Source organism: Mustela lutreola, chromosome 11 (assembly GCF_030435805.1).
Source record: "Mustela lutreola isolate mMusLut2 chromosome 11, mMusLut2.pri, whole genome shotgun sequence".
Taxonomy (NCBI): domain Eukaryota; kingdom Metazoa; phylum Chordata; class Mammalia; order Carnivora; family Mustelidae; genus Mustela; species Mustela lutreola.
In genome coordinates, this window is record NC_081300.1 from 52,642,547 (window position 1) to 52,714,635 (window position 72,089).

General features: G+C 40.4%; 1 long non-coding RNA gene across 1 annotated transcript; it reads right to left on the reverse strand.

The window, feature by feature from the left end:
* Window positions 1-1,967: 1,967 nt before the first annotated feature.
* LOC131811351 (uncharacterized) lies at window positions 1,968-45,774 on the reverse strand. The gene is made up of 4 exons (XR_009345903.1): window positions 45,670-45,774; window positions 44,738-44,989; window positions 28,044-28,207; window positions 1,968-2,133 (listed from the first exon to the last, which is right to left on the reverse strand). It is a non-coding gene; the product is annotated as an uncharacterized LOC131811351 (long non-coding RNA).
* Window positions 45,775-72,089: the final 26,315 nt, after the last annotated feature.

A 72,089-nucleotide genomic window follows, 5' to 3' on the forward strand; every position in this document is an offset into this window, starting at 1 on the left:
CTATTAATATGCCCAGGTGCTGATTAAGCATTGTGGTACATTTAGATAGGGCTTTTCAGTTTTCCAATGTGCACAGGCTCACCTGTTCCTTAAGGAAGTTAGGAAGGGTGATGTTGTAACTGTGGCTCTGACAGCTTAATCTACTCCAAGCTTTTGTCCTTGGGTCACTGGCTCAGTAACAGGAAGAACAAGGCTTTAATTTCCAGCTTTCTCACCAACAGTTCAGCTCTCAATGGCTTTCATACTTGAATATGGTGATCTTCTTTTGGAGAGTTCCTGACCTCTATGATGCCAGGCATGCTCATGAACTTGTGGTCCAGCTGGAAAGAAAAAAACACAGCTAACACAGAATACAAAAGGAACTACGCTCACCTCCCAACTCGTGAAACTACCTTCTTGGCTTTCATGGTTAAAGGGAGCCATCTGATCCAGAGAATTACTGAGATCCAATATCTAGAAGGAACTTTAATTTATATGTTTTTAAGATTTTATTTATTTATTTGAGAGAGAGAACAAGCAGAGGGGAGAGGCAGAGTGAGAGGGAGAAGCAAGTTCCCCAGTCCGGGGAGCCCAACGTGAGGCTGGATCTCAGGACCGGGAGTTCATGACCTTAGTAGAAGGTAGATGCTTAGCCACTTAAGTCACCTAGGCTCCGCCCCTAGACAGAACTTTAATCAGACTTGATTTGAAGCAACAGAAGAGTTAATCAGGGGGGCACCTGGGTGGCTCAGTGGGTTGGGCCGCTGCCTTCGGCTCGGGTCATGATCTCAGGGTCCTGGGATCGAGTCCCGCATCGGGCTCTCTGCTCAGCAGGGAGCCTGCTTCCTCCTCTCTCTCTCTGCCTGCCTCTCTGCCTATTTGTGATCTCTCTCTGTCAAATAAATAAATAAAATCTTTAAAAAAAAAAAAAAAAAGAAGAAGAAGAGTTAATCAGGACTGAATGCACACCAAGGAATACCTGCAATCCACAGCTTATTGTTAATATATAAACATGCAAACATACTATAATTCAGGGTGACTTTCTTGTGCCAATTTCCAATTTGTCTCCACTTAAACTGCTTTAGGAGGCTGTCTTCATTCTACTACAGTTCTAGTATCCTTTAGCCTTTTTTTTTTCCTTCTGTAGTCAAAGTTCCATTGACCTATTTCTATGTGTCTGTCTAGGAAAAATACATATTTTCATTTCCTCTCCTACACAATAGTTTTGTCTCCTTATTTGTGGGGTTTTCCCACATCCCCCAATTCTCTGACACCAGCTGGGTGTCAGATTCACTGAATTCCTAGAGTAGATAAGTTAGCCCAGACCCTATACTTCCAGGACTGCCCTCCCGCCCCCCGCTTCAGACACCAGTTGCAAGTGGTAGGTCTTCAAGTTACCCCAACCTCTGACTTGGCTACAAATTGGAAGTGCTCATGACCCTGTCCTCAGGTTCAATAATTTGCTAGAATGGCTTACAGAACAGAGGAAAACAGTTTACTTACTACTGCCAATTTATTACAAAGGATATTTCAAAGGATTCAAATGAATAGCCAGATGAAGGGATGTATAAGGTAGGACCTATCCCCTTGGAGTTGGGGTATAACACCCTCCAAGCCTATAAACACGTTCACCAACCTGAAACTCTCCCACCTCCCATACTTATGGTGTTTTTGTGGAGGCATCACGTAGGCATGATCTATCATTAACTTGATCTTCAGCCCACTCCTCTTCCCGAAGGATGGCGGGTGGGGCTGAAAGTTCTAAGCTTCTAATCTTGGCTTGGTCCTTCTAGTGACCAGCCCCCATCCAGAAGCCACCCAGAACCCCATCTAGAGTTGCTTCATTAGAATAAAAGACATTCCTATCATCCAGGAAATTCCAGGGAATTTATGTCAGGAACCAGGGTCAAAGATTAGGACAAAATATGCTCTTAGTTTTCTTATCACTTAGGAACTTACCAGGTTCAGGAGCCCTGTGTCAGGAACAGTGTCCTACTGTCCACTCTTAGAAGTCTGTTCTTTTATGTCACCAATTTTCCATCTCTGTTTACAACTGCTCATAGTGTAGATTTTAAGATGGAGGTTTCAGTGGGGCACCTGGATGGCTCAGTCTGTTAAGCATCCAACCCTTGATCTTAGCTCAAATCATGGAGCCTATTTAAAAAAAAAAAAAAAAAAAAAAAGTAGATGGGGATTTTCAGAAACTACTCTGGAGACGATTTTGTAGAATACTATCTGCCTACTAACTGTGAAGCTAGACTGTGTTTCCTGCCCCGTTGCCTCTTGGCCTCTCTCTGAGCTCCCTCAGCCACTCTGAGGCTCCTCCCCACGTAGTACAGTAAGACAGAAGTTTCTACAGTCTTCATGATATGGGGAAGATTGTCTATTTAGGGTCCAAGCTATAAATGGCTTTCTCTACCATCCAGCCCCAACTGTCTCATTCTTTCCTCTGTGCTTACTACTGGGGCCCTTTTGGCTAAAATAGAGGGATGTATTTATTTACTCTCTAGCCCTGAGCCTCATGTACACAGCACCCCGATCTTCCTTCTTGGGCCCCCATCTGGGCCAACACTGGGCTAGACAGTGGGAAACCCATGCATTTCATGTCAAGGTCTCACAAGGAGTCACTGGGCAGGACTCCACTGGTAGATGTTGCATGCAATAACTCACATTTGCGTGATGAGTGGGGCGCGTTTTGAGAGGAACTGACAGGGCCAGTGAGGCTGTGCTCTGCCTAGAAGTCTTGCCACAGTCAGATCAAGCAGCCTCAGGGGCTGAGGAGAGATTGTAGCCAGATGTGGAGTGGAATTAGAGGTTTGAGAATTGCGTGAAGCACAAGTCAAACAGAGATCCTTCTAAATTATCCTGCTTTTTAAAAATTATCTAATAATTCTCAAGTATATCTAACCTTACAATTCTAAAGATGTCACTAAGATGTGATTTATTTTTGCCGTGTTTTGTTTCTTCACTGGGTTTTATAAATAAAAAGAAATTTTTTTAAGCCTCTTGGGGTGCCTGCCTGGCTCAGTCAGTGGAGCATGCAACTCTTGATCTCAGGGTCATGAGTTCAAGCCCCACGTTGGGAGTGGAGCCTACTTATGAAAAAAAAATAAGAAAAAGAAAGCCTCTTGCATCCAACCACATGATTCATTATTTGTGGCCAGAAAATTCCTATTAAAAAAGAAGAATCCTCTGTTTGGGATGATAAAAATAAAGTTCTAAAAGGGATAGTGATGATGGCTACATAACATCGTGAGTGTTCTTAATATCACTGAATTGCATCCTATATATAGTTAAAATGGTAAAATTTTATTTGTATATTTTACAACAGTTAAAAAAAACTTTTTTCTTTTCTTTCTTTCTTTCTTTCTTTCTTTTTTTTTTTATTTTAAAGGCAGAACCCCAAAGCAGGGCAGAGAGACCTTCGAACTCTCTTTGAGCAGCTAGGAACACTGAGGGGTTAACCGTGTCTGCTGTAAGAATCTGGCCTTTGGAGCCACACAGACCTAGAATCACAGTGAGGTCCTGCCCATGTGAGCTGTGTGACCTGAGCAAGCTTCTCAACCTTCTTGGGTCTCAATTTAAGAAAGACAGAAACAACTAACAGGTAGGACTTTTGCTAGGATTATGTTAAATAATGTTAAGTGAGGGATTTAGAACTTGCCAACTTGGTTATGCCTACCCCCTGGAGCTTTTTAAAACTATATGTGCCCAGGGGCCCTGGGTGGCTCAGTTGGTTAAGTGTCTGACTCTTCACTTTGGCTCAGGCTTGTGAGATCAAGCCCCGTGTGGGGTCCCACATTGAGCTGCACGTGGAGCCTGCTTAAGATTCTCTCTCCTTCAGGGCACCTGTGTGGATCAGTTGGTTGAATGACTGCCTCTGGCTTAGGGCCTGATCCCAGGGTGGTGGGATCCCGGTGAGCAGCTCCCTGCTCAGCGGGAGCCTGTGTTCTCTCTCTCTGGCAAGTAAATAAATAAAACCTTAAAAAAAAAAAAAAAATTCTCCCTCTCCCTTTGCCACCTCTTTCTCTAAAAACAAACAAATGAAAACCCCCGCAAACAACAACAACAAAAACTCCGTGCTCAGACTCTATTGCTACTGGATACCCACCACCACTGGAAGGACCTAAGACGTGATGACTCCTAGTGTTCAAAGCAGACATTTACACCAAGTGTTATGGTGAAGCTCCTTTCATAATTTAGTGCTGCAGTGTTTGTTTGTTTTCAATTTTAAAAAAATTTTTATATCCTTTTTGCCATTATCTACATTTCATTTATCCCGATAAAGAAGCTTGTTCCTCCTCTCTCTCCATACCTGCTGGCACACAACAACATGATCAATGGTCTTCTATTAGTGCTGTGCTTGTTGAGTTTTCGAATGTGTTATCAAATCCTCTCTTTGCCAGTTTGGTGATAATATCGTGGAGGCAAGGGAGGAAGGCTGAGACTGGGTAATCAGCTCTGCAGGAGAAGCAGGATCCATTGAGGCTCTGCCTCAGAGCAGCCACATGGGTCACTCACTCAGAGTAGCTCAGAGTCAGTAATGAGGAGTTGCCTATTTCCCTCTGTTACCCAGGAGTGCAAAGGGTACTTCCACTTTCCCCATATCCTTCTTTGTGATCTAAAACTTCCCAGATTTTAATTTTTTTAGTTAAAAATTTTTATTTAAATTCCATTTAGTTAACATATAGTGTATTATTAGTTTCAGGGGTAGAATTTAGTGATTCATCAGTTGCACAGAACACCCAGTGCTCATTCTTTCAAGTGCTCTCCTTAATGTCTATCACCCATTTGCCCCAACCCCCCAGCCACTTCCTGTCCAGCAACCCTCAGTTTGTTTCCTATAGCTGAGTCTCTGATGGTTTACCTCTCTCCCTCTATTTTTATTGTTTTATTTTTTCCTGTCTTTCCCCTATGTTCATCTAATCGTGTTTCTTAATTTCACATCTGAGTGAAATAATATGGTATTTGTTTTTCTCTGACTTATTTCACTCAGCATAATACCCCCTAGCTTCATCCATGTTGTTGCAAATGGCAAGATTTCATTCTTTTTGAAGGCTGAGTAATATTCCTGTGTGTGTGTGTGTGTGTGTGTGTGTGTGTGTGTGTGTGTTTACCGCATCTCCTTTATCCATTCATCTGTTGATGGACAACATCTGGGCTTTATCCATACTTTGGCTATTGTGGACATTGCTGCTATAAACATTGGGATGCAGATGCCACTTCGGATCACTGTTTTTGTATCCTTTGGCTACATACCTAGTAGTACAAATGCTGGGTCATAGGGTAGCTCTATTTTTAACTTTTTGAGTAACCTCCATACTGTTTTCCAGTATGGAAAACAACTGTGCAAGAAGTTTCCCCGTTTTCTGCATCCGTGCCAATAGTTGCCTGTTTCCCTCTGCTACCCAGGAGTGGAAAGGGTACTTCCGCCACCCCCATGTCCTTCTTTGTGATTTAAAATTTCCCAGATTTTTAAAAAGGATCCATCCCTGATGATAACAATTTATATTTTTCCCATACAGAATGGCCAAATTCTCTAAACCTGTACTCCTCCCGAGTTATTAAGACATTCCTTTAGGAATCTTATAGGTTGGGTGGAACAGTTATAACCACTTAACTAGTGGCTTCTAGAGAAAACAGGAACTGCCTAGGAGGCTGATCTACTGATTTAACACTTAGCGAGCACTAATGGCCTTAGCGAGGTTCTAACAGCCTTTATTAAGTCCTGCCATCCTCATAATAACATCCTCGTTTTACAGATGTGAAAATGAGGCATGGAGAGGTGAAGTCACGGCATTTGGTTACACAGGTAGCAGGTGGCAGAGCCGTCAGACGCTGGAGGCCATGTGCTTGTTACTGTTCATCTTCAGGGAGACAGCCAGGAAGGCCCGTCTCTATCTGCAGAAATGAACCAAATCCCAGCTGCTAGGAGAGAGAGACTGCTCCTCACCTCCTGCTCACATGTTCCAGAAGAAAAAATCAGTTACAGGTTTAATATAACTGAATAAATAAATGCCATTCTAAAAAACGGTACTCCAATAAAGGGTATGCAAAACAGAATTTAGAGTGACTATATCCCAGTGATCCCGTCACCAAGCCTGAAGGAAGGTGGAGAAAAAGGGATGGCGACTGCTTATTTAATAGTTTCTAGAAAGCAGTATCTGATTACCACTTCCTTTAGTCGCCTTGGTAAGTGGATTCTTGCATAAAGGAGTAAAGGAGAAGGTCATCAAATCCAAATAACTTCAAACCAACTCCCACAGCAAGTCTGGCAAATAACCTGCTTCCGGAAGCTGAGCTCAGCTCCACCGAGGGGAGCTCAGTGGGGCGCCGCCCAACGGGCTGCCAGAGACAACCAATAGACATGCGGCACGCCCAGTCAAATTTGCATTGCAGATAAACAATGAATAATGTTTTTATGAGTGTGTCCCTGTTATCAATTCAAATTTAACTGGGCGTCCTGTATCTGGCATCCCTACCCCCAAAACAAAACAAAACAAAACGGAAGGAAGGAAGGTAGGAAGGAAGGAAAGAAGGAAGGAAAAAGAATAAAGAAAAAAGAAAAGGTACATAGTACAGCTTCTCTTAGATGCCTTAGATTTCCTGTCCCATTATACCATAGACTTGAACTTCTTTCTCTAAAGAAAAAAACTGTATGTGAAATGGTGTAAGGAATGGAACATGTCTGATACAAATCCAATCAGGGTACCAGGATGTAAAGCAGATTTTATTATTGTTCTTACCTTGTGAAAACAACAATTACAAGTTGTGTACACTACTGGGCTGAGAATTTGGAGAAATGGGTTCTAGCTCTCTACCTGATCCAACCATCCAGTTTTGTCCTTCCGTCTCTCTAACCCTTTTCTTCACCTTCGGAACTCAGACCCTGGGAAGTTTCTTTCCCTTGTTTTTTTCCTGTTGTTTTTCCCCTGAGTTTCTTTCCCTTGGCAGCAGGTGCTCACTTAGTGGTAGAGGCTGGAGGAAGACAGGTGGGGACATAAGGACTTGGGTATGTTTATGTCACTTCGGCCTGGGAACAAACTCTAACTTCATATTTAAAAGCACACATTTTGTTAACATAACAAGATATTTTAGCTATTATATTAACATAAGGAGATATTTTAGTTGTTATATCCATGTTATATCTGCCTGTTGTTTAAGTGAAACGTAAAAATGATATATATCTGTCCTTCAAGAGAGAGCTGGATTGAAATGGGTGTCAGTCCAGCTCTGCCCCAGTTCCCAGCTTCAGATTGTTTTCTGAGGGTCATTCTTCATGCGTGACACAGCAGAGCTGGAATGACAGCTCTAAGTCTCTTCCTGTTCTAGCACTCTTTGACGTGACAACTCTTCAATGGGCTTTTGTAGGCTGCAGGAATTTCATACCTTAGAAAAGGGTATTCATACCACTCCTTAGCTGGTTTCAGCTGAGAGACAAAAAAGCTCCAGCTGGACTACTGAATACTATCATAAAATGAAAAAGGCTGAACTTTGGGTGGCGGGGGGGGGGGGCGGGGGGGATCTGTATTAAATAACAGTGGCATTCATTCCCCTGCACTAGCAAAACTTGCCGAAGGAACAGCTGTTCAAAGGTAGTTGCCTCCAGGCCCTAGTTCACCATGCTCCTTCTAAAAGCAAATTAACCCCTTTGAGTTATGACACAAACATATTCATACTCCAAGTGGGAAAGGAGTGAGAAACTATAATCATAAAATTTCCACTTCTACCTGTCTAAGCAGGTTCAGAGTGTTATGATATTACTTCTTTCTTGGGCCACTTCCCAGGTGCGAAAAGTCTTCCACAGTCATTGTGCCAACTTGCTTACTACTTGCTTAGCAATGACAGTATTCCCTAGGCTTCCATCAAAAAAGCAACCTACATCTCCAACCCATGACGGTCTCTTAGGCAAGTAGTAATTCTTTCCTTACCCAGACTTATATTTTGTACCTTGATTATTTAACTCTAAATATTAACAAGATCTATTAGTAAATGGCTGAAATTGGAAAAAAATCCTATCATTCCTATTGATTTTGTACTATGTGTAAAATAAAAACAATGGCTATTTAAATATAGCCAGGTATGGCATCAGGAGGGACACAAACCATAAGAGACCCTTAATCTCACAAAACAAACTGAGGGCTGTGGGGTGGGGGGAGTGGGAGGGTAGGAAGAGGGTGGTTGGGGTATGGACATCAGGGAAGGTATGTGCTATGATGAGTGCTGTTAAATGTAAACCTGGCAATTCACAGACCTGTACCCCTGGGGCTAATAATACATTATATGTTAATTTAAAAAAAATATGGCCAGGTATAGCTAAATACAGTTGAATTGTATATACAAAGTTTTTGAGAATCCAACCTTAAAACTCTTAAAAAATATTTTATTTTTTAAATAATCTCTGCACCCAGTATAGGACTCAAACTCACAGCTCCAAGATCAACAGTCACGTGCCCTACCGACTGAGCCAGCCAGGCGCACCTAAACTTAAAACTTTTGTCTCAAAAGTCTAAATCTTGGAAAAGTACATTTTATTTATTTTTTTTTTAAAGATTTTTTCTTTATTTATCTGACAGAGATCACAAGTAGGCAAAGAGGCAGGCAGAGAGAGAGGAGGAAGAAGGCTCCCTGCAGCACAGAGAGCCCGATGTGGGGCTCGATCCCAGGACCCTGGGATCATGACCTGAGCCGAAGGCAGAGGCCCAACCCACTGAGCCACCCAGGTGCCCCGGAAAAGTACATTTTAATAACATTTTTTAAAAGTTATTGAATTGTAAATGAAAGACTTCAAGTTAGAAAAACTGGATTGCCTTTAAAATTACATTAATAATAATAATAATTACTATTATTAATATTATAAAATAATTTGGCCTTAAATCATCCCTTGTCTGTAATAACTTGAAGTACTTACTAAATGCTATATTCTACTCATCCTCGTGACAACAGATCACTATCTGTTGTGGATAGTGAAACTTATAAAGTAACACAGAGAATTAGGGGTTCTCTAGCTCTAGATTGGTGCTCAAAACAAACCGGAAAATCTTCTTTCTCCATTTTCCTTTTGAATCAATATGGATAAGTAACCAAGATAAATTAGTTTCCAAAGCAGATCTAGAATGGCTGTCTATCCAGCTTAAATTCACCAGGTATTTGCCAGTTCTTCTATATTCTTTTTCAACTCTATCTGTGCCTAACATATGGCTTGGGATAAAACTATTATTAAAAAAGAGAATAAGCTCAGTTTTCTCCTCTGGGTCTCTAGGAGAGAAAAGAAGATTTTGCGCCTTTTTTAAAGCTGTTTCCAGGTTTTCCCAGAGGACCAGGCTTAATGTGTGACTGCCCCCAGGGGTGCCCTGACTACTGAAGTAGTCCTAGCCCTACCAGCGTGCTGACCAGCACCTTCCAGTAGAGATACATCAGGGGTCTGTGGGAAGGCACCAAACTACAGCAGCGAGCGCACAGCTATGCCTCCTGCCAGGCTCCCACGGCCACTGCCTAAGGTTAAGGAAGGGAGGAGGAGTAGACAGATTACAGACATACAGGATCATTCCAAAAGGTTCTAGAATGCCAGTGCTTCAGTCCTGGATTGTCACTGTGCTGCCCAAAGCTTAGCATTTTGCATCTCAGGCCAGAAAAAAAAAAAAAAAAAAATCAGAAAAATGGTTTTTCCTTTGGTTCCCTCCATGCAGCCACTTTTCAGTCCTTCTCCTGCATCCCCAGTACTCCCCAAATTCTTCCCCAGCTCACCATCAGGGAAATCAACCTTGAAACTAGAATTCTTCCATGACTGAATCCTTCATTTCTTCTTCCCTCCCTCCCTCTCATCCTCCTTCCTATTTGCCCTCCCTGCTTTCCTTTGTGAACTCCCTGATTTCTCGTTCTCTCTTTCTGTCCTTGCTAAACTTCCCATGTTAGTCTCATTCCCCAAGCCAGGAGCCATCAGAAGACCCTTAGCCGCTTTTTCTAGAGCAGCACTGTCTAGTAGAAATAGAATATGAGGGGGGCACCTGGGTGGCTCAGTCATTAGGTGGCTGCCTTTGGCTCAGGTCATGATCCCAGGGTTGCGGGATTGAGCCCAGCACTGGGCTCCGTCCTTGGCGGAAAGCCTGTTTCTCCCTCTCCCGCTCCCCCTGCTTATATTCCCTCTCTCACCATTTCTCTCTGTCAAATATCAAATAAAATAATAAAATAAAATAAACTGTGAAAAACACAATATGAGGGGTAAAAAAGAAATAAAATGGGAGGTCTATGTATCATCTTATATTTTCTAGTTGCCACATTTTAAAAAATGTAAAAAGAAACACGTAAAATTAATTTTAACATTTTTCTTTAACGCATGTCCAAAATAGTAACATTTTAATATGTAACAAATGTAAAAAGAGATATCTTACATTCCTTTCTTCACACCAGGTTTTTGAAGTCCTGTTATATTTTCTAGTTTCAGCACATCCCAATCTGGACCTGCCACATTTCAATTGCTCAGCAGCCATATTGGGTGGGAGGCTACCATCTAGGGTAGTGCAGATGTGCAGACTGATTTATTTATTCTGCCCCAGTGCTGCAATGGCAGAGCTTGATCATAACCTCCCAACATTCATTCTCCCTTTTTAGTTTCCTACCAGCACCCCAGTTCTGAAGTTCTAGATGTTGTGATCTCCTGCTGCTCAGTGTGGCCATGTGACCAAGAGTTGAGGCCAACAGAGGGAGGCAATAGGAGCTGGCACTGCCAAGATGTCACCTTACGGGGAAAAGGCACACACGTATTCATTGTTAACACTACCTGGGCTTGACATCTGGCTTAGGAGAAACTTTTCTTTTTTTTTTTTTAAAGCAAGAATAAATAATGTATGGGCTCACCAAATCACTCTGTTATACTTGTGAAACTGATATAACATCTATATTTATCTATACTTGAATTTTTTTTAAAAAGTGAGAGCACACTCAGTTCTCTACTCTGCAGCTCTGGGAGGAAGTGTTTTGGGCCTTCTTGGTCTATCGGAATGAGCCATGGAGTGCCATCACGGAGCTGTCATGGCCCTGGGCCACTGCTGGCTTCTGGACTCCTATGTGAGAGAGAAATGGATTCCTGCCTTGTCTACATTATTGATATTTTGAGCTTTTTCTGAGCCCAATCATTTTTTTTAAGATTTTTATTTATTTATTTGACAGACAGAGATCACAAGTAGGCAGAGAGGCAGACAGAGAGAGAGAGGAGGAAGCAGGCTCCTACTGAGCAGAGAGCCCGATGTGGGGCTCGATCTCAGGACTCTGGGATCATGACCTGAGCCGAAGGCAGAGGCTTTAACCCACTGAGCCACCCAGGCACCCCTTCTGAGCCCAATCTTAACCAATGTCCTTTCTTTCTTTTTTTTTTTTTTTTTAATATTTTATTTATTTATTTGACAGAGAGAAATCACAAGTAGATGGAGAGGCAGGCAGAGAGAGAGAGAGAGAGGGAAGCAGGCTCCCTGCTGAGCAGAGAGCCCGATGCGGGACTCGATCCCAGGACCCTGAGATCATGACCTGAGCCGAAGGCAGCAGCTTAACCCACTGAGCCCCCCAGGCGCCCCCAGTGTCCTTTCATAAGACGATTTTGGCCTTCAACAAAATTAGTCACAGTCTGTGGCAGGAAAGCCTTGGAAAATGCTTTGTGACAATGTCCTCTCCAATGTCTTGTCTTACTGTGGTCTATCCTCTAGAAATGTTCTAAGTTCTACATGCACAAAGACCCTTTTGACTCACTGAATAACCCTGAGAAGGGAGCTCTCTCACAGTTGCTTAACAGCCCCATTGAGAGAGAAACAATCTCACTGTATCTCAATTGCCCCAAACTACCTACCTCCTTGTGCTTCAGTGGGTGGGAAAATGTCACTTACACAGACTAGAGCGTCACATTGTATTTCGCTTTAAGATTGAAAGCTGAAACATAAAAATATCCTTTTCCTGGCTCACAAGGGTCAAGTAGAACGTCATGGTGCACAAGGCTGTGTCTGCTATCACATTCATAATGAAAAGGGTTTCATTGAATCCTTCAGAACATGTGTGTTTGAACAGAAGAGAGCTTTAAAGGCAATTCAGAACAAATAAAAAGGAAGATAAAGTGTAGGGAGCAGAGCCATATGAATGAGCCTGGAAGCACCCCTAGGGTTGCCTAAGCAATAAACTTTTGTGACCAAAAATCCTCCTTTTGTGAGAGGTGCTACACCCAAACTTCATTGCCCAGAGGCAAGTGGCTTCTTTTCCTGGCAAGGGGGCTAACACTCACCAGCACGTAGCAGGCACTGGCTGGCAGGCCATGACCATTAAGAGACACACACCCCCCCACTATAAAACAGAAGAAAAATATTACTAAAATTTAAAAAATACATTTACCTCCACTGATTTGGGAAAAGGTCTGACCGTGTCTTTATAAACTAAGCATATGCCTACCCTATGACCCAGCAATTCCACTCCCAGGTCCTTGCCCAAGAGAACTGAAAACATCTGTCTACACAAAGCCTTGAATAAGAATGTGTATAGCAGCCTTATTCATAATGATCCCAAACTAGAAACAGCCATGCCTCCATCAACATGGGCCTGGCTAAACAAGCTACGGTAAGCTAGACATTCAATGCAATGCCACTGGGCAATAAAAAGCAATGAATTACTGATACACTCAACAGTATGGACAAAACTCGAAGCAATTATGCATATTGAAAGAAGCCTTACACAAGAGTTCATGCTGTATGGGGTGCCCTGGGTGGCTCAGTCGGGAAAGTGTCTGCCTTCAGCTCAGGTCATAATTCCGGGGTCCTGGGATCGAGTCCTGCACTGGGCTCCTAGCTCAGTAGGGAGCCTGCTTCTTCCTCTGCCTGCCACTCCCCTTGCTTGTGTTCTCTCTCTCTGTCTGATAAAATATATATATTTTTTAAAAGTTCATGGTGTATGCTTGCATTTGTGTGAAATTCTAGAACAGGCAAAGCTAATCTCTTGTGGAGAAAAAGTGACAACCCAAAAAAGAAATTAAGGAAATATTTCCATTGACCAGAGCATCAAAAAGAATAAAATACTTACGAATCAACTTAACCAAGGAGGCAAAAGACACTGAAAACCATAAAACATGGCTGAAGGAGATTGCGAGACAGGAAGGTCAGTTTTCTGCCCATTTATTGCCCTCCTTTAAGTGTTACCGGCTCTTCTAATATGTTAAACCCAAATACACCTCTTGACTATTTCACCCAGGGTTCCCTGGAGCAATGCACAAGCCACTTTCGTTTCCACATTCCAAATACCTGAGAGCAGCTGACAAACACGAGGAAATGACTCCTATGTATCTCTTTGTATCATTTCCTAAGGATAATATTTTCTTCAACTGTTTTTATAGGACTCTGTTTTACAATATCTTGATATCCTGGTTATACTCAGGTTTACACCAATTTTGTTGTTGTTGTTGTTTTTAATGATATCTAGGAGGGATTGCAAGACCCTAGATAATAGCTAGGTATTTACCTGGTAAACTAGGATTACTTAGCTTAATCTAGGAATGTCATCAAACATCTAAATAATTCTTTTGAGTCTGTAATCTAGCCAGTTCTTTTCTCTTTTGACTTATGAAATAGACACTGTTTAACCTAAATGCATTTTTTCTAGTTAAAATTCATGTTCTCACCCGGAAATCCTTGCAGATCTTCCTGTTATCTGCCATATAAGCTATTCCTCCTAGGTTCCCTTCCTTTCTCTTTCTCTCTCCCGTCCCTTCCCATTTTAAAGATTTACTTAGAGGACACTGAGTAGCTCATTCAGTTAAGTGAGCACAGGTCATGATCTCAGGGTCCACGGATGGAGCCCCACATCAGGCTTCTTGCTCAGTGGGAAGCCTGCTTCTCACTCTCCTCCCTGCTCAGCTCTCTCTTGCTAGCTCTGTCTCTCTCTGAAATAGATAAACTAATTTATTTAAGAGAGAGATCATGAGCAGAAGGAGCAGAGGTGAAGGGAGAGAGAATCCCAAGCAGACCCTGTGCTAGGCCCAAGGCAGGGCCTAATCCCAGGACCCTGAGATCATGACCTAGGCTGAAATCAAGAGGATGCTTAACTGACTGAGCCACCCAGGTGCCCCTCCCTCCCAGGTTTTCAACCAATTTATTAAATAAGCATGTCTGATAGCTCTTCACCAAATTAAACATTAAAATATAGGGGCACCTGGGTGGCTCAGTCATTAAGTGTCTGCCTTCGGCTTGGGTCATAATCCCGGGGTCCTGGGTTCGAGACCTGCATCGGGCTTCCTGCTCCACAGGAAGCCTGCTTCTCCTCTCCCACTGCTGCTGCTTGTACTCCCTCTCTCACTGTGTCTGTCAAATAAATAAATTACATCTTAAACAAACAAAACACACACACACACACACACACACACACACATATATATATATAAAACAAGAATCCCCAAGGTACGTCATTGGAAACAACTTATCTGCAGCTTGACACTAGTCACATACTTTCTGGGTGCAATTGTTTAATCAGCTGAAATAATATTGAAGGTCATTAGCAAAGCATAATTAATCCTGTAAAAACTCCACTTAAAACCATTTAAGACAGGAAAAAAATCAATTAAATATTGAAAATAGTGTTTCTTAGAATGAATCTTAAAAATAAAACCAAACATCTTGCAAATTAATTCATTTACCTTCAAGTTAACAAGGTTTCAGCTATGATGGCAATAGTGCATCAGTTCTGAAAACAAAAATAGAATGCTCAAGCCCTGTTATTTTATGGGAGGAAGGAGATTTTCTGACAAAACTGATAGCAAGGTACAATCATCTTCATTTTATTTTTGACATGCAGATTATAATTGTAAAGACTGTCATTTCTGCAAAAAATATTAGAAGGCTTGATTCACTGTCCTGAGGTCCTTACTTTTCCTTTTTAAAAAATATTTATTTGTTTATTTGACAGAGAGAGAGCATAAGTAGGCAGAGCAACAAGTAGAGGGAAAGGGATAAGTAGGCTCTGACATGGGGCTCAATCCCAGGACCCTGGGATCATGACCTGAGAAGAAGGCAGATACTTAACCAACTGAGCTGCCCAGGAACCCCTACTTTTCCTTTTATATGCAAATATTTCACTTCTGTGGTCCTTTGATATCTTCATGATTTTCTTCTTCCTCAATTAACAGTCTGACTCTTTCAGATTCTTCTTTGTTTTCTATTTTGGACTTCATTCAAACAATTCTCTGTAAGACTTCTTGAAACCCAGTATCTTTTCCAAGATTTATAATTTCACTTTGCAATTGATTTGAATTCCTTTATTTTTTTAAATTTTTAATTTTTTGTATTCCTTTAGGGGCACCTGAGCAGCTCAATTGTTAAGCGCCTGCTTCTCCCGCTTCCATTCCCTCTGCTTCTGTTCCCTTTCTCGCTGTCTCTCTGTCAAATAAATAAAGAAAATCTTAAAAAAAAAAAAAAAAAGATAGCATTTAAATGGATCTGGATTCAGCTCATCCAGCTTGAAATCCTACTTGACCAAGAGCCTCCATTCTCTAAAATGAATGAAGAAGAAGAATATTTACCTTATAGGATTTTTATTAGTATTAAGTGAGTATATATAGGTAAAACAGTACCTGGCATATAGTAAGCATTTAATATGATAGTGCCTATCTTTATTATTGTATTATACGAGAAAACCAGCAAGCTCTCAGCATAGAAGTTGGCAGTTTGGGCTGGCACAGATGCTAGTATAAAGTGATGTTATGAGCTAAATTGTGTCCCCTAGAACTCATATGGTGAAGTCCTAACCCCCAGTACCTCAGATAGAAACTGTATTTTTGGAGATAGGGTCTTTAACAAGTCATTAAGGTGTCCTTATAAGAAGAGGAGATTAGGGGGCACATGGGTGGTTCAGTTGTTAGGCGTCTGCCTTCGGCTCAGGTCATGATCCCAGGGTCCTGGGATCGAGCTCTGCCAGAAGCCTACTTCTCTCTCTCCCGCTCGTTCTGCTTGTGTTCCCTTTCTCTCTGTCAAATAAATAAATAAAATATTAAAAAAAAAAAAAAAGAAGAAGAAGAAGAAGAGGAGGAGATTAGGGCACAGACAGACACAGAGGAAAGACCATGGGAAGATGCAGGGAGAAACGGCCTTCTACAAGCCAAGGAAAAGGGCCTAAGGAGACACCAACCCGGTTGTCCCCTTGATCTTGGACTTTCAGCCTCCCAAACTGTGAAAAAATAAATTCCTGTTGTTTAAGCCATTTAGTCTGTGGTGTTTTGTTATGGCAGTTCTGGCAAACTAACACAAATGAGGAAAGATATTTTAGTGTGTCTATCTTACTTCAGAAAGTCGTCTGTTTTAGGAAAGTTCATTTTTAAGTATTTCTGTTATGCTTGTTTTATTTTCCTTGCACCCTTGTTATTGAGGTTGCACGTGGTGAATTCTGGAATACAGAGAACCCTGGAATCAGGGGTCCACATTTCTCTGTGTGCAGGGATGTCATGAAAGACTCCTGGCAAATGTCTTGCTAACACAAGTCATTCCTGACTATAATATTTTCCTGTTCCTCCCGTCAAGTGCTACAAAATGGAAACAAGGTTGGTTGGCCTTAGCTCAGATTTCAGGGAACTCAAGAGAGTGCCTCGCAGTCACCACTTTCTTTAATAAATACACACAAAGCCCCTTTAATCATTCATTCTGGAGTTTTGCTGAAGCTCAGCATTAAACTTCACCAGTGCACAGATCCATAAGTCACTATTCCTGTTGTGCTGGGAAATCTGGAACTCATTTGCCCATCTCCGGTCTTTTGCTGTCTCTCTGTTCCCTGATCCTTCCCGGTCGGATTGCCCTGTGATCACATCTGCAACTTCTCTCAGGACTCTAGGGTGTCATTTATCTAAGCCAACAGGCTTGCTCTCATTTTAAGCAGCTAGATGCTCTTTTTGCATCTGTCTTGCATTGAAGAGCATTCTGCTTGGGGCAGAAGAAAAAAGCTTTCTCATTTGTGCGGTTTCATCATACACCTTGCGCTTTTTTTTCATTTACATTGATCATCTTTCTTTTTTGTCTTTCCTGGCCCTATCAGTGCAAAATTTTGTTTGCTGTCACAGATATTCTCAGTGCTGTAAAATCTCATTAAGTAGATATCAGCTGAAGGCAAGATATATCATCCAGGGCTCTAGTGATCCCCCCCTCCCCCGCTGACTATAAGATCCACTGATAGGCGATCATAATTTGTGTTACTATAAACACATTCAGGAATTTCAAATATAGTTCCCTTTTTTTCCCTATTCCCTTGAGTCTTGAACTAATCTTGAGTCTTTGGCAAATATTACAACAAGGTTTTTAAAAGTATAAGTATCAGAAGTAATAAATGTCATGCACTAAACTATACCATGCTGTTCTCCATTAAATGGTGCCACTTTAGGAAAGTATATACTTCTTTCCCTCCAGATTATACTGGTATTCTCTAGACCCCATTCAGTGGCTCATGTATCAGATCCCTTGGGTACCAGAGAAGCTCTGTAAAACCATCCACATTGGCCTCTTTCAGCATGAAGCCAGCTGAAAACCTGTACTGCCCACCTGAGCCCCGTTCCTCAGGGGACAGAGTCCTGCCCTCTGGTACTGATGCCATCAGCTCCCGCAAGTAAGGTCTTTACTACCTTCAAAACTGGTCAACACTTACTCTAACACTTCCATTGACAGACATGGTGGTACTTTCCTAGAAATAACCCAAGAAACCTATCTCCCCCTAAATGGAAGAAGTTATGCATGTCCTCCAGTCAATTCTCACTTTCGGTGGTGGTGCCTCAAGCGGCTGCAGGAAAGAGGGAATGGGAAAAAGGGCTCATGGGAGAGAGGCCCCCTCTCCCTGCTTCAACTTGAGTGGATTCTTTGCTCTTTTACATGTATTTGGCTTCCTTATAAGATTTTCTTGCAAGACAGCCTTCAAGGTGTTTTGCGTATCTTGGAGGCTACTCACATGCACCCCCTACTTAAGGTTGCTAGGTTTAGTAAATGAAAATACATGATATCCAATTAAATTCAAATTCCAGATAAACAACAAAATAATTTTTGTAAAAGCACGTACCATATATTGTATGGGACATCCTCACACTAAGAATGATCAGTTGTTTATCTGAAGTTCAAATCAAACTCAGCGCCCTGTGTCTTATCAGCTGGGCCTGTTCTACTCATAATAAACCAACAGCCCTTTTTCCCACTCCAGAGCCTGACAAAGTGGCACCTCAAAGACTGCTTTGTCTAATTGACCCCTTTGGGTGATTGCCCCTTAAGCCTTTAGCAGCAACCCTTTCCCATTCAGATCTTCTGCTGACCCCTGTCCCTCAGGCCCAGCCTTTGTCATACTCTTCTCTCAGCTGGACTTGTGAGGATAGTCTGGTTCCAGGCCCCACTGACACATCTCACTTCGACACTGATAATCAGAATGAATGACTCGCTTTTAGGTTTATAGTCAGGGCAGACTTTCACCTATGCTGATCCCTGGAAACATCTATATATTAACACCTCCATTTCTCAGCTGGGAAACAAAACCCAAAAAATGTTTCCACCATATAGAGTCTATTTTTTTAATTTTTAAATTTTAAAAAAAGATTCTTATTTATTTATTTGACAGAGAGATCACAAGCAGGCAGAGAGGCAGGCAGAGAGAAAGAGAGGCGGAAGCAGGCTCCCCGCCAAGCAGGGAACCCAATGTGGGGCTTGATCCCAGGACCCTGAGATCATGACCTGAGCCGAAGGCAGAGGCTTAACCACTGAGCCACCCAGGCACCTCCCACCATAAAGAGTCTTGACTAAGACTGGTGACCTACAACTAGTTGTTTGGTGTTAGGGGTTAGAGGGAGCTAGGGGCTGGTAAAATGCTGTGAGTTGCCTCTGGTTGAGGGTATAGGAAGAAGAGAACATGTTCTGCCATAGCTGTGAAATGAATGGATGGATCTAGAATGTGGCATGAAGAATATTTTCTCAGATACCAGAGATATTTGACAGGGTGCTTCTAACAGTTCTCATCTTTTTTCAGCATAGAATGACAGAAGAGCAAGGAGAATCAGAGTCAAGAGTTTAAGAGTTACTTCAGGATCTGCCTAATGAAACTCTGAGGCAGGTATGTAATCTCCATGACCTTTCCCTCCCATGTAACAGGATGCTTGTGCCTGTCTTGCTGGGTTTTGTGGGAATTAAATAAAATGCCACTTAAAGTCATGTTCCCTTCCATTTCCTTCTCCTCTTTCCTAAATCAAACTATTTTCTCTGCACTAAATAAAACAAACCAGACCAAACCAAAACAAAATAAAATGATCATGGTTTTAGAGTATAAAGTAAGAAGGTTAAAAAAAAAAAGGAAAGAAACATCTAGAAATATTAACAGTAAAGAAAATTATATAACTTATTCTGAAAATATTCCAAATAGGCAGGAGAATATGGAGAGATTCAGTTTAAAGACAGAACACACACATCTACTGCTTCTTCTTCCTGAAATACATCTGAAATTATAGAAAAGGGACAAACAAAAGCCATAAACCTGCAGAAGAAAGAGAGTAAGAGAGAACATGATAGCCACAAAATTTTGGAAGGCAGAAAGCAGAAGAGTGAACTGACTTAGTCCTCTATAAAAGGAAGCTTGGTTTTCCAAGAAGAGCACCAGAGTAGGAAAATGGGTGCCCCAGTCCAAGAATACAAGAGATAATGAAGACTGGAAGCTTACATCCTAAGCCCCTTCCCCACCTTGTCAGAGGAACAACGTTTCTTCCTGGATGCTGACTGTCAGGCGTGAACCTCCCAGGCAGGAAACAACTCAAGAGAAAATACCTAAAAAATTCTGAAGCAATGAATGGTCCTTATTGAAGAAAAGGTCCTTTTCCTTTCAGGAAAACCTAAGACTTACTCTAGTCTACAGAGAGTCCAAATACCTTGTTAGTACTAAATTTTTGTTATAAGACATCTGAGGGGGAATTACTTATATGAAAAATGAGGTGCTAAATAAACAGGGGAAAAAAACAATTCAGAAGAAACCCAGACTATACATATAAAGGAAAACTTATAAAAACAGTCATTAATGTCCTCATGAGATGATAAAGTATTTTATCCATGAAACAAGAACAGGATGTCACCAAAAGAACTTTCAGAGAAAACCTAACTCTTAGAAATAAAAAATACCCACCCTCTGAAGATGGGATCAACCACAAGATACATCATTATTTTTTGTACTATTTTTTAAAATGCATAATTTTTATTTTTACCTACCGAGGAACTTTTAATATGGCTTAGAGACAGATGCATTATACCTCACCATTGTGTGCGTGCATGAAAATATAAGAAAAATGTATTACTTCCTAAACATCGTCACATTCAGAGTCTAAATCTTCTTCTTCTTTTTTTTTTCAGAGTATGAATCCTCTGAAAACACTTCCTAACTCAGAATCACTGACATCTTTTCTCCTTCATTGAATTTCTTCATGCCATTAGAGTATAAATTATGCATCTTTTTTTTTTTTTTTTTTTAAGATTTGTTTATTTATTTGAGGGGGGAAGGGGCAGAGAGAAACTCTAAGCTGATTCTGTGCTGAGGGCAGAGCCTGATGTGGGGCTAGATGTGGGGCTAGATTTTATGACTCTGAGATCAGGACCTAAACTGAAACCAAGAGTTGGAGGCTTAACTCACGGTGCCACCTAGGTGCCTCAGATAATGCATCATTTCTTAGTCAATTACTCCACTAGAATCTTAGGGATGTTTTTTCTAATTTTCAAATTTTAAATCTAGCACTATTTTATTTGACTTACCTTGTAGTTTCACCTTTTCTCAATTGAGTTGTACATCATTGGATGTCAAGCACTTCTCTTCAAAGTCACCAGAAAATTCTGACCAGTTGAGATCTGATGCTTCAGTGATAATCTTGCACAAGTTACAAGTTGGTCATGCTAGCTCCTTGCTGCTTTTTAAGATCTTTCACCAAGGCATCTGGCATTTTTCTTGCCTTCAACTACATTTCTTGACATGTGTGGTATCAACAATGCTTATAGCTCATGTGAGATGACAAGTTTGTGAAGGTATAGGCAGTGACAATGATGTTATGACTACTGCCTGGACAACAGTCATTGCAGTGGGCCATTATCTATGAATTAAATCCTGATTTTAGAGGTTTTAAAATGTGAAAAAATGTGCATCTTGGATTCAATGAAGAACATTAAAATAAAAGATAATAACACTGCCTGGAGGAGATGGGAGATTTAAGAAATCTCTCAGAAAGTAAGCAGGGAAAGGGCTCACCAAGTACCCAGCACAATGGATGAAAATTATAATATTCAAAGGCATGTCACCATGAAATGAGGGAGAAAGGCTAACCTTAGAAACTTCCACAAGGAAAAAACAGATTGCTCATAAAGAAGCAGGTATTAAAAGGATGGTAGACACCTTAATGACTACATTGTAAGCAAAGAAAATAAAATAATGTAAAAATTCTCAGGAAAATGAGATTTAGATTTAAATTTCTATCTCCTGCCAAATTATCACTCAAATATGAGAGTAGAATGAAGAAGTCTCCAGATATGCAAAGTTTCAAAAAAAGGTATCTCCAACTACACTTGGAAGATATTAGAGAACGATATCTGAGAAGAGATTCCACCAAAATGAATGAATAAACCTAGAAAGAATTCAGGGAATCCAACAAAGGAGAGCTGCAAAAGGAGTCTCCAGGAAAAAGGGGAAGGAAATCCAGGATGACAGCTTTATTTTGAGCCTAGAGAGTAACCAGCCTCTCCAGAAGCAGGTCAAAACAGTTGGGAAGAGAAAATTCCAAACAGATGAAACTGACAGAAAATCCATGTTACTGACAGGAGATCAGGCCATGGGGAAAATTACAGAAAAATATTAGACAGGGTAAGTTGCTTAAAAAACTAAGCAAAAGAAAAAAATCTTGACAGTTACTAACTTCAGGGAAAATATAAAGTTGATAAGTAATCATAGTATATATATGACTCAACTAGTCAGCAGTGACAAGCATTTTTAGTCACATAAAGAAACCCCCAAACACCAACATACCCCAAACTGTGAAATATCCTGAGTGTGTTGTGAGATGGGAGCAGGGGAAAAGGTAATGACAGAAAATAAAATCCTCACCTTCTAATGTGGGAAATCAGTAGATAGTGCTTAAAAGTGGAGAAAGAAAAATCAAGAAATAGCAGTATAAGCATGTTATTAGAGATGTGAAGATAAGGACCAAAAGTTGCAGCTAAAAGTTCAAGTGGTTCCTTCTGGAGATTGTTAACCAGGGCTGTGTGCTTGGGCCTGCTCTTTTTTTTTTTTACAATAAACCTTACAGAATTATTTGATAGATTAAAAGGCATAGCAAAAAAAAAACAAAAAACAAAAAACCCCAAATATTTTGTTGTTGTTAAAACAGTTGGGGAGAGAAAATTCCAAACAACAAAATTAAAATTAAAACAACAACAAAATATTTGGAGAGAAGGAAAAATAAAAGAGGCATTAGAATGAGGTGATCCCCAGAATCTAGGCATGGGTCCAAGCCTTCTAATCTCTCCAACACTCAGTTTCCTAACCTATAAAATATAAATTATAGTAAGGATCCTAACTGCAAGAAATAAATACAGTAAGCTATGTGTAAAGGTTTTATAGATCTAAAACTCTATAGACATGTAAGGACTTGTATGTATTAAGTGCACAAGGCAAAATGCAGCATAAGAAAACCAGTTAATACCAATAAACAGGGACACTTGGGTCAGTCGGTTAAGTGCCTGCCTCTGGCGCAGGTGGATCGAGCCTGCTTCTCCCTCTGCATGCCGCTCTCCTTTGTCCTGTCTCTGACAAATAAATAAATAAAATCTTAAAAAAAAAAAAGTATCAAACTTAAAAAAAAATACCAATAAACAGTTGGCTCTTTGGAACTTGTTTGCAGCCTTCAGAAAACTTGAACCAAACACCACTGCTGTGCAGGGATGTCACGGCTAATCCTTACAAAAAAGAAAATGTTGCTTCCTCCCACAGGGCACTTAGGCTGTTCTCGTGAATGTTCGTGGAGTCTGAAGTGAAGCTAGTCTTTCACGTTGTGTGCTGGGTACATATCCAGGGTGTCTTGTAGGATGCTTCCAAAGGTAACTCCTGAGCCATCTTGACTAGATAACCACACACCAAAAATGGCCAAGTTTGTAGTATGATTAATAACATTGTATGAATTTCAGTTTCCTGGTTTTGATAACACTCCGTGGTTATGTAAGATGTTATCACTGAGGGAAGCTGGATGAAGAGGACACAGGAACTCGCTGTACTATTTTTGCAACTTCTTGTGAGTCTAAAATTAATTCAGAACAAAAAGTGAAAAAATAAAAGTATCCAGACCCAATCAGTGCCCCAGAAGAAAGGGAACCCAAGCTCCATCTGGGCTGCAAGGAGGCTGTAACCCGAAGAGGACACAGGATTGTTCTTACAAGGAAATGAGGTATCTACGGCCTTCTAGGCTGCTCTGTTCTTGTCAAGAAGGAATGGTCTTTCACCAAATCCATCTTCCTGGCCACTTCCTCAGTATGTCTCCTCAAACCACTATTTTATTTATTTATTTTTTAAAAGATTTTATTTGTTTATTTGAGAGAGAGAAGGAAAGAGAGAGCATGAGAAGGGGGAGGGTCAGAGAGAGACGCAGATTCCCCATGGAGTTGGGATCCTGATGCAGGACTCGATCCTGGGACTCTGGGATCATGACCTGAGCCAAAGGCAGCCACTCAACCAACTGAGCCACCCAGGTGCCCCTCAAACCACTATTTTATTTCTGCCATTAAGAAAAATTATCAAGTATAGTCACACTCTTTGAAGAAGGAAAAGAATATAATCATTCTATTTATTTTCAGATAACAGAGCAGGAAATCAGAGGTCCTTGGGAAACCTGAAAAACTCCCAACTTTGTTTTCTTTAAGGGTGCCAAGAAGCCTTGTGCCACTGGCACCGTGGGCGGAGGGGTTTCCTGCATGCTAAATAACTAATGCAAGATGCATGAGCCCAGAACTTCGGAAGTTCCCGATTTCTGCACCCCAAGGGGTTATGAATAATCCTCTCTAGTCCCCCTGACAGTCAGAGGTGTTTCGAAATGTTTCTAGCCTTCAACCCTCCTGCCCTTTGAGCTTACTGGGGAGAATGGAAGATGGCAAGTGGTTCATAGGCCTCCCCAACTTTAGGGAGCATAGGAATGGCCTGGAACAAAAACAGATCCTCAGGCCGTACTCTCTAAACTCCGTCTCTGGGCTGAGGCAAGTTGTCTCCAATATTGAGGATATTGACTATATCAACACTAACGATACTGACTATAGATCACCCTGTGGAAATCACTGGCAGAGGGTACTTGGCTTATAAAAGATAAAGAAAATGGCTTATTCTACACAAGGTTGAGTTAAAAGATATATAAAAATCAAAGGGTTTGACATGAGCACGGACTGCTAAGAAGTGAAAAAATGTTTATCGGCTTACATTTTAGGTTTAGTATTCCTTCCAATAATCAATCATTTAAGAATGAAAATTTGGGAGGCACCTGGATGGCTCAGTTGGTTAAGCATCTGCCTTCAGCTCAGGTTATGATCCCAGGGTGTTGGGATCGAATCCCACATCACATCCCTGCTGAGCAGGGGGCCTGCTTCTCCCTCTCCCTCAGCCCTGCCCCCCTGCCCCACTCATGCTCAAATTCATTCTCTCTCTCACAAAAAAAAAAAAGAAAGAAAGAAAAAAAAAAGGAAAGAATGAAAATTTAGAATTGTCCAGTTATTTTCACTTATGACATATGGCATCACTCTTGTTATCTCCCTCTGTCTAATTGGGACAAAATGAGGGACGCCTGGGTGGCTCAGTTGGTTAAGCATCTGCCTTCGGCTCAGGTCATGATCCCAGCATCCTGGGATCGAGTCCCACATCGGGCTCCTTGCCCTGCGGGGAGCCTGCTTCTCCCTCTGACTCTGCCTTCCACTCTGTCTGCCTGTGCTCGCTCTTGCTCGCTCTCTCTCTGACAAATTAAAAAAAAAAAAAAATTGGGACAAAATGAAGCAGAATTCTTAGTGGCTTTTCCCCCCAATGGTAAGGACTTGCATCTCAAATGCACAGACTGTGAAGTATTAAGCAATGTATAGGATTTTCGGATTGCTATGTTGTACACCTGAATCTAATATGTCAACTAATATGTCAACTATATCTAGTATGTCAACTATACTTCAATAATAAAAATACATAATAAATAAATAAAGTGCACAGATTGGTTTCTTTTTAAAGTATCGACAAGCACAGGACCAGAAGAAATGTGATAACCAGACTTGCTCAGTTTCCCTAGGTTGTGGCTATTTAGGGAAGTTCATGGGGCAAATTGGCTTTAAAGCTGGGCAGGATGGTCTTTAACCAAGTCTTTTTACTTTTTTAAAAAAATTTTTATTACTCCAACCCAGTTCATATTTCCCTTCCTGAACAGCATTCCTTTTTTAAAAGAGTTTTATTTATTTATTTGACAGATAGAGATCACAAGTAGGCAGAGAGGCAGGCAGAGAGAGAGGGAAGTAAGCTCCCCGCTGAGCAGAGAGCCTGATGCAGGGCTCTATCCCAGGACCCTGAGATCATGACCAGAACTGAAGGCAGTGGCTTAACCCACTGAGCCACCCAGGCGCCCCCTGAACAGCATTCCTATTTTCGCATCTCATTTACCTTCCAACTTGGCCATTTATCAGTTTTCCAAGCACAAGACTGCTATCCACAGCAGGACTAGGAGTTCTGGGCAGAGTGAAATCATACCACTCTCTTACATGCCTTGCATACAGTAACTGTTCAATAAATATTTGTTCTATGAATCCATGAATAAATACACATAGATGGCTGTCAGTCAAACCGGCTTCACCAAATAAAACAGCTCTGGAGGGGACGGAAGGTATACCAGAGAGAGTGCTGCCTTTAGAGCCCCAGAGCCAGTCTTTGCTTCCTCAATCTGTAACTATGAACCAGTAGGATCCCAAAGAAATATAGTACAAGCTACTAACGCAAGCTATCTATGTAGTTTTAAATCTTTTAGTAGCTCTATTTTTTTTTTTTAAGATTTTATTTATTTGACAGAGAGAGATCACAAGCAGGCAGAGAGGCAGGCAGAGAGAGAGGAGGAAGCAGGTTCCCCGCCAAGCAGAGAGCCCGATGCAGGGCTCAATCCCAGGACCCTGAGATCATGACCAGAACTGAAGGCAGTGGCTTAACCCACTGAGCCACCCAGGTGCCCCCACTAGCTCTATTTTTAAAAAGTAAAAACAAAAAAGAAACTATTATTGTACTCTATGTTAACTAGCTGGAATTTAAACAAAAAATTGGAGGAGAAAGTAAAAATAAAAAGGTGAAACTAATTTCTTAAAATATATTATTTATTCATTTGAGAGAGAGAAAGTGCGTAAGGGTGAGCAAGGGGAGAAGTGGAGGGGAAGGGGAGCAGGTGGGCGGGTAGAATCTTGAGCAGACTCCACACAGAGCTGGGAGCCTGATGGGGGGGTTCGATCTCACAACCCTGAGACTGTGACCTGAGTCACAAGCAAGGGTCGGAGGCTTAATGAGTAAGCTACCCAGGCACCCTGAAACTAATTTTAATAACATATTTTATTTAACCCACTGTGCCTAAAATATTATTTCATAGGGGGACCTGTCTGGCTCAGTTGGTAGAGCATGCAACTCTTAATCTTGGGGTTGTGAGTTTAAACCCCATGTTGGGTGTAGAGATTAACTGAAAATAAAAAATCGTGGGGCACATGGGTGGCTCAGTTAGTTAAGCAACTGACTGGATTTGGGGCAGGGTTGTGAGATCAAACCCTGCATCAGGCTCCACACTGGGTGTGGAGTCTACTTAAGATTCTCTCTCTCCCTTTCCCTTTACCCCTCCCTCAACTGTACTTTCTCACTCTCTCTCTCACTAAAAAAATAAAATAAAAAATTCTTTAAAAGAAAGAAAATAAAATGTCTTAAAAATAAATAGATAAAGGGGCGCCTGGGTGGCTCAGTGGGTTAAAGCCTCTGCCTTCGGCTCAGGTCATGATCCTGGGGTCCTGGGATCGAGCCCCACATCGGACTCTCTGCTCGGCAGGGAGCCTGCTTCCTCCTCTCTCTCTGCCTGCCTCTCTGCCTACTTGTGATCTCTGTCTGTCAAATAAATAAATAAAATCTTTAAAAAAAAATAGATGAATAAACATTAAAATATTATTTCATCATGTACCCCATATAAACTATGAATGAGACATTTTCCATTCTTTCATACCATTTTGAAACTGGTATGTATTTTACACTTCTAGCACATCTCAGTTTGGACCAACCACGTTTCAAGTGCTCACCACAACATATGGCCACCACTGGTTGTCATCCCAGTGGAGAACACAGGTCCAGAGGTAGGTTGGTTATGAACAACCCTCCTTTTCCTTATCTGGAAAATTGGAACAGTATCTCCCTCATAGGGCTTCGGTGAGGATTCACTAGACCAATGAAAGGTGAAAGTGGGGGCTTTTAACACAAAGGCTCATTTCTTGCTTAGGCTACACAACAACTGAGCAGAGCACAGCCTCTTAAAGTTTCCACTACATCCTTTTAACATTTTGCGGGGGCAAAAAAGTCACATGGCCAAACCAAAACTTCAGGGGGAGTGAAGAATTGTAATCCTATAATGTGTCTGAAAGGTAGAATGCAAGAAATATTTGATGAACATCATGAAAGTCTAAACCAGAGAGTATTTCTGAAGTTATTCCAACAATGATTTTTACTAATTCCCCGAAGAACTCACTTCTGTAGTCCATACTACTGCCCGAGATCACCTTTCAAGCACAGGATTTTCTCCCAGCACATGTTTGTGTTTGGGGCTAAGGAGGAAGGAACCACTGCAGATATCTCAAAAGCAGCAAATCCCAAAGGTCTTCATCCTATTGTGCCTTTGCAAATGCTGATCCTGCCTGGAACCGTCCTCACTGGTCAAGAGTCAAGTTAAATACCACTTGCTTTGTTCAGTTTTTTGACAGATCTCTCCCACATGGTAGACACTGTTTAAGGAGTGGGGTATACCACAATGAACAAACAGATCAAATCTCTACCTTTAATGGGTCCTCCTTTCTGATTTCCTCTGAAGAATGAGGTCTTTCCTTCGTGAGCCTCACACTTCCATTACAGTCCATTACAGGATTGCCATTTGTTGAGATGTCCTTGTCTCTCACTTCTGTGGAGAAGGCTCAGTCTGACTCATCTTCAGCACCAGCTCCTTGACAGGTATAGTGTTGGAAGACAAGGTTATTAAAAGGTCAGCCTCTGAAACAAAAATTCACAAGTCAACTCCTAAGTTGGGTACCAAAGCAACTCTCCTAGGGAGAAGGCTGCTGATGAGTATCTTCTGGATCTAGAGACAACGGCCAGGATATATTGTGAAATGGACACTTGAGTGATAGAAATGGGATTGGAAAGTAAGAACTGATGGCCACACACAAATGGGAGAGCCATTGCACCAGACAGCCCCGGTGTCCTCCCCCACCCCACCCCCTCCCGCCTGGTGTTTGTACACCAGGCGGGGTATTAGAGTACAAAACTGGGCGGGGGGGTGGGGGGCTGGGGGAGGACAGTTTTGCCATCTGTGAAATGGGAATAGTCCCTACTTAATGGGCTGTGGTGATTACATGAGAGAGTCTTTGTAAAGGATAGCACTTGGTGCTTAATAGGAACTCAATGTATTATTATTATTGAAATCATTTTTTCAGTTATTGTTAGTATTACTAAAATAACCATTTCAATAATTACAAATAATGCCTCTTATTGTTTTAGATTATTGCTTCAATTTGTGTTGGTTTCAGCCACCACCTTCTACTGCATGTGTTGAGCACAGTCTGATTTAGACCCTCTGACCTCATTCAGGGCAAGGTACTTAAGCTAGCTGGAACCGGGCTTAGCTGATGGTCTGCAGACTGTGAGAGAGAGATTCTGAGGATATGGACAGTCATCTTCCAAGCCACATGAGGAGACTCTGAAGAAAGGAGCCCCAAACAGGAGGCATTGAAAAAAAAAAAAAAAGGCATCCTGATGACATTGCCTAAAGTTGGACACAACATGGGACATCTAACTTCCAGGAAACTTTTTTAGACCAATTGGGCACTACTTTGTACTGAGTTTTAATCCACATTACACAGTCACTGCCATCAGCATGCTGTCCACAGCTTAGCCTACCTAAGAGCCTGCCTACCTGTCCATGTCCAGGCTCTCTCTTTACCCCTCAAAGCCCTCCTTGGGGACACAGCAATTAAACTTTCTTTTTTTTTTTTTAAGATTTTACTTTTATTTATGTTTTGTGACACAGAGAGAGAGAGAGAGAGAGTGTGTGTGTGTGTGTGTGTGTGTGAGTGTATGAGTTGGGGGAGGGGCAAAGGGAGAAGCAGGCTCTCCACTGAGCAGGGAGCCAGATTCAGGACTGGATCCCAGGACCCAAGCCGAAGGCAGACACCTAACCAACTAAGCCACCCAGGTGTCCCACAATTAAACTTTCTTATGGGGTTTTCCTGTTGCTGTCTTTACCCTTGCAAAACAACCCCTCAGAGGGTTGGATGATGATGGGACTCCTGAATCACCATACCTTCTGGGGGTGTGGAATGCAGGCCAGGCTCAGGGCCGTTATGAAGCAAGAGGAGTTATGCTTGTGGTGGCCCTGATCCCAGAGATCACAAGGGCCCTGTTAAGTTCCTGAGTTTACTCACATTAAATCTGTTTCCTTGGACACTGTCATTGAATCTGCAACTTTGCCCTGTCCAGTATTCCTGCCTTTGAAGGAGCCTTTTCCTTTCACTTGGTGCACTCATTCTGGGGCCCTTAGTCCCAGCACCTAGCTGCTCACCAGGGGACCCCAGGAGTGGGGATTTACTCCTGTCGGGGTACCCCAGCCACCAGTAATGGTGATTGTCAAGGGAAACATCAGCCTGGATTGGCTGAGTCTATGAGACTGTATCATGTAACTAATTATGCTTTGACTATGGTTGTGGTTACCACCGAATCTGTCTGTCAAACTCACAGAACTAAATACCAGAAATGGTGAATTCTATTATTTGTAAATTAAACCTTGAAAGGGATCAGACTACGCCATACCAAAATATGCCACTCTGGCATAAGAATTATTTTTAGCTAAAGGCAACTGAGTATCAAGAGATGCGGGAAGAGATCTTGTGCCCCTTTATCTGCTTAAAACAGGGCATAAATTTCCCTTTGTGAAGGTGTCTCCCCTCCCCTCCACCAGAAAGAGAGTGACTCTTATCACTGTAGAGGAGGGGCTGGCAAGGAGATGAGTTTGTGTAAACACACCTTTACTAAAAGTAAACTATATCTTCCATTATTTGCCCCATATATTTGCTTGTCATTTCCCCACGATTTGTCATCCCTAGAAGCCCAAACCTCTCTCCTTTCTTAAAAGGGAATATAAATCCTGTATCTAATTGTTTTTTGGAGTTTTTCTATTTTCTGTCTATTTCTGTATATGTGAGTATTAATTAAAAGTCGACGCCTTGCCCCTATTAATCTGTCTTTTGTTGGTTTAAATCAAAGGGCTCTACTTACTGAACCTAAATGGGTAGAGGAAGTTTTTCCTTCTCGACAAGCTCAATTTAAAAAAATTAAAAAATTAAAAATAAATCCCTCCCTGAGAAATGTCTACGTAATATTAGTAATTGTGGGTAAAGGATAAAAGGCCACAAAAGAGCATGATCTGTTTGATCTTACAGTGGACATCTGTGGTTTGAATTTGCCTAAACCCTCTTTCCCCTCTGGGAGTCTGCCCCTCCCAGAGTCTGGGTGGTCTGGATGTAACTGTCAAGCATAATGCCAGGCCCTGGCCCTGTCTACTCAAAGGAGCAGGTACATGACTCTTGACTGAGCTTAAAATAATAACTCCATGCCCTTGGGAACATACCTAGAGAAGGCATGTGATCAAGCAGAGCCAGGCAGAGCTCACCTCTACACTTACAGACAATGGAAAAGAGAGGTGTCTTCTCTTCTTGGTACCGTCTCCTACCATTTGACTTTTAAATGAAAGCACAAAACTCCAGTTTCTACCACCATTCACGTCACAACACTGAGGGAAGCCAGGCTGAGCTAAGCTAAGAATCACTGTGCCTGCCACAGTTTATACCCAACCTCAGCCTGGCCCCCTTACCACACTCTGGTCTTACAAAGTTGTACTCGTACCCAGAGCAGATGAGAGTTCTAGGGGCTCCACATCCTCACCCACAGTTGGTATTGTCAGAACCGAAACTGTTGCCAATTCCATAAGCATAAAACAGGATCTTGTGTTTTAAATTTGCATTTCTCTGATTACCATTAGAGTAAGAATCTTCTCATGTTTATCAGTCATATAGGTTTTTCCTCATGTGAATTCTTTTTTTTAAGTTAATAGTCTTTTTATTGGGGAAAAAAAGACTTGAATTTACAATTTAGAATGGATGTAAATTGTAATTTTTTAAACAGCAGTGTTGATGCTTGTGCTGAAGTCCACAGCCACACCCTAATCTGCTGGCCCCAAGTCATGGGTCAGAAGTTTTTATTAAAAACACAGTCAGAAGATGCTCCATTGGTAACATCTACTTTGCTGATCATATTCTGCAAATCAGCCTCTGCTGGGTTCTGACCCAGTGACCTCATGACAGGTCCAAGTTCCTCTGTTGTAATGGGTTATGGCCATCTTTGTCCAATAGGAAGAAAGCTTCTTGACCTCATCTGTTAATGGGTTAGCTCATCAGCCACTGCACTGAGGAGGCTGGGTCCCCAGCTGGGTTCCTTCCATTCCCATCTGTGAATTCTTTATTCATGGCTTTTGTTCATTTGTTGTTGTTGTTGCATTATTTGTCTTTTTCTCATTAATTTCTGAGTTTGTTTTTCGATGTATTCCAGGTACTGATTCTTTGTAAGCGAAATAAATATAGTGAACTGATCTTATCTCATGTGACTCATTTTATTTTTTTACTTTAAAAATATATCTTTTTGTTAAACAGAATTTTAAAGTTTTAATGTAATTAAATGTATCATTTTTTCCCCTTATAGTTTATGATTTTTACATCTTAAGTAAGAAATTCTTCTCTAGGGTGCCTGGGTGGCTCAGTGGGTTAAGCCGCTGCCTTCAGCTCAGGTCATGATCTCAGGGTCCTGGGATCGAGTGCCGCGTCGGGCTCTCTGCTCAGCAGGGAGCCTGCTTCCCTCTCTCTCTCTCTGCCTGCCTCTCCATCTACTTGTGATTTTTCTCTGTCAAATAAATAAATAAAATCTTTAAAAAAAAAATTCTTCTCTATTTTGTTCAAAATTTTAAAATTTTGCTTTTTTTTTTTTTTAATTTTTTATTTTTTATAAACATATATTTTTTATATACATATATTTTTATCCCCAGGTCTGTGAATCACCAGGTTTACACACTTCACAGCACTCACCAAATCACATACCCTCCCCAATGTCCATAATCCCACCCCCTTCTCCCCAACCCCCTCCCCCCGGCAACCCTCAGTTTGTTTTGTGAGATTAAGAGTCATTTATGGTTTGTCTCCCTCCCAATCCCATCTTGTTTCATTTATTCTTCTACCCACTTAAGCCTCCATGTTGCATCACCACTTCCTCATATCAGGGAGATCATATGATAGTTGTCTTTCTCTGCTTGACTTATTTCGCTAAGCATGATACGCTCTAGTTCCATCCACGTTGTTGCAAATGGCAAGATTTCATTTCTTTTGATGGCTGCATAGTATTCCATTGTGTATATATACCACATCTTCTTGATCCATTCATCTGTTGATGGACATCTAGGTTCTTTCCATAGTTTGGCTATTGTGGACATTGCTGCTATAAACATTCGGGTGCATGTGTCCCTTTGGATCACTACATTTGTATCTTTAGGGTAAATACCCAATAGTGCAATTGCTGGGTCATAGGGCAGTTCTATTTTCAACATTTTGAGGAACCTCCATGCTGTTTTCCAGAGTGGCTGCACCAGCTTGCATTCCCACCAACAGTGTAGGAGGGTTCCCCTTTCTCCGCATCCTCGCCAGCATCTGTCATTTCCTGACTTGTTGATTTTAGCCATTCTGACTGGTGTGAGGTGATATCTCATTGTGGTTTTGATTTGTATTTCCCTGATGCCGAGTGATATGGAGCACTTTTTCATGTGTCTGTTCGCCATCTGGATGTCTTCTTTGCAGAAATGTCTGTTCATGTCTTCTGCCCATTTCTTGATTGGATTATTTGTTCTTTGGGTGTTGAGTTTGCTAAGTTCTTTATAGATTCTGGACACTAGTCCTTTATCTGATATGTCGTTTGCAAATATCTTCTCCCATTCTGTCAGTTGTCTTTTGATTTTGTTAACTGTTTCCTTTGCTGTGCAAAAGCTTTTGATCTTGATGAAATCCCAGTAGTTCATTTTTTCCCTTGCTTCCCTTGCCTTTTGCGTTGTTCCTAGGAAGATGTTGCTGCGGCAGAGGTCGAAGAGGTTGCTGCCCGTGTTCTCCTCAAGGATTTTGATGGATTCCTTTCGTACATTGAGGTCCTTCATCCATTTTGAGTCTATTTTTGTGTGTGGTGTAAGGAAATGGTCCAATTTCATTTTTCTGCATGTGGCTGTCCAATTTTCCCAGCACCATTTATTGAAAAGGCTGTCTTTTTTCCATTGGACATTCTTTCCTGCTTTGTCGAAGATTAGTTGACCATAGATTTGAGGGTCTATTTCTGGGCTCTCTATTCTGTTCCATTGATCTATGTGTCTGTTTTTGTGCCAGTACCATGCTGTCTTGATGATGACAGCTTTGTAATAGAGCTTGAAGTCCGGAATTGTGATGCCACCAACGTTGGCTTTCTTTTTCAATATCCCTTTGGCTATTCGAGGTCTTTTCTGGTTCCATATAAATTTTAGAATTATTTGTTCCATTTCTTTGAAAAAGATGGATGGTACTTTGATAGGAATTGCATTAAATGTGTAGATTGCTTTAGGTAGCATAGACATTTTCACAATATTTATTCTTCCAATCCAGGAGCATGGAACATTTTTCCATTTCTTTGTGTCTTCCTCAATTTCTTTCATGAGTACTTTATAGTTTTCTGAGTATAGATTCTGTGTCTCTTTGGTTAGGTTTATTCCTAGGTATCTTATGGTTTTGGATGCAATTGTAAATGGGATTGACTCCTTAATACCTCTTTCTTCTGTCTTGCTGTTGGTGTAGAGAAATGCAACTGATTTCTGTGCATTGATTTTATATCCTGACACTTTACTGAATTCCTGTATAAGTTCTAGCAGTTTTGGAGTGGAGTCTTTTGGGTTTTCCACATATAGTATCATATCATCTGCGAAGAGTGATAATTTGACTTCTTCTTTGCCGATTTGGATGCCTTTAATTTCCTTTTGTTGTCTGATTGCTGAGGCTAGGACCTCTAGTACGATGTTGAATAGCAGTGGTGATAATGGACATCCCTGCCGTGTTCCTGACCTTAGCGGAAAAGCTTTCAGTTTTTCTCCATTGAGAATGATATTTGCGGTGGGTTTTTCATAGATGGCTTTGATGATATTGAGGTATGTGCCCTCTATCCCTACACTTTGAAGAGTTTTGATCAGGAAGGGATGTTGTACTTTGTCAAATGCTTTTTCAGCATCTATTGAGAGTATCATATGGTTCTTGTTCTTACTTTTATTGATGTGTTGTATCACATTGACTGATTTGCGGATGTTGAACCAACCTTGCAGCCCTGGAATAAATCCCACTTGGTCGTGGTGAATAATCTTTTTAATGTACTGTTGAATCCTATTGGCTAGTATTTTGTTGAGTATTTTCGCATCTGTGTTCATCAAGGATATCGGTCTATAGCTCTCTTTTTTGGTGGGATCCTTGTCTGGTTTTGGGATCAAGGTGATGCTGGCCTCATAAAATGAGTTTGGAAGTTTTCCTTCCATTTCTATTTTTTGGAACAGTTTCAGGAGAATAGGAATTAGTTCTTCTTTAAATGTTTGGTAGAATCATACTCAAAGGGTCTGTCCAACAAGAAGATTTAACAATTTTAAATATCTATGCCCCCAACGTGGGAGCAGCCAACTATATAAACCAATTAATAACAAAATCAAAGAAACACATCAACAACAATACAATAATAGTAGGGGACTTTAACACTCCCCTCACTGAAATGGACAGGTCATCCAAGCAAAAGATCAGCAAGGAAATAAAGGCCTTAAATGACACACTGGACCAGATGGACATCACAGATATATTCAGAATATTTCATCCCAAAGCAACAGAATACACATTCTTCTCTAGTGCACATGGAACATTCTCCAGAATAGATCACATCCTCGGTCCTAAATCAGGACTCAACCGGTATCAAAAGATTGGGATCATTCCCTGCATATTTTCAGACCACAATGCTCTAAAGCTAGAACTCAACCACAAAAGGAAGTTTGGAAAGAACCCAAATACATGGAGACTAAACAGTATCCTTCTAAAGAATGAATGGGTCAACCGGGAAATTAAAGAAGAATTGAAAAAAATCATGGAAACAAATGATAATGAAAATACAACGGTTCAAAATCTGTGGGACACAACAAAGGCAGTCCTGAGAGGAAAATATATAGCGGTACAAGCCTTTCTCAAGAAACAAGAAAGGTCTCAGGTACACAACCTAACCCTACACCTAAAGGAGCTGGAGAAAGAACAAGAAAGAAACCCTAAGCCCAGCAGGAGAAGAGAAATCATAAAGATCAGAGCAGAAATCAATGAAATAGAAACCAAAAAAACAATAGAACAAATCAACGAAACTAGGAGCTGGTTCTTTGAAAGAATTAATAAAATTGATAAACCCCTGGCCCGACTTATCAAAAAGAAAAGAGAAAGGACCCAAATAAATAAAATCATGAATGAAAGAGGAGAGATCACAACTAACACCAAGGAAATACAAACTATTATAAGAACATACTATGAGCAACTCTACGGCAATAAATTTGACAATCTGGAAGAAATGGATGCATTCCTAGAAACATATAAACTACCACAACTGAACCATGAAGAAATAGAAAGCCTGAACAGACCCATAACCAGTAAGGAGATTGAAACAGTCATTAAAAATCTCCAAACAAACAAAAGCCCAGGGCCAGACGGCTTCCCGGGGGAATTCTACCAAACATTTAAAGAAAAATTTTGCTTTTTACATTTAGGTTTTTTTAGTTACCCAGAATTCACTTTTTGTATATGCTATGAGGTAGGACCTATTTTGTTTGATTTTTTAAAATCCCCATGTGGCTAATCAATTGTCTTAGTAGGATTTATTAAAGATATTTACTAAAAATCAATATCCTGTTGAAAAAAGCCTTCCTCATACTGATTTGTAATGTCACCTCTATGATTATCAAGGTCCTTAATATGTAGGTTCTTTTTTTTTTAAGGTAGTATGAGTTCATGTTTTTATTTTTATTACTATTTTGTTGTTGTTGTTGTTTTTAATTTAAGTAATCTCTACACCTCGTGTGGGGCTGGAAGTCACAATCCCGAGATCAAAAGTTACATGCTCTTTTGACTGAGACTGCCAGGTGCCCCTGAATTAATGTTTTTAGTTAATCCTAATCAATACAGAATTTGGCATGGAGTGTGACAGGTGACAGATCCTATATATGGAATTGATTGGGGTTGAGTTGAGGGTGGGCTGAGGGCGCCACCGTTCTGGGCTGGGAAGTTAGCCATTCTTGGCACATGGTAGCAGAACTGTTGGTTAAACTGAGGTTTGTTGTATGTTGGGACTGCAGCATTTGTGACATTAGTAGGAAAAACTCAAGCTGTTAGATACATCTTTAGCCTTTGGAAAGGAGCTACAGTAAAGACAGATTTAGCTGAAGGAGGGCCATCTGAAAGAAAAGGGGGAAGAAATCATATAGCCTTCCTTACAGATGTCCTTTCTGTTTCCAGAAGGATATCCAAAATTGTTGTATATATATTTGGTTGTCTGAAGCCTGCCAGAATTTGAAAACCAAATTTTCTCACAAACTAAGGATAGTTATCTGTAAAGGAAGGAAACTAGAGGATTTATCAGAAAATACAAACGGGTTCCAGGAGCCTGATGTGTTCATGCCCCCATCTCCCCCCTTCCAAGCATCTGTTATAAAGACTCACAACTTAGATGAGGATGATTGCACCGCCTTCGAAAAGTCAGTCGGAAGGTGCCTTTGTGGCTCAGTGAGTTTAAGTGTCTGCCTTCGGCAGAGGTCATGGTCACTGGATCTGGGGTTAGAATTGAGCACAGCGTCAATCTCCTTGTGCAGTGGGGAGTCTGCTTCTCCCTCTGCCCTTCCTCCCCTAACATACTCATGCTTTCATGTATGTGCATACGCGTGCACTCTCTCTGAAATAAATAAAATCTTAGAAAAGAAAACTCAGTTGGGATACAGCCTAGGAACACAGAGCAATTTTTGACACCTTCTCACCCAAGATTATTACATTAACTTCTTATTGCTGTTGTACCGATTTGGACTAATTTTTTAGCTTAAAGCAACACAAATTTAGGGTGTCTGGGTGGCTCAGTTGGTTAAGCATCTGCCTTCAGCTCCAATCGTGGTCTCAGGGTCCTGCGATGGAGTCCCATGTTGGGTTTCCTGCTCAGTGGGAAGCCGCCTTCTCCCTCTCATTCTCTCTCTCTGTGCTTTCTATTTCTATCTCTCAAATAAATAAATAAATTTTTTTAAAACACACACACACACAAACTTATTATCTTACAGTTCTGGGGGTCAAAAGCCCAAAATGGGTATCACTTGACTAAAATCAAAAGATTGTCAGGGCTACTACATTCCTTTCCAGAAGCCTGAGTACAGAATCCATTTCCTCCTCTTTTCTAGCTTTTAGAGGCTGCCCACATTCCTCGGCTAAAGGTCCCTTTTCCAATCTTCAAAGCCAGTTATGGCCAATCAAATATTTCTCACCACATATCACTGACACTGACTAACACTGACTCTTCTGCCCTCTCTCCTCCACTTTTAATAACCCTTGTGGTTACATTAGGCCCACCTATCCAGGATAATTCCCTATTTTATGGTACCCTGATTAGCCACCTTAACTACCCCTTGTCACGTAACCTAACATAGTCAGAGATTCTGGGGATCAGATGTGGTTGTCTTTGGGAAATCACTATGCGGCTGCCTGAAACAATTATTTTGTAGAATTTCCTTATACACATATGCTGTAAGTGGCTACGTAGCATCATAATTTATTTAAGATTTCCCAGTTGATAAAATCTTTGGACTTTTTTTTCTTTTTCTTTCATAAATGATACTCTAACAAATACCTTCATAAATATGGTTTTATATTTTGGATTTTTTCATTCTGGTTCATGGAATAAATGGTGCCAACAATTTTATAACTTTAAATGCCTATGCCTGGGGGTGCCTGGGTGGCTCAGTGGGTTAAGCCGCTGCCTTCGGCTCAGGTCAGGATCCCAGGGTCCTGGGATCGAGTCCCGCGTCAGGCTCTCTGCTCAGCAGGGAGCCTGCTTCCTCCTCTCTCTCTCTGCCTGCCTCTCTGCCTGCTTGTGATCTCTCTCTCTGTCAAATAAATAAATAAAAATATTTTTAAAAATGCCTATGCCTGTATTTTTTTGGCTAAAATAACTGCTAATTTCACATTTCTTTATATTACATGAGAATATTACGTCAGTAAACTTAACGTTGCTACTGGCTTTAGCATTTAACAGTTTTCATTTTTCTTTTTTGACTATATTGAGGCTAAACAATTTTAATACTGTAAGTTTTAGGATGGGAAAGATTGGGGGCTTTCTTACAATCATTACTGGATCCATAGCACCTAGATGGGGCCTAGCATTGCAGTATCTGTGGAATGACTGAATGGAAGAGCTTAATGGAACAGTTAAGAGCTCCGAAATCAGAGAATTCTTGGGGTGCCTGGGTGCCTCCGTGGGTTAAGGCCTGTGCCTTTGGCTTGGGTCATGATCTCAGAGTCCTGGGACTGAGCCCTGCATCAGGCTTTCTGCTCAGTGGGGAGCCTGCTTCCTCCTCTCTCTCTGCCTGCTTCTCTGCCTCCTTGTGATCTTTGTCAAATAAATAAATAAAATCTTAAAAAAAAAAAAAAAAACCAGACAACTCTGGTTCATGGTTTCAGACACTTTATAGGGATTTATTTATTTATTTATTTTTAAGATTTTATTTATTTATTTAAGAGAGAGAAAAAGACAGAAAGAGAGATCACAAGTAGGCAAAGAGGCAGGCAGAGAGAGGGGAAAGCAGGCTCTCCGCTGAGCAGAGAGCCCGATGTGGGGCTCGATCCCAGGACCCTGAGATCATGACCTGAGCTGAAGGCAGAGCCTTAACCCACTGAGACACCCAGGTGCCCCGTGATTTATTTAATCTTCACAACAGTTCTATAAGGTAGGTACTATTACTGGCACAGGCCCTATTTTTTAAATAATGAAAAATAAGGCACAGAGAGGTTAAGTAACTCTCCCAGGCCACACAGCAATAAATGGCAGACCAGGATTTAAGCCCAGGTTATGAATTCTGGTTCCAGTAGCAGTGTTCTTAACACTGCACAGCTTCTCTGATGTACAACTGTCCACCTCATAGAGTTGTTATGAGGATTAAGTAACATAACAGAAATGAAGCACTTCTTGACCAAAACAGTGCTTGACATATATAATAAAGCATAATAAGTTTTTGCTCTTTTGTTATTTATATTACTACAACTCTTATTATATCTTATGAATTGTTTACATCATTTATCCATTTATATATTAGTGTCAAAAAGATTTTGTTGTCTATCTTTTTTTCTTTTTCCACTGGGCATGGAGCCTAACATGGGGCTTGAATTCATGACCCAGAGATGGAGACCTGAGCCAGCCAGGCCCCCCTTCTGGTGTCTACTTTTATGTGAGTTTATAAAAATAAAAAGTGAATTCTATTTAAGGTTTCCTTATTTTATATGTAGTGTTTGTTCTCATTAAAATCATGCCTGTCCGTTAGGATGGGATGTTACGCACCCGACTCCGGTCTCTGCTGTATATCAACCAGGAGGAAATACGCTCAAACAAACTTCCCCTTGTGCCTGACAGAATTCGAAACAGATCTGAACAGACCAAGGCCACAATTTACGGACCTACCTTCTTCTTTGCACAATGGTATGAATGTACTTAATGCCACCGAACGGCACAACTGAAAATGGTTAAAATGATAAATTTTGCTATGTTTCTTTTACAATAAAACAAACAAAAACATACCTTTTCAAGCTGAAGTGGATTTGGAAAGAGTAGGATTTTAGATTCATAAACATCTCTAGCACAAATTTTCTAAAAAGCTTAAAAAATGTTCATCCCGGTAAGATATCATATGTGTATCCAGGGATGGTATCATTAACGTAGAATCTTTTCTTACTAATGGTTTCGTGGGGTGCCTGGGTGGCTCAGTGGGTTAAAGCCTCTGCCTTCGGCTCAGGTCATGATCTCAAGATCCTGGAATCGAGCCCCACATCGGGCTCTCTGCTCAGCGGGGAGCCTGCTTCCCTTCCTCTGTCTCTCTGCCTGCTTCTCTGCCTACTTGTGATCTCTGTCTGTCAAATAAATAAATAAATAAATAATCTTAAAAAAATAATAATAATGGTTTCTTTTTTCCTAATTTCTTCAAGCATTAAGAAACTAATAGCTTGCCATCCTTCCCCCAACAGACAAAAGGGATATGGGTAAAGGGCAAATTTCTGAAATGTTATTATTTAATATTTAAATATTTAGACTAAAAATAATTACAAGAGTTTGTACCACTGCTCTCATGATTCAGCACTTAAGGATTCCTCATGCATGGGGCACAGCTCAGTCACGGCATTAGACAGACAATATCATAAAGTAGCAGAAATAATTGTCTCATGTGTCATAGCCAATGAATCATTCAATTAAGTAAATCATTACATGACCAAACCCAGTAGAGGTCACTGTCATTCATTGCAAAATCACGTAACATTGATTTAGAAGAAAACTTTTAAGATCATGCAATCAGATTATTCACCTGGAATACAAATTCTTTTTTTCCACGTCCTCTGAATCTCATTACTTTGAATAATCTATTTTAAACCTGTGAACAAACGTTTTATCAAAGTTCCACAGATGACTTCAAGGACAAGAGATGGCTGTTAAAAAAGAAAGTGAAGGGGTGCGTGGGTGGCTCAGGCATTAAGCATCTGTCTTTGGCTCAGGTCATGATCCCAGGGTCCTGGGATGGAGCCCTACACTGGGCTCCCTGCTCAGTGGGGAGCCTGCTTCTCCCTCTCCCACTCCCCCTGCTTGTATTCCCTCTCTTGCTGTGTCTCTCTCTGTCAAATAAATAAATAAGATCTTAAAAAAGAGAAAGAGAGAGAAACTGAAGCATATTACAGATTTTAAGTTTATTTGAGCAACCACTGATTTGAATCAGGCAGTGCCAAACTGGAAGCGCTAAGGGGTTCTCCCCCCCGCCGCCCCCGGAACTGGGTTGAGACTTTTATAAAGATAGAAGCAAAGCCAGGAGATCATTTGATCGGCTACGGCTAGGGCTTTATAGTCCAGTTTCTGTTTGCGATTGGTTGTCCTTAGGTTTTTGATTTCTTAACCTTGAGGCATTTTCGGTGTCTGTTTTGTTTGCTTCCGTAGGCTACTAAGGTATCAAAGCCACCCCAGTCTAGTGGCCTCCTTGTTTTAATTAATTTAATGTAGCTGATGATAATCTTTTTAAAAACCAATTGTCAGAAATTATTTCCATAATTAGCAACTATAAAGTAATTGATATCTGCTGGAGAAAGTAGATCATGGGATACATTATCACAGTTCCCCAACCTATCCAAGACTACTCCTCTTTTTTCCCACAGCATACAAATGCTGTATATTAAATCACAGCAATCAAAAAACTATTCCCACTGAAAGGAACTGACTCCCTGTTTGATTTCAGGTCTGGAATAGGAAAAGCAAAAGGTGGGCCTAGATCATGGTCATCTTACTGATCCAGAAAGTAAGAGTGTTTAAAAGTGGATGGGACCAAGTTAATAAGGCATAGGAGCTTACTAAAGATGCTGAGGACACAACAGTCCAGCTGAGGTGATTAATCTGAATTTAATTCTGATACATTGTATAAGACAGTAGGCCGGGACTCTTTGCATATGGTACCTTTCCTTTTTTAAAAACTTATTTATTTGAGGGGTGCCTGAGTGGCTCAGTGGGTTAAAGCCTCTGCCTTTGGCTCAGGTCATGATCCCAGAGTCTTGGGATGGAGCCCCGCATCGGGCTCTCTGCTCAGCAGGGAGCCTGCTTCCTCCTCTGTCTCTTCCTGCCTCTCTGCCTACTTGTGATCTCTGTCTGTCAAATAAATAAATAAATAAAATCTTAAAAAAAAATTTATTTATTTGAGAAAGAAAGAGAGCACAAGCAGGGGGCAGGGGCAAAGGAAGCAGCAGCTTCTCCAGTAAGCAGGGAGCCCAACACAGGTCTCGATCCCAGGACCCTGAGTTGAAGGCAGACACTTAACCAACTAACTGAACCATCCAGGAGCCTCACATATTGTATCTTATAAGTAGGGGGAAAAGGCTGAGATTAAGGGAAACTAAAGCTACATGACAATTAAATGCAGTATATGTTAGATTGGGTCCCGGATTAAAAAGAGAAAAAAAAACAACTATAGTGCACCTGGGTGGCTCAGTGGGTTAAAGCCGCTGCCTTCGGCTCGTGTCATGGTCTCAGGGTCCTGGGATCGAGTCCCACATCGGGCTCTCTGCTCAGCGGGGAGCCTGCTTCCCTCTCTCTCTCTCTCTCTCTGCCTGCCTCTCCATCTACTTGTGATCTCTCTGTCAAATAAATAAATAAAATCTCTAAAAAATAATAATAATAACTATAAAGGACATTATTGGGACAATTGGGGAAATCGGACTTTTGGCTGTGACTAAGCCACCCAAAAATATGCCTCTGATGGCCAGTGGATTATTTTAGCTAATGACATGGAGGAAAAGCTCTAAAAATAAGGTACAAGTTTTCCTTTTGTAAAAGAAATGGAAATTTCCATTTGTAAAGATACTGCTCTCTCCGATCAAAGGAAGAGGAAGTCTCTTCCACTTATCCCAGGAGAAAGTGCTGACCTTAATCTGTGAAACAAGCCTTACTAAACAACCTTAGTTTACCATACTTTCTAGGTCACCTTCTCAGAACTTGCCTCCCCAGGCCAAAAGTCCAAGCCACCTTTCCTGTGTTTAGCCCAAGTTCGAACAGGAACCGGAGTTCTAACCACCCCTTTGGATTACTCATCGCTGGGTGCTCCCATGTGGACATGTGCAGAATACATGTTAATACACTTCTGTTTGTTTTTCCCCTGTTGATCTGTGTTTGGACAGTCTAATTTATAGGGCCCCACCTGGAGAACATAGGAGGGGTAGAGGAAAACTCTACCTTATGGCCATTATTTTAAGTATTTTAATAGTAAATGATTATTAGATAATATACCAATGTTAAACTTCTTGAATATGATCACAGCATATGTGGGAAATGGTCCTTTATCTTAGAAGTTAGGGATTAAGTAGTTTGAAATAAAGTGCAATGATGTCTGAGAGGTACTTCCAGATGATTCAGAGACAATTATTTAAAGAAGGGGACAGAAAAAGAGAAAGAGAGGAAGTGAAAGTGGCCAAACAGTGGGCATTTGTGAATCAAGAGAATGGGTACCAGGGAGTTCTTTGTGCTATTCCTGCAGCTTTTCTAGGGGACACCTGGCTGGTGATTCGATTCTTGATCTCGGGGTTGTTAGTTTGAGCCCCACACTGAGTGAAGAGATTACTTAAAAGAAAAAAAACAAGAAATATTCTTCTAAGTTTTCTGTAAGTTTAAAAGTTTTCAAAATAAAAAGTTTGGGGGAAATTGCGTTAAAAGGGTCCTTACCACATCTTTCATTTATTTTTGCTTAGTGTTGTCTTTGTTATATCAAGAGAATGGGTACCAGGGAGTTCTTTGTGCTATTCCTGCAGCTTTTCTAGGGGACACCTGGCTGGTGATTCGATTCTTGATCTCGGGGTTGTTGTTTGTTATAACCTAGTCGTGTAAGAGTCTATATTCAGACTCATAATTACTTTTCAGAACTTCAAATTCTTGCTATTTGGGACCACATGTAACAGACAAGTACAGTTAGATTTCTGTCTGAAGATTATTCTTTTGGTAAAAAAAAAAAAAAAAAAGGGAAAAGGAATCATTCTAAGTTCCACATTCTAGATTTTCTAAGGAAATTATTTACCAATAAAGTGCAAACATTCAGCCCAGGGTGACCATGGCTGGATGGTCAATGGGAAGATGAAACTGGGGTCATAGAATTTTAAAGGCTAGAAGGGATCTTAAGGGTTATGAATACATCATGTTTCTGCCTGAAGTGCCTCACACCTGCCTCAACCAGTGAGGGAGCAGACCTACAGGGAGCTAGCTGCCTTGCCATTAGGATACCATGGGAGCCAGCAGGACAGAGAGGTAACACACCAGAGGATGACCTTTGACGTCCGGGTAGGGAGCTCGATAATTATTAGTCTCTTCTTCTATCCTTCTGGTGGACAGTTCTCAGATGAATTATACATGGCTCCTCACCAACTTTCCAGCAAGATTAAACTCCAGGTCCCCAGAGCAGTGAGCCACTGAAAATGCAATTATCATCCTATTCCCCCTTTCCAGTACCTCCTGCCATTGGAATCACTTCCCCGAAACGAATGGTGTACATATGAGCATACTTTCCAGGCTCTGCTTAAGATACCCATATTCAATAGGACCTTACCTGGTGCTTTGGAGTTCTGATCCTCTCAGTTTCTATCACGAAAATCATCCCACTCATCCTTGACATTGTGCAGTACCCCGCCAGGCGCGGACTCGGCATCCATCTTATCTGCTGAAGTAATGAAAACTCCTTTTTAAGGTCCCTACATTGGGAACATTCCTGGATACCTGTGGTCTGGCTCCCATCCTATTCCTTTTGTCCCTGCTGGTTGCCATCATTTCGTGCCTGTACTGTTATTTTCACCGGCGAGCACTGAAATATACAAATAACCAAAATGAAAAAACTTACCGATGAGCTCAATAGTAGGATGAAGATTACCTGAAAACTGAATTTAAAGTGAGAACAAATGAAATTACCCAACTGAGCGGACACGAAACAGACTTAAAATATACAAACAAAAAACAGAACCTCAGGTAAGTGGGTCTTTGGCACAAGCCGAAACATGCTCTTTTTTTTTTTTTTTTTTTTCATCTTTTGCAATGTTCATAGAGTAGTTTTCCTCCTTGTGTTGTTGTTAATAGGGCAAGTTACACTGATTCATAATCCTACTGTTAAGCCACTTTTGCATATCTTCGTGATGATAGGTTATCCTTTTTTTAACTGTTGAATTCTTCTTGTTAAGATCTATGAAGACTTTTTGCACTTGCATTCATGGAAATATTGAAAGAAAAGACACATAATATAAAAATATTTAACTAACAGTAACCTGTATTATAATAGTAGCAAAGGCAAGGGAACCCATGGTTTAAGAAATGCAGAAGTCAACTATGCATTTTATCTTGAATGGAGCTGGAGAGTTAAGGAGAGCTCCATTTCTCTTCTGGCTTTGTCATTTAGAGAAATGCAGATTTGTTGCAATAGCCTAAAGGTAATCACTAGTAGAATTTAAAAATAAATTATGAAACAAAATAACACAAGAAAGATCACCATACCTGTTCTAATTATGAGTATAAATACATTAAACTTCCTACGAAAGGACAAAAATTTTCAGACCAAATCCATCAATTTTCAGACAGCATCCATCCAATCGATGATATTTCTAGGGATGCCCTGTAAAATAGGTCACAGAAAAGAGGAAAGGTAAAATGATTCACACTGTGTCTTTTTTTCCCTAGTTTTCTAGCACTAGGTATACAGATGTTGAATTTTATTGAATGCCTTCTAGCATATACTGCTTTTTAAAGACTTATCAGAGAGATACCTGGCTGGCTCAGTCAGTAGAGCCTGTGACTTGTGACCTCAAGGTTGTGAGTTCAAGCCCCACATTGAGTATGGAGCCTACTTTAAAGAAAAAAAGAAAAGGTCATAATTCTTTGGAATTAAAGGGGTCCTTTTTTTTTTTTTTTTTAAGATTCTATCCATTTATTCAACAGACAGAGATCACAGGTAGGCAGAGAGGCAGGCAGAGAGAGAGAGACAGGAGGAAGCAGGCTCCCCATGGAGCAGAGAGCCCTACGGGGGGCTCGATCCCAGAACTCTGGGATCATGAGCGGAAGGCAGAGGCTTTAACCCACTGAGCCACCCAGGCGCCCCATAAAGGGGTCCTTTGAAAACAAATAAAAGGCTTATTGAGCTTATTAATATTGCTTAAAGATAAACTGAGGTATATAAAAAATGTTGAGAGTTTATTGGGCAAAAATCAGTTCAAATCAGGCAATACCAACTAAGTGGTTAGGGACATTCCTTAAGGAACTCAGGGAGAGACTTACATAGAGTGTAGAGGCAAGGAAAGGAAATCATTGATCATTAAAGTGCAAAGCCTATTTGGCTGTTTGTGATTGGCTGTCCTTAGGTTTCAATTTGTAACCCTGAGACATTTCCAAGTTGGCTGGTTTTCGTTGGCTTATGAAGGCTGCCAGAGCATCAAGCTAATGAACTCCTTGTTTTGTTTAATAATATTATACTAACAAACTTTCTAGTAGTTGATAATCCTGTAATTTCTGATATAAAGATTTTATTTATTTTTATCTCCGAGAGACAGAGAGAGAACGTGCGCATGGGCACACACACGTGAGGGGGGAGGGCAGAGGGAGAGAGAGAATCTGCAAACTCCCTGCTAAGTGGGAAGTCCTATGATGCTCCCCACCCCCATTTCACGACCCTGGAATCAAGACCTGAGCTGAAACCAAGTGTCAGTTGCTTAACCAACTAAGCCACCCAGGCATCCCTTATAGTTTCTCATAGAAATTAAAAGAAAGGATGGCCAAATAGTTATCAGGCAATCTTAAACAAAAAATAAGTACATAAGGCAAGAATAATGCTAACAATATCATACAGTGTAGAGGTGAAGTAATAAAGCACTGATAGAAAAGACTGTCTTACTTTATATTTTGCTTATTTCTTTACCTTTGAAAAATAGAAACAACACACGGACAGGTTGGGAAGCAGAGATAATACAAAATATTATAAAATTAAAAGTTTAATTTTGCATTTGCTCTGGCCGTGAACCTAGTTCAACTCCTGAAAGGATGTCACTATCAAATATGTTAATAAAGGTTAGACCTCATATTCCCTTAAATTGTGAATAAGATTCTGTCAAAATACCTAATAACGAAAAACGAAATGAATATATATATAATACTGATAGATACAGGATATTTTAAAATACTTTTCTCAGTCTTTCCCATATCACAAAAGCAACAAATAAACTAGATTATGGAAGCTGTGGTAATAAAATGAACAAAGTTACCTTAATAGCTGCATATCGAATGTTAAACCTTTCACATGGACAATCTGCTTCTCCAGTCAATGGAATTAGGATCAGGCAACAAAGAAACTACTGATGAAATTTAAGAGCAGAAATTATACAGAGTACATTTTCTGAGCACAATGCTGTAACACAAAAAATTAGTATCGAAATTTTAAATTCTAAACAACTGAAATTGAAACTAGAAATGTACTTACACATGAAGGTTGTTAATACACAGGAAAGATTATCTAGACTCTAGAGTCCATTTTCCTCAAGTGTTTTTACGAATATGTATACACACAAATTATGAATCGAACCTTAGTTTTACAATGATATAGGGAAAATATTGATTTTTATCACATGAAGAAGGCAGGTAAATTTTGTTGTTAACCTTAATGAAATTACAACAAGTTAAATGAGCGTGCTATCCATGCACTTTGTTTATGTGCATATGCCAGATAATTTATCTGCTATAGAGAAATAAAAGTGATGTTCAGAAAAACCTGCCAAGATGTGGCTGAATTAAATGATATTTTCCCAACATGAGAATGCTATTATGACATTCTATTCTAGAATAAAGAAGTAGTATGGTTTTTTATGTTTGTTTGATTTTGAGTAGACCCCTCTTATCTACCTCTGATCACCTCAATTATAGCTTCATCCCCCATTTCAAATGGTACCTGGGTGTCTGGTTGACTGACAGCCAGTCAAATGAGGATCTGAACTTTCTCCATGACAAAACCTGTTGCTTGAAGTCAGCTTGCCTTTACTAACTGTCCTGTGTCTCTCTTTTTTTTTTTTTTAAGATTTTATTTATTATTCAATGGACAGAGATCACAGGTAGGCAGAGAGGCAGGCAGAGAGAGAGACACACACAGGGGAGGAAGCAGGCTCCCCACAGAGCAGAGAGCCCTATTCGGGACTCGATCCCAGGACTCTGGGGTCATGACCTGAGCCGAAGGCAAAGGCTTTAAACCCACTGAGCCACCCACGCGCCCCATGTGTCTCTTGATCTTAAGCACAACCGTAGAAACATTCTGCCCTGAGGACTTCATATTAATATGATTGTTGTTTTAGTCTCCACCCGTTTCTCAGAATTGTCATCTGTTATGGTTAGTTCCAGAGTCTCCTGGACTAGCTTTCACAAATGAAACACCTGAAGAAATGGGAATCCTAACCATGAATCACAGATGAGTGGGGTGGAACGGTGGGGCCAGTCTGGATTTTCCTCCTTCCTCATTTCCTGTATACTTATGCTTTCTCCAGTTTTTTCATGCTAGCCCAGCTAGCATTAATTCCGTTTTATAGGATAGATTTTGTGTTTTAGTTCTTGTGTTCCAAACACTGGCTAGAGTGATTTAACAAGTGTTCCAGTTAATTTCTGTTATTGCTATTATTTCTCTCAACGTTTTATTTTTTTTTTTTAAGATTTTATTTTTTTATTTATTTGACAGAGAGAGATCACAAATAGGCAGAAGACAGACAGAGAGAGAGGGAGAAGCAGGCTCCCTGCCAAGCAGAGAGCCTGATGCAGGGCTCGATCCCAGGACCCTGGGATCATGACCCGAGCTGAAGGCAGAGGCTTTAACCCACTGAGCCACCCAGGCGCCCCTCTCTCAACTTTTTAAAGAATATTGTTGTCATTCTTTAAGCAACTGTGTTAGTTGTTTACTTACTTAAAAAATTCTTCATTTTCCTTGACAAAGAATGAAGGTATTGGAGGTCAGGAAGTTATTATTACTATTTCTATCATTATTTTATTTTATTTTCTCTGCCCTTCCCCCCCACTCATGCTTATTTGCTCTCTCTCTATATATTTTTTTAAAGATTTATTTATTTATTTTAGAGAGAGCATGTGGAGGTTGCTGACAGAGAGGGAGAGGGACTCTCAAGCAGACTTCCCACTGAGCTGAGCGTGGAGCCTGACATGAGGGCTTGATCTCATGACCTTGAGTTCATGACCTCAGGCAAATTCAAGAGTCTGTTACTTAACTGACTGAGCCACCCAAGTGCCCCAGCTGACTCCACTTTTCACTTGATCTTAGCCAAAAGGCCGAGAAGCGATCTGAATCCACTTTTCTTCTTTCTTTTATTTCCAGTCTCTCCGAGGTCTTTTATCTTCATTGTACATGTGGTTAGGTTTTGTATTTTCATCTAATCAGTCTTTATGTATATAAAATGATTTTAAAATATATTTTGTATTTGAATATATTTATCGTATATATAATATATATATAAGTTGATAAAATTTAAAAAATGGAAGGAAAAAGAACAAAAAAATCTACATTTCCCTGATGGAAGTGATAATATTTTTATATATTTCTTTATTTTTACACACTAAATATAACCTTCTGGTTTCTTAAAAATAATAAGGAAGTAGATTTACTTGGCAAAAAAAAAAGTAAAAAGGAAAACAAGAGTCTAAAATTAAAAATACAAACTTCCTTCTGAATTATTTCTACCCTTAGTCCCACTTTCCAGAACAACTTAAGATTTTCTGGGTTTGTCCTTCTGGTTATAATGAACACTTTAAATTATATTGTTATGTCTTGATTCCTTCCATTAAGAATGAAGACTTAAACACTTTATCTTTTATATCCCTTTCCCTCTTCAGCTCTCAGTATTTGTTAATTATAGTATTGTCTTTTGTTATCAGTATTTTCAACATGCACATACTCTTCTGTAATTTCCAGTGCCCCTGTGGGTTGACTGGGCTCCAGTGAGTGGGTCAACTTCTGCTCCATGAGATATGGGCGGAGGTCTATTCTTCTGAGCCTCCTAGGCTGCATTATTCAGATGGCTCACTCTCGAGGTCACATTTGGTACATGCCTGTAAGCTGGAAGCTCAGCTGGGCTTGTTGTCTGCAGCACCTTCACTTAACCTTTCCATGTGGCCCATGATTTTCACAGAGTGCCTTCTGGGTTCTGAAAGGTAGCTGGGTTCCGAGAGCGCCAAGAGGAAGGAAAGTAGAAGCTGCCAGTCCCTTCAAGGGCTCGGTCTGGAAGTAGCATGATGTCACTCCCTCTCCAGTATGCTGGGTTTCTTAACTCTGAGCACAGAGACTTCTAGGTGCTTCCCTGAGAAAAATCTCTCTTACTTCTGATATTTGGGGTTGTAGTGTCACTTCCCATTTTTGTCCCTGTAAACTCTTCTACAGTCTTCGTGAATACTTCTAGCTTTGTGGTATTTATTGCTAATCTATCTCTATCACAATTTCTCAACTTGTAAATTCTAGATTTGATTATTCTTTCAGATAGCAGGGTTATTTTTTTTAAGTAGATTTTTTTTTTTAAAGATTTTATTTATTTATTTGACAGAGAGAAATCACAAGTAGACGGAAAGGCAGACAGAGAGAGAGAGGGAAGCAGGCTCCCCGCTGAGCAGAGAACCCGATGCGGGACTCGATCCCAGGATCCTGAGATCATGACCTGAGCCGAAGGCAGCGGCTCAACCCACTGAGCCACCCAGGCGCCCCATTAAGTAGATTTTTTTAGAGAGATTTTATTACTACTAAAATTACAAAGCTCTTACATATATAAGATTGTGTTTCTCACGTCTTTACATTTGGAAGATATCCTGGCTCGATTAAGAATTCTATCATATCTTTTCTTTTCAACAATGTTTATTGCTAGTGTCCCTGCGGATAGACATCTAAGGTCTGCCTGATATGTATTATTTTTTATTTAAAGGTGACAAGTCTTTTCTGTTGGGATCTTGATCACTTTTTGATCTTGTTGTGATCTTATTATTTTTTTCCTGGGTATGTCGGTTTAACTTGAATATTTAGATCTCTTCTTTGAGAAGAAGTTCTTTGTATTAACTTGAAATAATTTTTTTCCTTTTGTCTTTGTTTTGTTTTGTTGTGTTTTGTTTTCTTTTCTAGGAACACCTATTATGTGTGTGTTGAATCTTCTTTATTTTTGTTTTCATATCTATAATTCAGATGTTAGCTAAGGCTTCTTGGTCCTTTGAAAATTGAAATAACTGATTTAGTCCACAACCCACTTCAGGACCTATAAAAGACCAAACATGTCACACTATCAACTGAATCTTGTCTCTCTTATCTCTCTATGTCACTGATATAAAGCTATGAGCATACAAAACTACATACCTTTAAAAAAAATGGATTTTTCCCAAGAAATCGATTGACATCAATATTTAGTGATATTTAGTTGACTTTGTTTAAAATTTGAAAAGCTATGAGGAGCAGTTCTATCACAGGACTGGATCATCCCCTCTATGTTCTTCCTCTACTTCTGCTCCTCATCCCCTTCCTCCTGGATGGCTGTTCAGTTCCAAATTCTTCCCTGTGTTTGTGTACCAGTAACTTCCCTCTTTCTTTAAAACCTTTTTACCAATTTACCAACCCTGGTGCTAGAACTGCAGGGTGGGGTGGGGGGGGGGTGAGGACAGGAGAACTCATTTTCTACTCTTATAATCTGCTGTACCAAACAAAGGCTTTAGTCACAGGTACATTCAGGTGTGCAAATGATGTCATCAAGATTATATTTCCTACTCTTCCTCTCAGGTTATGTTTGTCTCTGCTTTTATTTTTCCCCCTATGTGACCTAATTCTCTTCTGATGTAAATAAATTCTTTATATGTGGTAGGAAATATGGCTAGTAGTGCCAGTCATATGTATAACCTTATAATTCCTGGTTTAAAAATAAGAGACTCCCTCTCTTTCCGATATTTCATATATCAAATCCCTTGGAAGAAATAAGATCAGATTTGCTTGGGTCAGTGCCCAAATGTATTGTGTTAAATGGCTGGGGAGTCATGACTGGACAGAGTACCCAACCTCATTGCTGTTCCAGGGGGCTCTGGGAAGACCAGCTCCCACAGGAGTGTTGCCCCAAGAGGACAAAAACAGCAGGTGTCTACCACAACTCGCCCTCTTGGGTGTGGAAATGCCCCTTTTCCCTCCCCGGCTCAGTCTTCCTTGAGTTCAGGCTTACTTACAGGATCTTGCAGAAACTTTTCACTTAAATATCAACATTGGTACCCTACGAAAGATTTGGGGAACAAACCTGGTTTATGTTTTCCTTCCTTTTGTGATTGTTATTTGTCTTCTCAGCAGATTTCGTGCACAGAAGTTAGAGTAAGAAGTTATTTTTATGAAAGGTCTTTTGTTTGCTCTGTTTTGCCTGCCTGTAAAAACAGAGAAATATGGTAGAAACTAAAGAGCAAATGAAAATTAAAAGGAGTAGAGAATAGACTGAAGGACGAAATGGTCTCATAAACCCCAACTTTCAAAGGGAAAAACTGTTGCAATGATTCCACATGCAAGGCTCTTAGGAAGTTACACTGAGGCAAGTCTTGGCAAGGTGATTCCATTGGTAAAAATGCCAACCAACTAGGTATCTGAGTGGTACTAGAGTCAAAAGAAAAATCTTGCTTTGAAGCTATTTATTGAAAGAAATACACATTCATCAAACACTTAAGATTTGTAAGGTACTAAGTACAGAGTATTAACATGTCATTAAAACAGACTGTGTCTTAAGAACTTAAAATCTAGCTATTGTGTTATATAAATCCTTTACTTCCTCCATATGCTTTATTCTTTATTATAAGTGATAATTTTAGAAGATTCTATTGTATTTGTTTCCTTTCTAAAAAATATTTTTATGCATAATAATAGCTACCATTTGGTGAGGTCCTATTCTGTTATATACCCTTTACAGACACTCTATCTCTAATCCTCCCCCAAAAGCTATGAGGTAAAGGGGATGATATCCAATTTACAGATGAGAATAGTGAAGTTTGCGGGAGTTAAATAAATTTCTCAAGGTCAAGTGGCAGAGTCAGTTTCGAAACTCAAATCTCCAGTATGTCTCTCACTGTGTTTTCTCCCTCAAGGCTTCTTTCTGCATCTTCTCCCTTTCCCTACCTCAGGTAACTGCCTTCTGATCTCACAGCTTCTGAATTTGACATGGTTGTCCTCTCCCATGGGCCCACAGCATTGCCTCTAGCTTGCCCTTGGGTTGGCATCCACCTGGTCCTCTCAGTTGTGACTGATGCAGAAAGGCCCAGGGGGTTCAGATAAGACCCCCTAAGTTGGTATCTGCATTGGAGGCAGAAGTCTCCTTAGAAGAGGATGCTGGCATCGGTGAAGATGACTGACATGAAGGGCAGCAGAAGGTAGTAGGATGTGTCCTTAAATGCACCACTTGGGCATAAAGATTATTTTGAGGTGAACACAACTGAGGAAAAGTAGATACAAGAAAAGTTCTCTTCCTTCCCCATTTGCCAAAAACCAAGGCATAAGTTTGTAAAGGTGCCCTCCCTTCCCCTCTCTACCAGAAAGGACAGAAATGAACCACCAGAGACAACTCTAGACTCTTACCAGCCTAAAGATGGCACCAAGAATCTACATAACAAACTTTATTAATGTGCCCAGATCTTCCCTAATTTCCCCACACATTTGCCTTCTTATAACGTACCACCCCCAGAAGCTTTTGTCTTGTCATACTTCTACAATATCATTATTCTTTTATTAAGATGCTACCTAAACCCTCTTTGAGTTACTCATCCTGGAGTAGCCCCACACATGTATGATGCGGGCCATGAGAAACCTCTGTTTTTCTCCTGTTAATCAATTTGTCAGTCTGATTTGCAGGTCCCAGACACTAAAAGTAAGACAGATAGGGGGAAAAGATTTTTTTCTTTCCTTACAGCAAGCATACCTGAATGGCACACTTTTATTAATTGATTATTTAATATCATTTTAATTGAATTTTATGTCACCATAGGAGGGAACTTGCCCAGAGGCATTCCAGTCAGATGAAAGGCTAGCATCAGAAATAAGTGCAATACTGAAAAGTGACAATCCAAAAAAAAAAAAAAGGTAATAGTTAAGCAATCATAGGACATAAATTGTCATATTATATAATCATCAAGATTCATGTTTCTAAAGGAATGTAATAGCATGGGGGAAATGCTCAAAATACACTGAGTTTTTTAAAAAGCAGAATAAAATTTCTAAATACATAACATATTGTTATGAACACAATGTGCCATTTTAAATGATTAAGAGGAACAATAGGGCTGTCTGGGTGGCTCAGTCGATTAAGTATATACCACTCCTGGTTTTGGATTACGTCAGTTCATGATCTAAGGGTTGTGAGATAGAGCCCCATGTCAGGCTCTGTGCTGACTAGGGAACCTGCTTAAGATTCTCTCTCCCTTGGGGCGCCTGGGTGGCTCAGTGGGTTAAGCCGCTGCCTTCAGCTCAGGTCATGATCTCAGGGTCCTGGGATCGAGTCCTGCATCAGGCTCTCTGCTCAGCAGGAAGCCTGCTTCCCTATCTCTCACTCTCTCTCTCTGGCTGCCTCTCCGTCTACTTGTGATTTCTCTCTGTCAAATTAATAAATAAAAGCTTTAAAAAAAAAAAAAGATTCTCTCTCCCTTAAGATGCCCCTCCCCCCACTTAGGTGTTTTCACATGCACTCTCTCTCCCTCAAATAAATAAATAAACATTTTTTTTTAAGAAGGAACAATAGAAGGAGGAAGCAAGATGGTGAAGGAGTAGCAGACTGAAACAGGATTCGGTCCCAGAAGTTCAGCTAAATAGTCATCAAATCATTCCAAACACCTACAAATGCAACAGGAGATACAATAGAAGAAGAGCAGCAATTCTAGGAACAGAAAATTGACCACTTTCTGGAAGGCAGAGCGTAGGGAGAAATGAATCCGAAATGATGGGATGATAGACTGCGGGGGGAAGGGCCAGGTCCTGGCAAGTGGTAGAGCAGTGGAGCACAAAATCAGAACTTTTAGAAGTCTGCTCCACTGAGGGACGTTGCTCCAGAAGCTAAGTGGGGGCTGGAGCCCTCACGGGGACAGTGTGGTCTCAGGACCCACAAGGTCACAGAGAGACCAGGGGTGTCTGAGTGTGGCAAAGCTGCCAAGTATTGAAGTGGTGAAGCTGGCTACAGAGACGGAGCTGGAGCCGAGGAGTGAGCTCTCAGCTGGGGGTTACCTTAAGCCATGATCCAAGGCACATTCATGCCACTGCTCTTTAAGCAGGGACCCCACAAATGCTAGATCCAGGGAGGCCCCCCCTCCTTCCTCCTCTGGGAGGAGCAGCAAGGGAGAGTGCAGCAGGAATCGCTGGGCTTGGAGACTCCAAACTGGGCCATGCGCCAGAGATAGAAACACTCGGTCAAAGGCCACGTGAGCTCAGAGTGTGGCTGGAGACCAGGGAGATGGGAGGGATTGACTGCTTTTCTCTGAGAGCATACTGAGGAGTGGGGCCCGGAGCTCTCAGTTCCTATGGGCCGGAGATTGGGAGGCCGCCATTTTCATTCCCATCTTCCAAACCTGTATGGAAAGCATTCATGGAACAAAAACTCTTGAGAGTGAACCCGAGTAGATTACTTAGCCTGGCCCCTAGCAAGGGCAGTGCAATTCCACCTCGGGCAAAGACATTTGAAAATCACTGCAACAGGCCCTTCTCCCAGAAGATCAGCAAAAACATCCAACCAAGCCCAAGTTCATGGATCAATGAGAACTCTGAAATCCAGAGCTAGGGGAAAGCAACTCATAGAATTCATGACATTTTCCCCATGATCCTTTAGTCCTGCAAAGTGATTTCTTAAATTTTATTGTTTTTATTCTATTTTTTAAAAAGATTTTATTTATTTATTTGACAGACAGAGATCACAAGCAGGCAGAGAGGCAGGCAGAGAGAGAGGGGGAAGCAGGCCCCCTGCTGAGCAGAGAGCCCAATGTGGGGCTTGATCCCAGGATCCTGGGATCATGACCTGAGCCAGAAGCAGAGGCTTTAACCCACTGAGCCACCCAGGTGCCCTGATTATTCTATTTTTTTTTAAACTTTTCCTCTTTTAATGTTTTTTTTTTAAACTATTTCATCTTAACAATACATTTTTTTAAAAATCTTTAAATTTTTATTGTTAAAGTCATATTTTATCCCTACATTGTATTTAACCTTATTTTTTGTATACATATAGTTTTTTTTTTTAATTTAAAATTGTGGGATACAATTGCTTCTAATAGATCAAAATATACCCTAAATCTAGCATATGGCTTTGTTCTAGTCTCCAGTCTGATCATACTCTCTCTTCTGTTTATTTTTTTTTAATTTTTTTCAACCAACTTATCAATTCCTTTTTGAGAACCTTTTTGAAGCCATATTCCATCCCTTCCTCATGTTTACCCTTATTTTTGTATATAAATAAGTTTTCCTTTCTTTAAAATTTTGGGAGTTATTACTTCTAAGAGTCCAGAATATACCCAAAATCAAGTGGGTGGCTCTGTTCCATTCACCAGTCTATTTATATATATATATATATATATATATATATATATATATATATGTATATATATTCCCCCCTTTTCTTCTTCCCCCAGTTTCGGGTCTCTTCTGATTTACTCAGCGTATATTTGTCTGGGGTCTTTGCCACCCTTTTAGTATTTTATTCTCTTGTCCATATATTCATATCTGGATAAAAGGACAAGGCAGAGAAACTCACCACAAAAAAAAAGAACAAGAGGCAGTATCGAAGGCTAGGGACCTAATCAATATAGAATTAGAGTTCAGAACAAAGATTATCAAGGTGATACACGGGCTCACAAAAGACATGGAAGATATTAAAGAATCTCTTTCTGGAGAAATAAAATCCCTTTCTGGAAAAATAAGAGAACTAAACTCTAACCAAGTTGAAATTTTAAAAAGCTATTAATGAGGTGCAATAAAAAATGGAGGCTCTTACTGCTAGGATAAATGAAGCAGAAGAGAGAATTAGTGATAAAGACAACCAAATGACAGGGAATAAAGAAGCTGAGCAAAAGAGAGACAAGCAACTACTAGACCATGAGGGGAGAATTCGAGAGGTAAGTGATACTATAAGACAAAACAGTATAGAATAATTAGGATTCCAGAAGAAAAAGAAAGAGAGAGGGGGGCAGAAGGTATATTGGAGCTAATTACAATAGATAATCTCCCTCATATGGCAAAGGGAACAAGCATCAAAATCCACGAGGCATAGAGAACCCCCCTCAAAATCAATAAAAATAGGTCCACACCCCATTATCTAATAGTAAAACTTACAAGTCTTAGTGACAAAGAGAAAATCCTGAAAGCAGCTTGGGACAAGAAGTCTGTAACATACAATGGTAGAAATTTAGATTGGCAGCAGACTTATCCACGGAGACCCGGCAGGCCAGAAAGAACTGGAATGATATATTCAAAGCACTAAACTAGAAAAATATGCAGCCAAGAATACTATATCAGCTAGGCTGTCATTGAAAATAGAAGGAGAGATAAAAAGCTTCCAGGACAAACAAAAATTAAAAGAATTTGCAAACACCAAACCAACCCTACAGGAAATATTGAAAGGGATCCTCTAAGCAAAGAGAGAGCTGAAAAGTAATAGACCAGAAAGGAACAGAGACAATATACAGTAATAGTCACCTTACAGGCAATACAATGGCACTAAATTCATATCTTTTGATAGTTACCCTGAATGTAAATGGGCTAAATGCCCCAAGCAAAAGACACAAGGTATCAGAATGAATAAAAAAAACAAGACCCATTGATATGCTGTCTATAAGAAACTCATTTTAGACCCAAAGACACCTCCAGATTTAAAGTGAGGGGGTGGAAAACAATATACCATGCTAATGGACATCAAAAGAAAGCTGGGGTGGCAATCCTTATATCAGATAAATTAGATTTTTATGCCAAAGACTATAATAAGAGATAAGGAAGGATACTGTATCATATTTAAAGGGTCTGTCCAACAAGAAGATCTAACAATTTTAAATATCTATGCCCCTAACATGGGAGCAGCCAACTGTATAAACAAATTAATAACAAAATCAAAGAAAAACATCAACAATAATACAATAATAGTAAGGGAATTTAACACCACCCTCACTGAAATGGACAGATCATCCAAGCAAAAGATCATCAAGGAAATAAAGGCTTTAAATGCCACACTGGACCAGATGGACATCACAGATATATTCAGAACATTCCATAGCAAACCAACAGAATACACATTCTTCTCTAGTGCACATGGAACATTCTCCAGAATAGATCACATCCTGGGTCACAAATCAGGTCTCAACCGATACTAAAAGATTGGGACCATTCCCTGCATATTGTCAGACCACAATGCTCTTAAGCTAGAACTCAGTTACAAGAAGAAAGCTGGAAAGAACTCAAATACATGGAGGCTAAAGAACATCCTACTAAAGAATGAATGGGTCAACCAGGAAATTAAAGAAGAATGGAAAAAAAAAATCATGGAAGCAAATGAAAATGAAAGCACAACTATTCAAAATCTTTGGGACACAGCAAAGGTGATCCTGAGAGGAAAGTATATAGCCATACAAGCCTTTCTCAAGAAACAAGAAAGGTCTCAAGTACACAGCCTAACCCTACACCGAAAGGAGCTGGAGAAAGAACAGCAAAGAAAGCCTAAACTCAGCAGGAGAAGATCAGAGCAGAAATCAATGAAACAGAAACCAAAAGAAAAGTAGAACAAATCAACGAAACTAGGAGCTGTTTTTTTGAAAGAATTAATAAGACTGATAAACCCCTGACCAAAGAAAAGAGAAAGGACCCAGATAAATAAAATCATGAATGAAAGAGGAGTGATGATCACAACCAACACCAAAAGAAATACGAACAATTATAAGAACATATTATGAGCAACTATACATCAGCAAATTTGACAATCTGGAAGAAATGGATGCATTCCTAGAGACATATAAACTACCAAAACTGAACCAGGAAGAAATAGGAAACCTGAACATACCCATAACCAGTAAAAAGATTGAAGCAGTCATCAATAATCTCCCGACAAACAAGAGCTCAGGGTCAGACAGCTTCCCAGGGGAATTCTACCAAACATTTAAAGGAGAATTAATACCTATTCTCCTGAAACTGTTCCGAAAAATAGAAATGGAAGGAAAACATTCAAACTCATTTTATGAGGACAGGATTACCTTGGTCCCAAAAGCAGACAAAGACACCACCCAAAAGGAGAATTACAGAACATATATCTGTGATGAACATGGATGCAAAAATTCTCACCAAAATATTAGCCAATAGGATCCAACAGTACATTAAAAGGATTATTCAGCACAACCAAGTGGGATTTATTTCTGGGCTGCAAGGTTGGTTCAACATCAGCAAATCAATCAATGTGATACAATACATTAATGAAAGAAAGAACAGGAACCATATGATAGTCTCAATACATGCTGAAAATGCATTTGTCAAAGTACAGCATCCTTTCTTGGTTAAACTCTTCAAAATGTAGGGATAGAGGGTATATACCTCAATATCATTAAAGCCATCTATGAAAATCCCACTACAAATATCATTCTCAATGAGGAAAAACTGAGAGCTTTTCCCTGAAGGTCAGGAACATGGCAGGGATGTCCATTATCACCACTGCTATTCAACATAGTACTAGAAGACCTAGCCTCAGCAATCAGAAAACAAAAAGAAATTAAAGGCAACCGAATCAGCAAAGAAAAAGCAAACTCTCACTCTTTGCAAATGATATGATACTTTATGTGGAAAATCCAAAAGACTCCACTCCAAAACTGCTAGAACTTGTAAAGGAATTCAGTAATGTGTCAGGATATAAAATCAACACACAGAAATCAGTTGCATTTCTATACACCAACAACAAGACAGAAGAAAGAGAAATTAAGGAGTTGATCCCATTTACAATTGCACCCAAACCCGTATGATATCTAGGAATAAACCTAACCAAAGAGGCAAAGAATCTGTACTCAGAAAACTAGAAAGTACTCATGAAAGAAATTGAGGAAGATACAAAGAAATGGAAAAATGTTTGATGCTCACAGATTGGAAGAACAATTATTGTGAAAATGTCTATGCTACCTAAAGCAATCTACACATTTAGTGCAATCCCTATCAAAATACCATCAATTTTTTTCGAAGAAATGGAACAAATAATCCTAAAATTTTTATGGAACCAGAAAAGACCCCAAATAGCCAGAGGAATGTTGAAAAAGAAAGCCAAAGTTGGTAGCATCACCATTCCGGACCTTAAGCTCTATTACAAAGCTGTCATCATCAAGACAGTATGATACTGGCACAAAAACAGACACATAGATTAGTGGAACAGAATAGAGAGCCCAGAAATAGAAACTCAACTCTATGGTTAACTAATCTTTGACAAAGCAGGAAAGAATTTCCAATGGAAAAAAGTCTCTTCAAAAAATGGTATTGGGAGTATTGGACAGCCACATGCAAAAGAATGAAACTGGACCATTTCCTTACACCACACACAAAAATAGACTCCAAATGTATGAAAGACATCAATGTGAGACAGGAATCCACCAAAATCTTTGAGGAGAACACAGGCAGCAACCTTGTCGACCTCAGCTGCAGCAACTTCTTCCTAGAAATGTCGCCAAAGGCAAGGGAAGCAAGGGCAAAAGTGAACTACTGGGACTTCATCAAGATCAAAAGCTTTTGCACAGCAAAGGAAATAGTCAACAAAACCAAAAGACAACTGACAGAATGGGAGAAGTTATTTGCAAATGACATATCAGATAAAGGGCTAGTATCCAAAAATCTATAAAGAACTTCTCAAACTCAATATTCAAAGAAGAAATAATCTAATCAAGAAATGGGCAGAGGACATGAACAACATTTCTGCAAAAAAGACATCCAGATGGCCAACAGATACATGAAAAAGTGCTCCACATCACTCGGCATCAGGGAAATACAAATCAAAACCACAGTGAGATACCACCTCACCCCAGTCAGAATGGCTAAATTAACAAGTCAGGAAATGACAGATGTTGGAAAGGATGCAGAGAAAGGGGAACCCTCCTACACTGTTGTTGGGAATGCAAGCTGGCTCAGTCACTCTGGAAACCAGTATGGTGATTCCTCAAAAAGTTGAAAATGGAGCTACCCTATGACCCAGCAATTGCACTACTAGATATTTACCTCAAAGATACAAATATAGTGATCTGAAGGGGCATGCGCATCCAAATGTTTATAGCAGCAATGTCCACAACAAACTACGGAAAGAACCTACATGTCCATCAACAGAAGAATGGATTATAGAAGACGTGGTATATATATATATTCAATGGAATACTATGTAGCCATCAAAAGAAATGAAATCTTGTCATTTGCAATGACGTGGATGGAACTAGAGGGTATTATTCTGAGTGAAATAAGTCAATCAGAGAAAGACAATTATTATATGAGCTCTCTGATATGAGGAATTTGAGAGGCAGGGCAGGGTGTCTGGAGGGTAGGGAAGGAAAAAATGAAACAAGATGGAATCGGGAGGGAGACAAACCATAAGAGACTCTTAATCTCACAAAACAAACTTAGGGCTGCTGGAGGATGGGAGGGCTATGGACACTGGGGAGGATATGTGCTATGGTGAATGCTGTGAAATGTTAAGATTGATGATTCACAGGGGCGCCTGGGTGGCTCAGTGGTCTGGGCTGCTGCCTTCGGCTCGGGTCATGATCTCAGGGTCCTGGGATCGAGCCCCGCATCGGGCTCTCTGCTCTGCAGGAAGCCTGCTTCCCTCTTTCTCTCTCTCTCTCTCTGCCTGCCTCTCTGCCTACTTGTGATCTCTGTCTGTCAAATAAATAAATAAAATCTTTAAAAAAAAAAAAAAAAGATTGATGATTCACAGACCTGTATCTCTGTGGCAAATAATATATGCTAATAAAAATAATTTTTAAGAAAAGAAAGGAACAATAAAGTTCAAACTATAGACAAGGGGCACCTGGGTGACCCAGTTTGTTAAGTGGCTGCCTTCAGCTCAGCTCATGATCCCGGGGTCCTGGGATTGAACCCTATGTGGGGCTTCCTGCTCAGTGGGGAGCCTGCTTCTCCCTATCCCTCTGCCGGTCTCTCTCTCTCATTCCCTGTCAAATAAATAAAATCTTTTAAAAAAATAAAATAAATGAAACTAAATAAATAACTAACTAAACTAAACTAAATAAAACTAAAGCCAAGAAAAGAAGGTAAGGGGTGGTGTCCTGGAAAATGCCAGTTGATGGAGTTCTGGAAACAAGAAAGGAGAGCAAGAAAGCCTGTGCTTCTCAGCATCATTGTTGCAAAAGATCGGGAGACTCGTGATCCCAGAGCAAACAAACACATCACAGGTTCCTGCCTTCTGTTATAAATACTGAGTCACAGAGTTAGCTCCCTTTGTTGGCACTTTACATGGTGGATTTATGCTTCTGAAGCTCACCAGGTACTCTGGCGCAGGGAAGGTGATGCTCTCGCGAGTCCGGCTGTCTCTTTGAGAACATGCCCCTGTCTCACTAGAATACTAGGCCTGCTGTCTGGGTTACAAAGCAGCCCCTGTTTGCATAAAGTGAGACAGTTACCTCATTCACCTTGGAGCTCACCAGGGAAGCTGTGAAACTTCAGAGCAGAGAAAGCAAAATCCTCAGCCGTGGTCACCTTGCTGCAGCAAAAAGAAACCAAACAGGTTCAGCCTGAAACTGCCTACCGACCTTGCCCATTTCCTCACCCCAGAGAGCTTTGAGATCATTCAACTAAAGGACCAGCTTTTTCTATCTGTAAATGACATTTGGCCCAAAGTAAATGGTCTTGTCCTGGGATCTCTTTATACAGAGTGTAGGTTGGCTCCAAGACACAACGCCTCTACTGTTTGTCCCTGACAGGCACACCCACATACATTTTGAGGTCATGGAGGTAGATTTTTGTGGATAAGGAACGAATGAATTCCATAAACACACAAACTGGGAAACCACTGTTGTCAGATGGAAGCAGGGAAGAAAGTCCAGGAAGAAAAGCAGACCACCAGCTGGATCTGAGTAAACAATGCAAAAGGAAACACACATCACACGTGCTTACATGTGTGTGGCACAGCATTTGAGAATGTTCAATGCAAACACAGTTTGTAAGACAGTTCTACCTCTTTCTCACTTCCCCGCCTTCCCCGAAAGAACCAAGTACAATACTGTGGCAAAGAGAGCCACAGTGATAGCGTGAAATCTGGTGCACAAATCAGGAGAGAGTGAATAAAAACTAAGATGTTTTATAGCAGTGCAATGGTAATTCATAAACATACAAGTATGTATACTGAAGGACCTTGCAAGGTAGAGTGAGAAGGGGAGGATGATGGGAGTTAGTTCACATCATTCACTAGCAGACACATAAAGTACAATTCTCAAACTCAAAGGTTTCAGTTAAGCATTCTGAACTTAAGTAGAAAAGTCTCCTTAAATCTGGGGTAGACCATCATTAGGCTATCCAGATATAAGAGTGGTTAATATTTCTTGTGTTAGGCCATTTTTTTTTTTTAATAGATGAAGAAATTGAGGCAAAGAAAGGCTAAGTATCTCCATCAAGTTCTTGCTGCTAGTGGAACATTTTGCACCCAGGGTACCTGGCTTCTATCCTAGCTAGAGCTCCTATTTTCATGCACCACACTCTCCTGCAGAGCTTACTCCTTCGCCTTCCTTTTTGAATTTAACTATTATTTTACCTTATTTTAAAATTGTTTATTGTTATTTTATTTTAATAACTCTGTCCACCAAAATCCTGGCATAATAACTTTAGATATTATAAATGACTATATTCAAATGTGTTCCTTTCCTTCCAGCTTCCAACCAACTTCTAGAAACATCCCAGAATCCACAAAAACTACTTTCTCTGGGGCATCTGTTCATCACAAGACTCTCTTACAATGGACTAAGATTTAGTAATCATAACAGTAGGCATTTGCATACAATTTTATAAGTACTTACTTTCTTATATTCTCACTTCCTGCAAAGTTCTAAAGCCATGTCGCGGCTTGTACTATTTTCCCCATTCTGATGGTGGGATTATGAAAGTTCTGGGAGCTCAGGTGACTTATCCAAGGACACAGAGCTAACAGGTGACAGAACCAGGAGGAGAATCTATTTTGAGTGAGTGGTCCCCATGAGACAGATGGTCGGGAGGCCAGGGAAAGTCCCCGTTCTTTGGGACCTCTCCTATCACTAACATGGTAATACGTAACCCAGAACATATCTTCACAAGGTAGTGTTGACACATTTCAGTAGCAGGAAGAATTTTAAAGCGCTGATGTAACCCTGGAGCAGTGTCTGCATTCTGCATAAAAGTTTGAAAGAGACCTTTATTTTATTCCAGGAGGGACCTTCCCAGTGCCCTTTCTGTCCATTGTTCTCAGGGAAGGCTGGCCGCTGAGTAATCGGGGTGCCTGTGTTTCAGACTAGGATGGGACAGTAGGTGCTGTTTGATAATGTAATGCCATTATTAATGTGCCTCTCAAGAATGTAGAAGGGTCTTCATTTGGAGCACAGTTTTTTGTTTTTGTTTTTGTTTAATTATTAGGGAATTTCTGTTTCCTTTACCTGAATGTGGTATGAGATGAGGCAGTTTAAAAGGAGCAAGTGGGCCCAGACAACACAGAGGAGGGCCAGGGGGTGGGGGAGGTGGGGGAAGTAGAGGACAGATGGTCCCAGAAGACCCCAACTGAAGGGTGTGGTCAATGGATGCCACTGACAGTAATAACAGGTAACCCAGCCTTAAATTTCCCCTTTCTGCAAAAATAGTTACCTTATGTTAGTTTCAAAACTTAAAATATGTTAAACATGGCAGCCTTGCCTTATATCCTTTGGGAAAAATGAGAAAGGGCTCTGCACACGGTGTAAGAGGGGCAGAGATTAGAGAGAGGAACAGGGTGTGAAGAAATGTCTGTGAAAGAGCAGACAGGAATGACAAAGAAGCCCAGAGGGTGGTGGGAGGGAGGGGTAAAGTGAGGAACAGAATAGGAGTATGGAAAGGAGAAGCACTTCTCCTCTATCCCAAGGATACTCTGAAATAGTTGCAGAGGAAATGGACTTGCAAACAAGCAGGGTGGGTTCTTCATGCTGTATGTGTAGGTTTTGTATAAATAGACATATTCTTAGTCACACACACTCCTAAACTAAAAAGCTGGAGGGTCTAGGGAGGAGTTGGGTTACTTTTGTTAAAGGAATGAACTTCCCCACGTCTGGAATCTTAGAACAACAATACGGATAACCAGAAAATGGCATTGCCTCCCACTAAACCTGTTTCTCTGGAAGATGGGGGTTGATGATCGATTGTAAGTTAAGGGAAATGAAACCACAGAAGTAACAGAACTGCAGCATGAGCAAAATGATTTATGCAAGGCACATGTAAATGTGTGACCTTTTGCAAACAGGACTTCATCCCTCTTGATAATTTTAGACACCTGAAAGGGGCCCTATGCTATAGTCTGGATAGATCGATCGATCAATCGATCGATCACTGTTCCAGCCAGGGGAATTCAAAGACTGTACACATTCCCTTTTATAAAGAACACAGTAAGGTATCTTTTTTTTTTTTTTTAAAGATTTTATTTATTTATTTGTCAGAGATAGAGCGCGAGCGAAAGCGAGCACAGGCAGACAGAGTGGAAGGCAGAGTCCGAGGGAGAAGCAGGCTCCCTGTGGAGCAAGGAGCCCGATGTGGGACTCGATCCCAGGACGCTGGGATCATGACCTGAGCCGAAGGCAGCTGCTTAACCAACTGAGCCACCCAGGCGTCCCATACAGTAAGGTATCTTAATCACCAAAAACAACTTCATTTTTTTTACATTTATGAAATACTCCTATTTATATGTTTGGTCCAATCTACTCTCTATTCAAATAAATAAAACATTAGTACACAGCAGATACATCTAGTCTTAATGGGCAGCTAGATGTTTCTGGAAGAACCAACAGCAATGAAACAAGAGCACCATAAATATTTAAGTGATAATAATTAGACTTAGCATTGAAATGAGCTCCAAATTTATCTTAGTCATGCTTCAGAGTCTACAAAAAGGGCAGTCGACTCTCTGAGGATAATCTTTACATTCTAAAAGACCTAACTGTCATCACAATACATTGGTTAATACCCTGAAATCACTTTAGTGAGATTTTTTTTGAGGAATTAGTTGTTCAATTACTGCTAATGTGATATAACTCCAGTGTATATTTTAAGATTTCATTTCTTTATTTGAGAGAGAGAGAGTAAGAGAGCATGAGAGGGAAGAAGATCAGAGGAAGAAGCAGACTCCCCATGGAGCTGGGAGCCCAATGTGGGAATTGATCCTGGGACTCCAAGGTCACGACCTAAGCTGAAGGCAGTCGCTTAACCAACTGAGCCACCCAGGTGCCCTCCAGCGTATATTTGAATGTATGAAAAAATTTAACACAAAGAAAAATGATCCATTGAAATATTTCAACAGTATGGTTCTAATATAGATTTAAGATTTAAAAACCAAGTTTCCTTCAATGATAATTTTACCGTACTTATGGTATTATGTGAGCAAATTTTGTGTTAGAACTTTTATTTAATGTAGGGGAGCAATCGTGCCACCTCAAAGTGTGTCTCTGGTATATGGATTATTTTAGACTGATTATTTAAAAAACAAAATAAAATAACAAAAATTAAAAAACAAAGGCCCCTTGATCTTCTGCCTAACTGCCTGAAACAGTTTAGTTAGTGGACCTGTTCCTGGAAAGGAGCTATCGCCATAGATAATTACAGTATGATATAAACTAGGTGTGGTAGACAGGGAGGAGCTTAGCAAAGTCTGTTAAAATTCTGTTCTCTGTTCCATTTGTTTTTGTGTGACCCATCCACATTTGTTTCCTGAGCATCTACTCCATCTACTCTTTTTTTTTTTTTTAAAGATTTATTTGAGAGCGAGAGAGAGAGTGGTGGGGGTGAGCAGAGGAAGAGAATACTTAAGCAGATTCCTTGCTGAATGAGAAGCCCAACATGGGGTTCAAGTCCATGACCCTGAGATCATGACCTGAGCTGAAACCAAGAATCATACACTCAATTGACTGAGTCACCCAGGCACCCCATTTAGTCTTTTTTTTTTTCTAATCTTCTTGTGAATTGTCTTCCTTCCCTTTCAGGTACCAGGTGCCTACCTTCTTCTCATTAGCTCTGAAAGGAATATAAGCCTCACTTATCTAACTGCTTGTGGACCTCATATTCTTAAAGAGTCCCAAGTATATAAGTAATTAAATTCAACTTGCTTCTGTTAATCTGTCTCATATCAACTTAATTTTTAGCCCAGCCAAAAGAATTTTGAAGGGTTGTAGAAAACTTCTCTTCCTCAACAATACTAATACTTTTATTCATCAGGACATGGTTGAAATAGAGTTCTGATAGAGAAGGAAACCTAAATTAGATGGTGTTACAGGTTAAAACCGTGTCTAAAAAGACATGTTGAAATCTTAACTCCCTAGGCCTCAAAATGTGACTTTTTTTTTTTTTTTAAAGAATGTGATTTTCTGGGACACCTGGGTGGCTCAGTTGGTTACGCTGCTGCCTTTGGCTCAGGTCATGATCCCAGGACCCTGGGATCAAGACCTACATCGGGCTCCTTGCTCGGCAGGGAGCCTGCTTCTCTCTCTGCCTCTTCCTGCCACTCTGCCTGCTTGTGCGTGCTCTCTCTCTCTGACAAATAAACAAATATAATCTTAAAAAAAAAAAAAAAAAAAAAGAATGTGATCTTCTTTGGAAATAGGGTCATTAAAAATACAATTAGCTGAGATGAGGTCATACTTGACCTAGGGTGGGAGGCTGGGTGCTAATCCATTATGACTGATATCCTTATAAGACGATGACCATGTGATGGGGCACTTGGGTGGCTCAGTCTGTTGGGCATCTGCCTTCAGCTCGGGTCATGATTTCAGGGTCCTGGTATTGAGCTACACATTGGGCTTTCTGCTCATCGGAAGCCTGCTTTTCCCTCTTCCTGCCACTTGCCCTGCTTGTACTCTCTCTCTGCCAAAAAAAATAAAAATAAAATCTTTTTTTTTTTTTTAAGATTTTATTTATTTATTTGACAGGCAGAGATCACAAGTACGTGGAGAGGCAGGCAGAGAGAGAGGAGGAAGCAGGCTCTCTGAGAGAGCCCGATGTGGGGCTCGATCCCAGGACCCTGGGATCATGACCTGAGCTGAAGGCAGAGGCTTTAACCCACTGAGCCACCCAGGTGCCCCTAAAAATAAAATCTTAAAAAAAAAAAAAAAAAGACGACGACGAAGATGACTATGTGAGACAAACACACACAGAGAGAATGCCATGTGACCACAGAGGAAAAGACGAGTGAGGCAGCTGTAAGCCCAGTTATACCACAGATCACTTATGACTACAGAAGCTAAAAGAAAGGCATGGAACAGAGATCATGACCCTGCCAACACCTTGTATTTACGGCTTCTAAACTCCAAAGCTGCGACAATGAACTTCTGTTGCTTAAAGTCTCCCAGCTGTGGCACTTTGTTACAGAGGCACAAGGAAATAAATACAGATAGGAAAGGATGCACCCACCTATCTTGTGGAATGATGAAGAGGTGCAAAATGCAGAAGCTTTGGGGCTCAGTAAAAGTGGAACTGAACCCCAACCCAGCCAATTCCTTCCTGTCAGTAACTTCACTCAAGGTAATTACTTCAGTCTGTTTCCTTAGCAATATGATAGAAATAAGATCCTTACAAGATTAAGGGAATTAATTATCACATATATGAAAGTTACAAGGCGCAGAGTAGGCTCTCAAGAAAGGCTAATTTGCATTCATTACATCTGAGCATATTTAAATGGTCCATTAACCTTCAGCCATTTTGATGTTATTGTTTACATGCTCTTTCCATTGTACCTGTTGACATGGGATTTTTATGTTTACTTCATATGGTTATGGAAATTAAGAACTCTTTTCTTTCTTTTCAATTTAATTATTGAAAAAAATTACTGAATTTCAACTGAATTATTGAAAAATTATTAGGAAAACAACCCCCAAACTTCTTTTGGAAGCGTAAATTTCTATTGGCCTGGATGCTTAGTCAGATTTTTGGCGTTAATGATAAAAAAAAAAAAAGAATTTTTCATAACTAATGGAAAACAGACAGTAGAAACTCTAGTTCCTGATTGTAGTTTGAAGAACATTCAGGAAAGCGAGAGGGTGAAAATTCCCAAGCAAATACAGTTTGTTCACTTAACTTTATCTTGAATGTTTTCAAGATAAAACAAAAAATTGTTTTTTCAGGAATAGTAAGATGTTCTTTCACAGAGTACTGAAATGTAAAGTATCCAATCTAATGACTCAGTTTCAAAGTCTGAATTATTTAATAGTCTTATTAAAAGGGGATAAAACTTCTGGTTCAAGATGGAGGAATGACATATTTATGTGATCTTCTTCCTAAGACCTCATTAAAATGACAATAAAGAAATAAAGAGGTATAATTGAGGAGCAATCAAGAGATGAGAAAAGCGCCATCAGTGATCTAAATCTTTCAATAAATTCCCAAAAGACAAAGAAGAAAGTGGTAAAGAGAGAAAAAAACATAGTGGAGGCAATTCCAGTCTGAAGGCTGCATGGAGAGGCCATACCTGAGAAGGAAGCCAATCTGCCTACAGATCCCAACACGCAAGGACTCTGAAAATTCACTTCCCACATATCTTTTCCTAGGAAATTACTTGGCGGTATGCCTCAGCAAGACAAAGGAATAAACCAAGGAAAAGCACCGGCATGCAAGAAATGGTGGTTTCCAACGAGGAAAGTAGTTCAGGGAAGTCTCAGGGTGACAGCTATGCAGCAGACCTAGCCAGCAAGTAAGAGGCTAGAAGAAAAAAGGGAAGGTGTTTACTCTCTCGTACTAACTTTGAGATTTTAGGCCCATATAAAAAGGCCTACAGTGCAAAACTAGAAAGAAAGAAAAACAATTAGAAAGCCACTTTATTCATTTGGATGATTTGGCTGCAAACTACAGGAAAAAAACCAATGTGGCTTAAAGAATAGGGAACTTATTATCTGACATATCAAGGGCACTACAGGTAGGGAAGCTTCAGGGTTACTGTTTAACTCAGTGGTTCTGGGTCTTCATTGAGCACATAAGTTCTTTCCATTTTCTCCCTGCCAGCTTTACTTTGTAAGCTTTGTCTACAGGCTAGCTCTTCTTATAGTATTAAGAAACCAGCTGCTCTGCTTTTTTTTAAAGACTTTATTTTTAAGTAATCTCTATATCTAATATGGGGCTGCAACCTAGTCCCAAGATCAAGAGTCACATGCTCTTCTGACCAAGCCAGCCAGGCGCCTTTCCACTATTCTTTTGTTCTTTTTTAAGGTTCATATCCAACATGATAGAACCCCAAAGAAGATACTATGTCTCTCCTGGAGAAAAGGATACTTTCTCAGAAACCCTCAGCAGACATCTTTTCCTGTCTCACTGGCTAAAGGTGTGTCATGTGTTCCTCTAAAGAATTGCTGGAAAGGAGAATGGAACCAGAATGCCCAGGTTGCTAATTGCCACTTGATATCCATTCTCTTCTTCCTCCCTTTCGATAACAGAACTACCTTGAATTTTATCTGGACACATAATCACCAACCTAGGAACTACATTTCCCAGCTTCCCTTGTTCCTAGTGTAACCCTGTGACTAAATTCTGGCCACTAGGATATGATTGGAGATGTGGGCAATTTCTGGATTATTCCTTTAAAAGAAGTAGTATGGCCAAGACTGATTTTGTATAGAGGTGGTTCCAGATGTATAGCCTGGGAAGCCAAGGGGTCACAGGCACTGCCTTTGTGCTTCCCCCTGCATTCTGTGATCAAAAACTAATAAATTATTTTTAAAGAAAAATAAATAATTAATAAATAAATAAAAGAAGTAGTATGGGGTCACCTAGCTGGCTCAGTCAGTGGAGCATGAAACTGTTGATCTCAGGGTTGTGAGTTTGAGTCCCACATTGGGTGTGGAGATTACTTAAAAATAAAATAATCTTAGGGTGCCTGGATGGCTCAGTCAATTAAGTCTGCCTTCACCTCAGGGCATGAACCCAGGGTTCTGGGATTGAGCCGAGTCTGCTTCTCCCTCTGCCCCTCCCCCACACTCATGCTCCCATTCACTCTCTCTTGCAAAAATAAATAAATAAAATATTTACAAAATAAAATCTTTAAAAAAAAAGTTATATGCTCTCCACTGCCTCACATTTTCCCTTTTGCTAGTATGAAGGTTTGGTAGTAGTGAGTCAGCTTTAAAAATAAGATGAGGGCAATTTCTAAGGAGATAACAAAGCAAGAGATAGAAGGAAACTTGGGATACAAGGTATTTTCACCAAGCTAATCCTCTTACACTTCTAGTTTTGAATTTTATGTGATAGAGAAGTAAATTCTGTCCATTTATTCTGATCACTATTAAAGCAGCCAGAGCAATACCCCAGTTACTGCAATGGCCATACTTCACATAGACCCCAAACTAGCAAAATGAGCATTAACCTAGAAGCTTGCTGGAAATGCAAACTCTTCGACCTCACCCCAGATCTACAGAGTCAGAATATCTGTGAATGTAGCTCAGCAGTCTGTTTTAATAAGCCTCCTAGGTCATTCTGATGCAGACCCAAATTTGAGGAAATCTGAATAGCCCATCTGGAATCCTTTGTCTGGCCCAGAAAATTTTGGCTAAGTGGTTGAGGGTAATACCTGAAAAACTCAGGGTCTTGTTAGATTTTGTTAAATGAGGTTAGGGTAGATGCTAGGTAGGCAACCAACAGCATGTGCCATTATTATAATAAACATAGTTAATTAACTTTCAATTCTTTTTCTTTTTTTAAAAGATTTTATTAATTTATTTATTTTTAT